Genomic DNA, 72089 nt, shown 5'->3' on the forward strand with positions numbered 1-72089 from the left:
CGGCAGGTTCGGCGGCCGAAAGTCCCTCCAGAGCCGAAAGTCAGGCAGGTTCGGCGGCACCTTCGGCGGCCGAAACTCCCAGACAGAGGCGAAACTCATGCATGTTCGGCGGCACTTTCGGCGGCCGAAACTCCCAGACAGAGACGAAAGTCTCCTTTCGGGGGCAAGCTTCGGCAGCCGAAGGCTGCCTCCACAAGAGGGTTCGGCGGCCAAAAGTCCCTTCGGCTGCCGAACCTGGTTTCTCCCAAAGGGCAAAAACTCGGTTCAAACATGCACAAATGCCTCCAAACTCAAACCAACATGCATTTAGCTCAACCAAAACATGCATTCAAGCTCCTAGGGGTCTCAAACTACCTTAAACCCCAACTACAACACATCACACACACATTACAAGCCACATTGCTCAAGAACATACATTTATACCCATAAACATACTATGACCTAAACATGCATTCTACCCCCATGAACTTCATAAAACTTACTTAAAACATAATATAAGCTAGAGATCGACTCTTACCTCTTGAAGATCGAGAGTAGAGGCGACCAAACTTGGAGTTGGGAGAGATTTGAGTTCTTAAACCTCAAAGCTCCAAAACTTTGCTCAAAAGCTCAAATCTTCAAAACGAAGTTAAAACAAATGAAAAACTTGAAAGATCTAGAGGAAAAACATCAAAGATCGGTGAGGGGCGGCGGAAAGCTCACCTTGGCCGAAAATGGGGAAAAGCTCGCCCGTTTTCGGCTAAGGGACCCTTTTTATAGTGGCTGGCCAGGCCACGTTCGGGGGCCGAATGTGCCTCCGCATGCATGCCATGTTCGGCGGCCGAACTTGAGGTTCGGCGGCCGAACCTGGACTTCCCTCACTTATGCTTTCGGGGGCCTAAAGGCGCTCCCGAAGGCATGCATGTTCGGTGGCCGAACTTGAGGTTCGGCGGCCGAACCTGAGTTTTCCTTCAAGGTTGTTTTTATGCAAAAACTCATTTCCATTTTACTTAAAACCATGAAATACCTTAAAACATTTTATGAAAACATGATTCTACCCTACTAGAGGCTTCCGACATCCGAGATTCCACCGGACGGTAGGAATTCCGATACCGGAGTCTAGCCGGGTATTACATTCTCCCCCCCTTAAGAACATTCGTCCCCGAATGTACCTCAACTAGCACATAGCATGGCATGAAACATAACATACATACATACATAGCACATAAACACATAGAGATCTAACCTTAAAAGAGATGAGGGTACTGCTGGAGCATAGACTCCCGTGTCTCCCAAGTGCATTCCTCCAAATTGTGGTGGTTCCACAGGACTTTCACCATCGGGATTTCCTTGTTTCTTAACTTTCTGATCTGGGTGTCTATGATCCGTACTGGCTGTTCAACATAGGTGAGATCCTCTTGGACCTCCACATCAGGCTCACTAAGAACCTTGCTCGGATCTGACACAAACTTCCTCAACATTGAAACATGGAAAACTGGATGGATTCTTTCCATTGAAGCAGGTAAATCCAGCTTGTACGACACATTCCCAATCTTTTGCAAGATTTCGAAGGGTCCGATGTATCGTGGGGCTAGTTTACCTTTCTTCCCAAAGCGAACCACTCCTTTCATTGGAGACACCTTGAGCAATACCAGATCCCCCTCCTGAAACTCTAACTGCCTTCTGCGGATGTCTGCATAACTCTTCTGTCTGCTTGCAGCAGTCTTGATTCTCTCTCTGATTATGGGTACCACCCTGCTGGTGATCTCTACTAGTTTAGGCCGTGCCAAGGCCTTTTCTCCAACTTCCTCCCAGCAAACAGGTGATCTGCACTTCCTCCCATATAAAGCTTCATATGGAGCCATCCCGATGCTAGCATGATGGCTGTTATTGTAGGCAAACTCCACCAAAGGTAGATGCTGCCTCCAAGAACCGCCAAAGTCCAGCACACACATTCTAAGCATATCCTCGATAGTCTGGATGGTCCTTTCTGACTGTCCATCAGTCTGGGGGTGGAAGGCAGTACTGAAATCCAACCTAGTACCCATGGCATTCTGCAGACTCCGCCAAAACCTGGAGGTGAACTGGGGCCCTCTATCTGACACTATCGAAACAGGAACCCCATGCAGTCTGACGATCTCATCCACATACACCTGCGCCAACTTGTCCACAGAATAGCCACTCCTGACAGGGATGAAGTGAGCAGATTTAGTGAGTCTGTCCACAATCACCCATATGGAGTCCAATCTGTTGGACGCCGCCGGTAACCCCACTATGAAGTCCATAGCTATATTTTCCCATTTCCATTCTGGAATAGGTAGCGAGTTAAGCATTCCAGCCGGCTTCTGATGTTCCAGCTTCACCCTCTGACACACTTCGCAGGCTGACACAAACTGTGCCACTTCCTTCTTCATAGCTGGCCACCAATAAACCTTCTTTAGATCTTGATACATCTTGGTAGCTCCGGGGTGAACGCTGTATCTTGCATTATGAGCCTCTCTCATAATGTCTCCTTTTAGCTCTATGTCATCTGGTACACATAGTCTGCTCCCATAGCGGAGGATTCCCTTGCTGTCGAATCTGAACTCACTATCATTGCCTGACTGAACAGTCCTGGCAATCTTCACTAACTCCGGGTCCTCATGCTGTTTCTGAGCCACCTGCTCCAGAAACACGGGTGCCACTCTCATCTGGGCCACCAAGGCACCTGTACCAGACAACTCCATCTGTAGCCCTTCCTCAATAAGCTTGTAAAACTCCTTCACCACTGGCCTCCTCTCTGCCGATATGTGGGATAAACTGCCGAGTGATTTCCGGCTTAAGGCGTCTGCCACAACATTCGCCTTACCCGGATGGTACTGAATCTTGCAATCATAGTCACTCAGCAGCTCCACCCATCTCCTCTGTCTCAAATTCAAATCTCTTTGACTCAGGATGTACTGCAGGCTTTTATGATCTGTGAAGATCTCACATTTTACCCCATAGAGGTAGTGCCTCCACATCTTGAGTGCAAAGATTACTGCTGCCATCTCAAGGTCATGTGTGGGGTAATTCAACTCATGCTTCTTTAGCTGCCTAGAAGCATAAGCGATCACCCTCTCATTCTGCATCAGCACACAACCCAGTCCCACACGGGACGCATCACAAAAGACTGTAAAGTCCTCATCACTAGATGGCAGAGCTAAAACTGGTGCCGAAGTCAACCTCTTCTTAAGCTCTTCAAAACTCTCTTCGCACTGGTCGGTCCACAGAAACTTCTGATTCTTCCTGGTTAGTCTGGTCAGAGGAGCTGCAATCTTTGAGAAGTCCTGAACGAACCTCCTGTAGTAACCTGCCAAACCCAAGAAACTTCTAATCTCTGTCACTGAAGTGGGTCTAGGCCAGTTAGCGACAGTTTCTGTCTTCTTGGGGTCTACCTCTATACCATTTTTCGACACCACATGCCCCAAGAACGAAATGCTCCTCAGCCAAAACACACACTTGGAGAACTTGGCATACAAGCCATGTTCCCTTAAGGTCTGCAAGACCAACCGCAGATGATGGGCATGCTCCTCTGCATTCCTAGAATACACTAAGATATCATCTATGAAGACAATAACGAAGTGGTCCAGGTATTGGCTAAATACTCTGTTCATGAGATCCATGAATGCTGCAGGGGCATTGGTTAACCCGAACGGCATTACAAGGAACTCAAAATGCCCATATCTGGTCCTGAAAGCCGTCTTTGGCACATCCTCATCTCTGATCCTCAGCTGGTGGTACCCAGATCTCAGATCTATTTTGGAGAAACAACCCGCTCCGGCTAGCTGGTCGAATAGATTATCGATCCCTAGCAGAGGGTACCTATTCTTGGTAGTGACTTTGTTCAACTGCCTGTAGTCGATACAAAGTCTAAGGGACCCATCCTTCTTTCTCACAAACAAGACCGGAGCACCCCAAGGTGAGGTACTCTGTCGGATGAAGCCCTTTTCTACCAGCTCCTGCAACTGTTCTTTCAACTCCTTCAACTCGGCTGGGGCATCCTGTAGGGAGGGATAGAGATCGGTCTAGCTCCAGGCACCAACTCTATTTCGAACTCTATCTCCCTAGCAGGTGGTAAACCTGGAAGCTCGTCTGGAAAGACATCCTGAAATTCTCTGACAACTGGCACCGAGGCTGGCTCCCTGACCTGACTACTAAGCTCTCTCACATGAGCTAAGTACCCCTGACATCCCTTCCTAAGCAACCTACGAGCCTGTAGAGCTGATATCAGACCTCTAGGTGTGCCCCTCTTGTCTCCTCTGAAGACGACCTCTGACCCGTTTTGATCTCTGAACTTGACTACCTTGTCTCTGCAGTCCAAGGTAGCACCATGGGTAGATAGCCAATCCATCCCTAGAATGACGTCAAAGTCTGTCAAATCTAGAACCACAAGGTCGGCGGAGAGGCATCTTCCCTCAACAAAAACTGGACTGTACTGGCAGACTGACACTGCCACTGACGGGTCACACTTGGGTCCGCTGACCCATAGGGGACACTCTAACCCAGAGACTATCAGACCCAACCTCTCGACGGCTCTCGGAGCAATAAATGAATGAGATGCACCCGGGTCCATTAAAGCATACACATCAGAACACCCAATGACGAGATTACCTGACACCACGGTGTTGGATGTGTTAGCCTCCTGCTGAGTCATGGTGAAGATCCTGGCTGGAGCTGATGGACCTTCACCTCGGGAACCAGAAGAAGAGGCTGCCCCTCTCCCTCTACCTTTGCCACTGCCCTGAGTTGTGGCTGGAGCTGCTGGCTGTGCCACACTACCAGAAGCTGTCTGCTGGGGCTGGCCCATAAAAGGTGCTATGTGCTACATTCCCGAGGTGGGGTTTGCTGGATTTGGATAGAAGGGTGAGGGTGGATAAGCTGGGTACTGTGTATAAGGTGGATAGAACGGTGGATAAGGCATGTAGGTAGGGTAGGGGTTAAAGCCGGAATAGTCCGATGTACCTCCCATCGGATACCCTGAACCCTGTGGAAAGGGTGGATAATGGGGTGGAAAACCATACCCCGAGGCCTGAACGCCTCCCTGAGACTCCCCTGTCCCTTCTTCCTCCATGCTCACATCCAGGTTCCCATCCCTCCTCTGATCCTCTTCCATAACCTCCCTCACATCTGAAGGACTTCCTCCTCTATCTGTCCCCCTTCTGCTAGCATCAAAAGACCTTCTAGGGTCCCTTGACACTCTTTCTCTGTTTGCTCTACATGACATTGCCCTAGGGAATGTAGGAGGACGGGCGCTCGTGCCCTCATCCTCAGGCGGTACTCCAGTCAATCTTGCCGATCGACGGGTTCCTCTCATCCTGTTTTCTGAAAAACAGTACACATCATACAAATATTAGAATCATATGGTTCATGTGGGCACACATGAACCCTTATCACGTACATCACATATCATTAATGCATATGCATATAATCATGGCATTTCACATCATCATACAAGACAGGACTCCACATCCTATCCTAGTGGACATGATCCTTCCTATTGTGCTTGACCTTCTATAACATCTATGAGCCCGACACTCTAGGTCCGATCCTATGAACCTAGGGCTTTGATACCATTCTGTAACGACCTGAAAATCAGACCGCTACCGGTGCTAGGATCCGGGTCGACTTAAGGCCGCCGAGACCCGTAGCAAGCCAAACATACATCCTGGAAACCTGTTTAATCCCATACATGATCAAGAAAAACATAAAAAATTTAAAACTTTTCTTTCATACATCCAACTCAACCTGAACATAGCACTGTACATGGTCATAATCATAATCATGATCCCTCTGTGGGATCTCATCAATGCCCCAATGGGCGATACATCATAAGATGAGTCGGCTTACATAAACATAATAAAACATTTTGATCATGTAATAAAAGGGATACCTCATACACAATGTCAAGCACAATATCTAATCATCAATATCATTACATGACTGAAAAAGTACTTTTTACATAACATTAATTCATCTATCATGTCCACACTAACTATTACATACACGAGACTTCATTACTCTTGTAAACCTCCTGGTCTACCCTGTACCTGCAATCCTGGGGAAATTGGGAGAGGGGTGAGCTACTAGAGCCCAGTGAGCAGAATAATAAAACACTTAAAATATATGATAACATGAAATGCATCACATCACAGCTAATCACATCAAGGATGAACCTGTCACCAATAGCCCTCTACATGGTCCAACTGTGCCAGAACGTAGAATGGGTCCTGGTCTTTCCCTTACATATCATAACATAACATGGTCCAACTGTGTCAGAACGTAGAATGGGTCCTGGTCTTTCCCTTACATAGTGCCAGCGAACGTAGAATGGGTCCCACTGGTCTTACTTTCTGTACCGTACATACCACATCGTCATATCATAGATCGAGGGCTATGGATCATCCAACATTCATCCACATCAACATTTAAAATATGCAATGCAACATATTCGTGAATTCTAATGCAAGCAACCTAATTCATCACATGGCATTCATGATGCATGAACGTGCTCAAACTATACAATCAGTTTGCTTAAAAACATAAAGGTTTATTCCACTCACCTCTGGATAGCTCTGACCAGACACTGGGGCAACAAACTCACTGCTGGGGTCCTCGGTTCCTCGGGTCCGAACCTACACAAGTGGACTCAAATGAGGGACCAAACATACGTGAACATAACTCTAAACTATCCCCCAAAAACCCCCTAAAACATCATGGAATAATCATAGAAAAACATGCAAGAAAAGGCTGGACAGGGCACTTTCGGCGGCAGGTTCGGCGGCCGAAAGTCCCTCCAGAGCCGAAAGTCAGGCAGGTTCGGCGGCACCTTCGGCGGCCGAAACTCCCAGACAGAGGCGAAACTCATGCATGTTCGGCGGCACTTTCGGCGGCCGAAACTCCCAGACAGAGACGAAAGTCTCCTTTCGGGGGCAAGCTTCGGCAGCCGAAGGCTGCCTCCACAAGAGGGTTCGGCGGCCAAAAGTCCCTTCGGCTGCCGAACCTGGTTTCTCCCAAAGGGCAAAAACTCGGTTCAAACATGCACAAATGCCTCCAAACTCAAACCAACATGCATTTAGCTCAACCAAAACATGCATTCAAGCTCCTAGGGGTCTCAAACTACCTTAAACCCCAACTACAACACATCACACACACATTACAAGCCACATTGCTCAAGAACATACATTTATACCCATAAACATACTATGACCTAACCATGCATTCTACCCCCATGAACTTCATAAAACTTACTTAAAACATAATATAAGCTAGAGATCGACTCTTACCTCTTGAAGATCGAGAGTAGAGGCGACCAAACTTGGAGTTGGGAGAGATTTGAGTTCTTGAACCTCAAAGCTCCAAAACTTTGCTCAAAAGCTCAAATCTTCAAAACGAAGTTAAAACAAATGAAAAACTTGAAAGATCTAGAGGAAAAACATCAAAGATCGGTGAGGGGCGGCGGAAAGCTCACCTTGGCCGAAAATGGGGAAAAGCTCGCCCGTTTTCGGCTAAGGGACCCTTTTTATAGTGGCTGGCCAGGCCACGTTCGGGGGCCGAATGTGCCTCCGCATGCATGCCATGTTCGGCGGCCGAACTTGAGGTTCGGCGGCCGAACTTGAGGTTCGGCGGCCGAACCTGGACTTCCCTCACTTATGCTTTCGGGGGCCTAAAGGCGCTCCCGAAGGCATGCAGGTTCGGCGGCCGAACTTGAGGTTCGGCGGCCGAACCTGAGTTTTCCTTGAAGGTTGTTTTTATGCAAAAAATCATTTCCATTTTACTTAAAACAATGAAATACCTTAAAACATTTTATGAAAACATGATTCTACCCTACTAGAGGCTTCCGACATCCGAGATTCCACCGGACGGTAGGAATTCCGATACCAGAGTCTAGCCGGGTATTACACTATCTATTACATTACCAAGACTTCATTACTCTTACTGACCTCCTAGTCTACCCTGTACCTGCAGACCTGGTGACAGAGCATATTTTAGCCCACTTTATCATGATATTAATGATGTTTATTTGCACCTTTTCTGCCTAATTTTATGGTTTTGTTCATGTTTTGCAGAAATTAGGTGTGAAAAGACAATCCGGAGAAAATGCTCTTAAAACTGCCAAAAAGTGCCAAATATGGAAAGTTCCAGAAAAGGAAAGTTTTCATATATGGAAAGTTCCAAATAAGGAAAGTTTTCATATATGGAAAATGTCAAATAAGGAAAGTATCAAAAAGCACAATCAGCAAACTGTCCGAAATTCGAACTGCAGAATCTTTCCTGCCTTATTTAGAACATGTGCCAAGAAAGGAAAGTTTTCAAATAAGGCAAGTTTTCAGAAAAGGAAAGCCATCAAATGAGGAAAGTGCAGAGGCAAAAGCAAATAAGGAAAGCTCAGTCAGAAGATTATTTGAATTTTGAATCGCAGATCTTTCTTTCCTTGTTTAAAGATGTGCACACACTGCAGCAGTCATATCTTCCTGTTTAGGCAGTAAGATCTCAAGGAGATGCTCTTCCTCTTCTGCGTTCAGCATTCAAAATTCAAACGAAGGCTCCACCTAAAAAGGAAAGACTGGACATATATCTTTCCACTTCTGCACATTAATGACTGCATTCTCCTGCCTATTCTGCAATTCATGCGCGCGCCACCTCTTCTGGAAGCACGATCCGTGCGTCCTTCCTCTTCTGAAAGCCTTGGTACGTGCATATTTCTTTTTGAACATCAAGCCACGACTTTTCTTCCTCTATTGGCAGCCTTGGATCGCTCTTCCTTCCTTTTCAAGCACAAGGTACGCTCCTTTCCTATTCTGAAGGCAATCTGCGCGCCAACTTTCTTCTGAAGCCTTGCAGTCCGATTCTTTCCTCTTCTGCAATAACTTGGGCAGCAAGTTGAGCATGGGCAGCACCTTGGGCAGCCTCTACACTAATTAGGAAGCAAGGTCAGCATCTAAACTTATTTAGGAAGCACAATCTGTGCCTCCTTCCCTTTCTGAGACCAAACCGCGTGCACCAACTTCCTTCCGCAGTGCATTTTCGCGCAGCCTTCCTTCTGAAGCCAAAAAGCGCGATTCTTTCCTTTTCAAACACATCTTGGGCAGAAAATACCTCTTGGGCAGTAAGTATGACCTAGGGCAACACTTTTCAACTATAAAAAGCCATATAAGAAGCCTCTACAGGGTCCGGAAGCTCTCCTTGGGAGACACCTACGAAATTCACATCTCTTCTTCTACATTTCTTCTTTTCTTTTATTTTTAGTTTTTGTTTCAGCCATGAGAGGCTGAAACCTTTTTTCTAGTTGAAGAACAAGTGAAGCTTTAGTTGTATTGTGGATTGAGAGACTTGGAGTACATTGTTTATCTTTTGTTATTCAGTATTCTTGTGATTTCATGCTTAAGGACATTATTGCTTTGTTATTTAAGATCTCCATTGATTTTTGTTGCAAAGTGATATATTGTTGTTTTGAATGATTTTAAGTCCGTATTTGCTTGATTTATTCAACCATAAGAACACTTGGTGCATCACCAAGGAAATCGCATGATCTAGTGTTGTCTCCATGCATGTGGGTGACTAGAATTGGTTCTCTCTATATCTTTATGCAATTGACTATTGTAAAAGGCCTAAGGCTCAAAGACGTTCTTTGGCAATTGTTAATTAGTAATTAATTGGAGGACTTTCCCTAATTGATTTAATCTAAAAGAGAGATAATGGATGTGAGAAACTTCTTCAATCTCCATGGCCAATTTATTGAATCAACAAAGGAACATATGTGTCAATGATCAATCCCATCAACTAAAGTGGATCTAATTCTTCAACTAGAGCTTTTCTCATATTTGTTTTCTCTTTATTTTTATTATTTGCTTTTCTTTATTACTTTCATCATTAGTTTAATCAAACCAATCTCAAAACCCCCCTTTTTACTTTACTTGCACTTTATTTTTATTTTCAGTTTGTTTGTTTGGTCTTGATAAGGAAAATAGGTAAGTATCAATTCCCTGTGGATTCGATCCTTTCACCACTATCTACAGTTGTAAGATTGTTGATAGCTGAATTGTATTATTTTTGACCGGCCTCGACAACCAATCTGTCAAAATTGGCGCCGCTGCCGGGGAGTTGATTTAACTTATTTGTTTTTCTTTCAGGACCAAATTTTAAAAAAAAAAAAAAAAGAGAGCACGTCATCGCAGACCATCTTCTGAAACATCTCAATCGGACATCTGAATCATGGATGAGGTAAGTAGATCTGATCTTTCTTTTCTAACATCTTTATTGAAAGATTTAACCATAGAACAAGACGCGGTAAGTACACCTTTCCGCCTTGTGGAACTTTATGAACAAATCGCTGCTATGAGAAGTTTTGTTATAGACCAAGCTGAACAAGCTTTTGAAGAACAACAACTCCAACAAGTACATGCATGTGAAAGATTCTATGGACAGCCGAGATATGCAATACCTGAAGATACCAGAACTAATCTTTATAAGATGTTGGAGACTTTGCACAATTTCCAACAGGAAGTGGATCGAGTAGCAGCCAAATGGAGAGAAGACATGGTAAGAAAAGAGGAAGAGCGTCAAGCTGATGATGAAAGATGGCAAGTACAAGAACAAGTTGCTGAAGAAACCCAACCAGAAGATAGTTTGTCCAATCAAACTGATCAAACAGAACTTGTTGCTTTAGATATCATTGATTTTATGAGCCAAGATGTTTTTTATGTAAATCAAAATGATATGCTAAATGATGATCCTTGCAGGAAAGAGAGCCAGAAAGAGCCAGAACTGAAAGAAACTGACTGTTGCATCCAACAGGTGGACTGCAGCCATGCGCAGAATGAACAGAAGCAGATCGCACCACTTCAGCTTGGTGCGCAGATCAACCTTGCGCAGGACAGTCCTGCAACACTTCCAGTCACACTTCTTCAGCTTCCATCGCATGAAACTCCTTCCAGCCTCCCATTGCAGACCAACCTTGCGCAAGAAGGAGTACCTGAAAGCCTTTCAGTTGTGTCCTTTCAGCTTCAATCGCAGATCAGTGGTCTTCCGCCTCCCTTTCAGGTAAGTTCTGCGCAGAAAGAAGAATCTGAAACTCCTTTCAGCCTTCCAATGCAAACAGCCCAGGCTCACAAGGAACAAATGGTATTCCAAGCACCCAAACCAAAGGAGCATGCAGATCTATGCTTGCCCAAGCCTCCAGATAAGGTAGAATTTGTTTTGCCCGAACTCAATGCTAAACTGCAGCTACATATGGAGAAATATCAATTGAAGCTCGAAGTGCTAAAAAATGCAAACATAAGGGCTAGAGGCACACCTCATCTGAAAGAGGAGAAACTGATCATGTTACTTCACGAGTACATGAAAGAAATAAGATGGGTTATGACTAAATCAAAAGGCATGCTACACTATTCACTTAATTCTGTTGGGACCCTTTTTCCTCCCCCAATTACTTGAGGCAACTTGCCAAGTGGATCGCACCATACAACACCACACCAAGGGAGTACTCAGTTTCCTTTGTTCTTTTATGTTTTCTATACATTGAGGACAATGCATGATTTAGGTGTGGGGGTGCGGATCTCTGAAATTTTTAAATTTTTTTGCTTTAGACACATTTTTCCTTTCAGTTTGCATTTTCCTTTCAGTTTTTTTGCTTTCAGTTTGCGTTTTCTTTTCAGTTTTCCTTTCAGTACCGGAGTCTAGCCGGGTATTACAATGGTAGTCGTAGTTGCAAACACAAAAGGAAAAGGAGAGTTCTTATACAGTGGCACAGTCGGTAAAAACTTTAATGCGGACCAAAGAATAAGGCCACCATTATGATCAAGGGAAGACAAAATAATGCAAGCAGTCAAATTGTACTAAGTGATCAAAAAGACAAATCATCACCTTTGAATATGAAGAAATCGAAAATCAGTGGGAGAGCTCTGATGGTGCATAACAACCGCCAAAGGAAAGCCATGAGCTGCTATCACGAGACAAGCCCACATAGTAAGAATCAGATAAGTAGGAAAGGCAATCGATCCCGAGGAAGGAAAATCTGGACACCCTAACACTCGAATTATTATCAAGACTCACTCGTCTCCAGATGGAGAGTCTCGGCACTAAAGTTACTGTTAATGAGCACAGTATCCCCATTACGTCAATAATCACGAGATCACCAACCTGTTAATCAATAAACATCCCTTATCAAGCAACCGACCACATTATCGTCGGATTATTGAGAAATTCTATATTTATCTCCACCTTTTTACAATATAAAATAAGACACTACAAAAAAAAGGGTCTATACCGGCGATTTTTTAGGCCTACGGCAGCGGTTATAACCGCCCCTACAATCAGTAGCGGCGGTTAGAGGAACCGCCGAACAACCGCCGGCAATGCCACCGTCTCTACAACGTAGCGGCGGTTTGTTGGTCCGACGGGTTAGGTGATTCCCGTAGCGGCGGTCTATTCCGCCTCTACGTCGCATTTGTAACTGAATCCATATTTGCCGGCAAAAATGTCGTAGCGACGGGCTTACCGGCGGTTGTAAACCGCCTCTATTATCATTCATAACTGGTTTTTGTATTTGCCGCCAAACAATTTGTAGTAGTGTATTTACCGGCCGAACGTGAATCGCCTCTAATATAATTTTGCAACAAAAATTTTTTCCGTGCCAAAATTTTGATCCTGCATATATTGGCTTTTTTTTTTCCTTGTATTTTCCAAACTATTACTTTATATATTTCATTAGTGTTGTGGGCTAATTTGCCACTAAAAATTGAAGGAGGGTTATAATGACTATGTGTTATATACCAATTTTTTTAATGGAATTATTTCCTTCATCAAATGAAAAAAGAACCAATTTAAATACATATATCAAATAAGTTAGAAAATGTACATAACAATCATTTAAAAAAAGAAGTCTATTTCATTAATGTGCAATAAAATTTACCCAATAATAATTGTTTTTGCTTTTCAAAAACACTATGAATTCAATTGGCCAAAAGAACTACTTTTCTTAAAAAAATCCTAAGTCAATGTGTCAAAAGCAGATGACTAAATTTCAAATAATCTTAAAAGCTAACCATCTAGATATCATCTCCTGGGTTATGACTTGAGTGTGATGAAATATTGTTTGGAGAACAATGATCTTGATTAATTGCTTCCTCATTAATTTCCTGCAAATAACAATAATAATATTTAATTTCAATACTAGAGAGAATAAAATATTACATTGTAAGAATGAATGAAATTTGCCAAGCCATAATAATAATAATAATAATAATAATAATAATAATAATAATAATAATAATAATAATAATAACAATAATAATATTTAATTTCAATACTAGAGAGAATAAAATATTACACTGTAAGAATGAATGAAATTTGCCAAGCCATAATAATAATAATAATAATAATAATAATAATAATAATAATAATAATAATAATAATAATAATAATCTTCTCAACTATCACGTGCAGTTCACATTTTCAACCAATATCACTATCAAAATAATATCAATTACTTATCTTGATTACTGCATTTCAAATTTTATACTTCAATACCTAAAAATCAAGACACCTACAATTAAATAGTCTAAATATTATATAACCAAAGATAAAGTTGCAAAAGATTATAAATACCTCTAGAGCACCAGGAAATGTCTTGGAAATCCATGCTTTCAAACCATTTAAAGTTGTTGTTACTGTGTCATAATTTTTAGTCACTTCTTCCAATTGCTTCTCAAGAAATTCAATTTTTTTGGATTGGACAAAATCCGAAGATTCATTTCTTGCTCTCTTTCTACCATAATAACTAGTTGGAGTAGGACCAAGTCCAACACCTCTCACCCTACCATTGTGTTCTTCTCCCATAACTTCTTGAAAAACTTGTTCATTCAATTCAGATGAATCAATTGAAGCATCTTGACTTCTTTCACTTATTAGAGCACGGGCTTTTTCCTAAAAAAATAATAATTTGAATAAGTAGAAGAATTTATAATTATTAAATACAAATGCTAAAATAAATTATACGTACAATCAGTTGTCTAACTTCATCATCAATATAAGTTCCATCATTTCTCTTGTGAGTTTCTTCATAAAGAGTCAATCTATCAGGCACTTGTCCATTTTCATCAATCTATCAATCAAATGGTTCAATCTATTATAACAAAATATAAACAATAGTATATGCAATTTTAAAATTCACTCTAACTACTCATACCATTTCAAATTTTTTCCTTGCAAAGCTTTTTCTTCCACAAGTATGTGCATTTTTCTTCTTCTTTGCATTTGCTTTGTTAATCTCACTTAACTTCTGAAAAAAATATAAATTCACAATAGAAAAAAAGAAACTTAATTCTAATAAGTAGACTTTAAATATATATATATATATATATATAAAAGAAGACTAGCATCTAAGTATTTACCATGAATTTACAAGGGTTGCCCATTGATCTTCCATAACACCCTCAGGTGCATTTTCTATGATTTCATCCTTTGTCTTTGATAGATCATAATTTTCTTGCTTCAAGTCACCTTTATAATCTCTCCATTTTTTGTTCAATGACTTTAAAATCCAATCATCGGTTGCCTGACTCGAAGGATATGAAAACCTTTGCTGAAAATAGATGTACACATGAAATAAATAATTATACAATAAAATTTTAACTTTAACATATATTAAAGTTGAATTTAGAAAAGTAATACCTTGACAATGTCCAACATCTTCTTTTTAAATGTAGAAAATGCTTTATCATTCCATTTTCTTATGGATATGGGTGCAAGTTGTCCATTTTTTGCAATAACTCCTAGAAAGGAAGTAAGGGCAGCAGCTTCTTTTGTCCAAGGAGTACCAAATTCGTCTACTCCGATGACGATCTTCTCATTTGTATCCATATTCCAAATGCTTTTCATCACAATTCTTCCTCGTTTTTTAAATCGATTACAATTTCCATCTTAATTAAAATTAAATCTATTAATTCTAAAAAAACTCATAATAACAATTAAATATCTGAAACAGAATACAGTACCCATGACAGCAGTAGAAACCAGAGACATGGTCACTATTCATTTAATTTTAATAGATACAATTACCAATCATTTCCAAGTTGTCATTTTCATAAGCTTGTGTGTTGGGTCGGTCATTTGTTTGTTGATCGCCTTCCACTTGCTCCTGAGTTTCTGAACTAGTTCGCACTGTTCTCAAACCTAGAATACTTCTACTTCTTTGAGACATTGTCTATGCTATTAAGAAATCAAAAATATAAGTTTACATACAATATTCTGTATATAAATAACATACAAGTGAAAATAAAATCATGGTAATTTTTAAAAAAAATCCTTTAATAAATAATAAAATTTAAAATCTTGAATATAATTTACACATAAATAATATCTTCTTCCCCTACATCATCCCTGACCCACTGTGGGTTTCCCTCAAAACTTGTAAAATGACTAATGTCATTTATAATATCAGTAGAATCATCTACTTCTTCATCTTTGCCCATGTCATACAAGTCTCGAGGTGTAACCTTTATAAATATATGCCAATTAGGACTATTAGGATCCTGCACATAAAATACTTGTTGAACTTGGGAAGAGAATACATAAGGATCATCATTTGCCTTCTCGCCAGTATGGATCAAGCGAGAGAAATTTACAAGGGTGAATCCAAATTCATCACACTTAATTCCAGCAGGATGATGAATATCATACCAATCACACCTAAATAAAACCACCTTAAAATTATCAAAATAATTTAACTCAATAATATCAGTTAATCTCCCAAAATATTCCAACCCTCCAGTTTCTGGTGTGTTAACAACCCCACTATTTTGTGTCAATCGTTGATCCTCTCGTGATAAAGTATGGAATCTAATTCCATTAATTATATAGCCAGAGAATCTCCTGACAACATTATTAGGACCTCTACCAATGCTCAAAATATCCTCTGCGATGGATGAATCAGAATTTGCCAAAACCTAAATATAAGATATAATATATTAATATAAAAGAAATTAAATAATTTTCATAACATGATAAAGCAAGCAAATTAGTCTTACCCTATTTCGAAACCAATCATGAAACTTTTCATTCAGTAGTTTATATATAGCACTATTGTCAAGACGTGTACCTCGTCTACGTCTTCTTTTTTCAAAATCAATGAACTCTCTACATTCAATAAAAAAATTAATGAAATATTTATCTATTTAAAATGTTAAATAGCTAAATATATCAAGAGATGTGTGAATATATGACGCGGAACCCTATGGCACAAGCCTCAAACCCACACGCACAAGTAGATATGGAATCCAAAGATCTGATAAACCCACCTCCTATGGCACCCCACACTTAGAGAAGCTGAAACACCAATGATTGAAGGATTTAGATGAGAATCTGACAAACGCCACAACAAATAGTTGATAAGTTAATCGAGATTCCTGGTGCAATTGATGAAAGCAAATCCTCACTCTCACTCAAAGCAATACACGCCAAAGGCATGAAAATAATTCTGATAATTTGATTTCAAAGCTACCTCTTACAATTGTTTCTTATCCTTATATAGTAAGGAGAAAAACAAATAAAACCCTAAGACACTCTTCTTGGGCCTGACTTAAACACATAAGACCCAAGCCCAATCACACACTAAAATAACATATAAGTATTAAAATATAAGCCCACAACATGGCCCAACACTCTAAAACTTAAAAGATAAAATATGGCCAGAATACAAGCCCAAACAAAACTAAAATAAAACAAGTGTTTAAATAATAAAACTAGCAAGCCCATCATAACAAAGTTGAATCTTCACAAAAGCCTTACTTGATCTTCACTTTAGGCTTTCCTTTATGTAGTTTTAGCCCATAGGTTTGATTAGGCTCCCTCAGCCTATGATTGCAAATGTTGCACCAAATCTGTCCCATATGAGTTAAAGCACGCCCTAAATATATATGGATTATATGAATATGATTTTGAACTACTCTTGGATCCATTGGAATGATATAAGTTTGCTCCACACCATTGTTAGAAATTTGTCCTATTGGATCCGTATCATTCCCTCTTTCTTTAGAAAAGATTCGTCCTCGAATCTTGCTGATATTTATGTCAAGAAGGAAAGCTTTAGGCACCCATGTATCTTCAAAGACCTCCTTTTGAATAGGTGGAAATAGTATAAAACTTTCATCATGGATGTTTTCATCAACAACCTGCACATCAAGAACAAATGAACTAGACATAAAAATATTAGTCATAGAAAGATCATGTGGATGTGACCCATTCTCCTCTACAACTTTCAAAATAGTCTTATTCACCTCCTCCACCTCATCAATCATGTGCTTCCCATGTCCACCATCATTCACAACCTCTTCTATAAGCTCATTAATGGAATTTTCAAGAATAACTACATTAGATGCATGCATTACAACTTCCTCTTCAATTTGAATCTCTATGGAAGTTGACATTGAAACTTTAGCCTCTTCTTTCTCCTTTTCTTTCTCCATCTTCCCTCCTTGAACTAGTCTTGATTCTTTTCCAGCCTCGTGACCCTCAAACTCACTCTTTTCTCTCATTTTTTCCACAGAACTCAAGCTCTCACTCTCCTTTGTAGCCAAGGCCGAAGCCTCCCTCTCCCTCTCCAGCATTTTTATGTGATCGGCATATACCTCTTGAGGCGATAAAGGAGCGAGTATAAGCTTCTGTCCTTCATGAGTGAAGGAGTACTTGTTATTGAGCCCATCATGTTGCACCTTTCTATCATATTGCCACGGCCTACCCAACAATATATGGCTTGCCTGCATAGGTACCACATCGCACAAGATCTCATCCTTATACCTACCAATAGAAAATGGTATAACCACCTGGCGTGTAACTCTGACCTCACCACATTCGTTCAACCATTGCAATCTGTATGGCTTAGGGTGTTTAATAGAAGCCAAGCCCAATTTCTCCACCATATACACACTAGCCACATTTGCACAACTACCTCCATCAATAATGACAGTACACACTTTTCCATTAACCAAACACCTAGTGTGAAATATGTTTTCCCGTTGTTCCAGGCTTTCTTCCTTAACCTGCATATTCAGAGCACGCCTAGCAACAAGCATCTCACAATGTGCAGCAAGCAACACATTATTAACAGACACATCCGAATCATCACAGTCATTATCGCAATTATGAGTTCTTTGAGGTATTCTTGTAGAAGCGGACGCTGGTGAGATATTCTGATCTTTACTCATCCTACCTTGAATCAACAAAGAACAAAGAGAACTAGCAAATATTGTGTTAGAAAGGAAAGCACTCAAGTGTCTGCACACTTACCACTCTTTTGCTGATTCTTCAATTGCACTTCAGAAACTAAGGTCAACCAACCAACCACAAGGTGCGTTTAATGAAACAAAAAAAAAAAAAAGAAAACCTAAAGAAAGAACGAAGCGGGCAAAAACTAGAAAGAAGACACTGACAATTTGAAAAGTAACACATGAACTAGGTTTTGTGCTACTTGAAAAATATTACCTAGAGTATAGCCACAAGCAAACAATACTCCAGCAATGTGAAGGAAGTAAAAGCAAGCTTAAACCAAAAAGAAACTTTGAATTGAAATAAAGACGAATCTGGACAAAAGTTTGAATTTAATTCACTTCAATGCAAATTAAATATGGATCTATTTAAATCTACCCAAAAAGGCAAGTATCAAAACACCACAAATAGAATAAAAATATATATATATAAATTTCTCTCAGATCATAAATATGGACGAAAATGGGCATTAAAAAAAAGAATTTGACACCAAATCGATTTAGATCCAATTGCCTTAAATGTGCACTTTAGGAAATAGGGAGAAATTCTTTTATCTCCTAATCTGGATTCAACCAAATTCAAAATTCAAAATTGATTCCCACAAATTACAGCAATCAATTGAGATAGGTAAGGCAATATGGACGAAAAAGGAAACATACCACAATTTCGGCCAGATCAATATAAATAAGGTAAAGGCGATTTTTGATTTTTGATTTTTTTTTTTTTTTTTGGATTTCGATCTTTTTTTTTTATATAACTAATAATCAAGAAGGTGCAGCCATGGACATACAAGCTTTCACCGAAAAGAACAAGAAAGACAAGGAAAACTCAAAAACCCCTAGATCCTAAGATAAATAAGAATTTACCTCACTTTGGCTCTGATACCAACTGACGCGGAACCCTATGGCACAAGCCTCAAACCCACACGCACAAGTAGATATGGAATCCAAAGATCTGATAAACCCACCTCCTATGGCACCCCACACTTAGAGAAGCTGAAACACCAATGATTGAAGGATTTAGATGAGAATCTGACAAACGCCACAACAAATAGTTGATAAGTTAATCGAGATTCCTGGTGCAATTGATGAAAGCAAATCCTCACTCTCACTCAAAGCAATACACGCCAAAGGCATGAAAATAATTCTGATAATTTGATTTCAAAGCTACCTCTTACAATTGTTTCTTATCCTTATATAGTAAGGAGAAAAACAAATAAAACCCTAAGACACTCTTCTTGGGCCTGACTTAAACACATAAGACCCAAGCCCAATCACACACTAAAATAACATATAAGTATTAAAATATAAGCCCACAACATGGCCCAACACTCTAAAACTTAAAAGATAAAATATGGCCAGAATACAAGCCCAAACAAAACTAAAATAAAACAAGTGTTTAAATAATAAAACTAGCAAGCCCATCATAACAAAGTTGAATCTTCACAAAAGCCTTACTTGATCTTCACTTTAGGCTTTCCTTTATGTAGTTTTAGCCCATAGGTTTGATTAGGCTCCCTCAGCCTATGATTGCAAATGTTGCACCAAATCTGTCCCATATGAGTTAAAGCACGCCCTAAATATATATGGATTATATGAATATGATTTTGAACTACTCTTGGATCCATTGGAATGATATAAGTTTGCTCCACACCATTGTTAGAAATTTGTCCTATTGGATCCGTATCAATATACTTACTGACGAAATGGCTCTATTGCATCAGAATGGCGTAACACATAACGATGTGCTTGTATCAATGATAAATCATCTAAAATGACATTCTCACCTTTTCCTATTGGTTTACCTAAACTAGAAAACAAGTATCTAACATTTTCATTTGGTGGATCGGGGTTTCTTAAGGGACGATTGAATCTAGACTCAACCCCTTGAAGATACCTTGAACAAAATGTTAAACTCTCTTCAGCTACATATCCTTCAGCAATCGATCCCTCAGGTTGGGCTTTATTACGTACCATTGATTTTAAAATTACAAATGACCTATAATCAAATGAAAAATTATAATTGTGCAAACATTGAGAAAGAAATTAATAAAAATGAAATATAAACATAATGTATGTAAGTACCTTTCTAAGGGATACATCCATCTGTATTGCACTGGACCACCCATTTTAGCTTCTTCCACCAAATGAATCATTAAATGAGGCATGATAGTAAAGAATGATGGAAGAAAAGTTTTCTCCATCTTGCAAAGTGTCAGTATGATTTGATTTTGAATTTTATCAAGATTTTTACTATCTATCACCTTCGAACATATTGATCTGAAGAAAGAAGCTACTTCGATGACAATTGAAATAACTTCTTTTGATGGACTACATGATTTTAATGCCACTGGAAGCAAGTATTGAATCAAAATATGGCAATCATGACTTTTAAGATTCACAACTTTATTCTCGTTCATTCTAACACACCTTGAAATATTGGAAGCATAACCATCAGGCATTTTAACATTTTGTAAAACACCACATAGGATATTTTTCTCTCTTTTTGTTAATGTAAAAGAGGCTGGAGGCAATCTATGTTTACCATTTGGACAATTTTGGGCATGCAATTCACTCCTAATGCCCAATTCCTCCAAATCAAGGCGAGCATTCAAGTTGTCTTTTGATTTACCAGCCACATTCAAGAAAGTGTCTAGAAAATTATCACACACATTCTTCTCAATGTGCATAACATCTAGATTGTGGCGTAGCAAGTTATGTTGCCAATATGGTAATTAAAAAAAATGCTTCTCTTCTTCCACCCTATTAATGAATCATCATTTCCTTCATTAGACCTTTTCTTCCTCTTTTTCATTTTTGATTGCTTGCCATATGTATGTTGAATTCTATCTAATTGATTCAACACATCACTACCATTCGCTCTTATAGGAGCTACCCGTAACTCATCAGTGGCATCAAAAAATTCAGCTTGTTTACGAAATATATGATCCTCGGGTAGCCACCTACGATGACCCATGTAACATTGTTTCTTGCTATTATTTAGCCATATTGAACTAGTGGACGAAGCACAACAAGGACATGCAAATTTTCCTTTAGTGCTCCAACCAGACAACATTGCTAAGGCAGGCAAATCATTTAATGTCCACATCAAAGCAGCACGCAAAGAAAACCTTTCTTTCTTAAAAGAATCAAAAGTTGAGACACCACTCCATAATTCTTTTAATTCAGAAATCAAAGGCTGTAAATAAATATCAATATCATTCCCAGGACTGTTTTTTCTTGGAATAATCATTGATAAGATAAATGAAGATTGCTTCATGCAAATCCATGGTGGAGTGTTGTAAGGAATTAGTACAACCGGCCATGTGCTATGACTAGTGGACATTATTCCAAAAGGACTAAAACCATCACTACACAAACCAAGCCTCACATTACGTGGCTCCGAAGAGAAATCAGGATAACGAGCATCAAAAGCCTTCCAAGCTTCTCCATCTGCAGGATGCCTTAATAATCCATCCTTATTACGTCCATCTTCATGCCACCTCATTTCCTTAGCAGTTTCAGCAGAAGCATATATCCGCTGTAGTCTTGGAATTAATGGAAAGTAACGCAATACTTTAACCGGCTTTTTATTTGTTTTATTACTCTCATTATTCCCTTTATTTATTTTCCATCGTGAAGATCCACAAACTTTACAAGATTCCTCATCCTTATTCTCACCCCAAAATAACATACAATCATGTTCACAAGAGTGGATTTTCTCGTAATTTAAACCTAATGCTTGAATTATTTTTTTGGATTCATAAACAGATTTGGGTAAAGTTGTTCCATCAGGAAATGCATCTATTAGTAACTCAAGAAGCATACCAAATGATTTTCTTGTCCATCCATTCAAGCATTTTAGGTGGTATAAATGAATCAGAAATGAAAGTTTAGAAAAGTTCTTACACCCTGGATATAACTCTGCATCCACTTCTTTTAAAAATTTATGAATATCACTAGTTTCTCTATTTGATGTTTCATCTAATTGCTCATTACCAATTGGATTATTTTGGGGCTCCTCAATGCCATCTCCTAAGCTAGTTTCTATGACATTCGCGTCCATTAGCGTGTCATTAATAGATGGAAGATTATCACGCAAGGCATCCTGCAATAACTCTACCATATTATCACGTAACCTAGGAGGATTTAAGGTATGAGGACTGGGAACATGTTCAATTTCATTTCTATGGGAAATATCTAAAGGACAAGATGTATCACCCATATTAGAAGGTAACTCCTCCCCATATAATATCCAAGTAGTGTATCCCCTCATAAAACCATCACAAATTAAGTGCTCTCTAACAATTTCAAGAGTTTGTTGTGAACAATTAACACACCGAATACATGGACACATTATTTTTCCATTACTAAAAGCATTACGCATGGCAAATTGAAGAAAATCTCGAACCCCATCCTTATAAGCAGTAGTAAATCTAGGCTGATTTAACCAACTCTTATCCATTTGTAATATTTTTTTGTCAAAAATGACAATACCTAAATAAAAATTCAGAATCACATAATTAATTTTCATTAAAGTGTACGAAGCAAAAAAAATAATGTATTACTACATTTCATTTAACAAATGTAAATTTATAAACAAAGGACAAAGAATTAAATTTATTATTTTTAATTTAATATTATTTTTTATTAATTTAAACCTAATGCTTGAATTATTTTATTGGGCTTTATAGTCTTTTTTTAGTTTAATATTATCTTTCAATAATTGAATTTGTAGTATTAAAACTCTATGAATAATAGTAGTAAATAAATTACAATAAAAAATGAAAACATGTGTGAACTAGCATACTACAACTGCCTTAGTTGGATTGCTTTACCTATCATTAATTTATTATTATTTTAAAAAACATACTTTATAACACGTGAACTTTATGTAAGCCACACTTTTAATTTAAAAATACATTAAGCAATAAAAAACAAACACATAATTAAGCTCTAATTACTCCAAAAGCTATCATTGCCTAGATATGTTAGAAAAGAAGGGAAAGTTAAGCTTAATACAATCTAATGCAACCTGTAAACGGATAAACCTCTAAAAAGACATTGCATGTTGAAACAAAGATAAGGTTCTGCATCTGTAAGCCACTGCAGCACATCTGATATAATTTTATTATTATTATTATTATTATTATTATTATTATTATTATTATTATTATTATTATTATTATTATTATTATTATTATTATTATTTTACATACAAAAAGATTTTATTAAATAAAGGGACGTACAGCTTAAAGTTGCTTAAGAGAAAAAGCAACCACAGAACTACAAGTTTTCAACAAAACAAGAAAAACAGAGTAATCCAAAGCATGAGTTCAAGCTGTTTCTAAGTAGACCTTTAGTTACATGTTAATAATGGAAACAAAAACCAATATGATATTAAAGGACTAAGTGCTGGGAATTTAATTATGAGGAGCTCCAAATACTTGATTTTAATTGAATCAACTAGTTTGTCATTTTGGATGAGCTTCTCCTTAAAGATCTGATATATTTTTATTGATATCCTTACTAAACTAGTCATTAGGTGATGAGAAGTACAAGAAACAAACTATGGGTGTACATAATTGGTTTGAACCCGACAAAATCAATCCCCATGTTTTTGTACTTTATTAATTATACTTTTTAATTTAAATGCTATAATTTTGTTGTTGTAACAGCCCGGCCCTTCTCGCACGGCACTGTTACCACTCACAGCCCGTGACCTTCCTCTGGGCCCAGCCACTGTGAGCAGCTCTTAACATCCCTTCACCCTCACGGGTTCCAGGCAGGATTTGTCCCTCGGGGGAGCCATTACGGCCCGCCCTAGCCCGAGTGGATTTGGCCCAAGAATGTAATAACCGGCTAGACTCCGGTATCGGAATTCCTACCCGGGTCGACTTAAGGCCGCCGGGACCCGTAGCAAGCCTAACATAACCTGTAAACATGTTTAATCCCATACATGATCAACCATAAACATAAAAAAAAAAGATAAAACTTTTCTCCATACATACTGTCATCAACTAACTCAACCTGTGCGTACTCTGTACATATACATAACATAGTCCCTCTGTGGGATCTCATCATGCCTCAAAGGCAAAACAATCTGTGTTGAGTTAGTTTACATAAACATCATAACATAAGATCATGTACATACAAAAGGGATTAACAATATACTGTGGTCAAGCACAACTCTATCCTCAATAACCTCATTACATAACATACTGAATATTTTTACATTTTTCGGGTCGTTACAGTTGTGTTCTTAGCTATAGTAAATTTTAGTTTTTGTATATACAACTAAAAAGTAGAGAACACATTTGTTCACACCTATTTTTCAACACCGATAAAGCAAACCAACAAATCTCATAAAATCAAATTAAATTCTAAGCAAAAATATAAAACAAAATCAGATACCAAGTAACAAACTTGCGAAAGATTATAAATAAAATTGAGAGAATTACCGTCAAAATATAGAAGCAAAAGGTGAAACCCAAACTTAATTTTGGTTGATCGGTTCCGAAATTGTACTCGACGCCAAAAATTTTAGGGATTCTAAAGCCAAAACTTGAACATAAGATAAAGGCAAAGGCATCAAAATCAATAATTAACTGAATAATCTAAAAATAAAACCATAAAACCTAACTCACAGATAAAAAGATTGGAGAATCTAGAAGCACAAATACCTTTATAGCTTAAGCAATGGACGTGGATTTATAGTGATGATTTCTGCGTTAGGTTAGATGGAAGAATTTGAAGCAGATAATGAAAGTAAGACAAGTGGTGAATGAGGGTCGGCTTTTAGTGGTGGTTGAAGAAGACTCTCTTGCTCATGGTGAATTACAGAGACGTTCGATGGTGGTGGCAGTTCAATCGGTTTCAATTTTGTGTTAAGGGTTTATTTTGCTTTTTCAGTTCAAGGGTTTTTCACTCAAAATAATATTATTTTATTTAGTAATATTAATTATTAGAGCTGAAAAAAAAAGTACTGCGAAAACTCATCACTTTTTTTTGATATAGCGCGAAAACTCATCCCGCCAAGCCAAAAAAAAAAAGAAAATTATAGACCGCCGTCTGGCATAATTTTTTGGCCGCTATCTAGCGGCGGTTATAGTGTACGCTGCTACCTAATGCTGCTAATAGGTATCAAGAAGTTTATAGAGATGCTCCTTAAAACCGCCGCTACTTGAACGCCGGTATAGACCCTTTTTTTTGTAGTGAGAAGGACCACAAAAATAAAGTTACACTATTCTCTGACACTAAAGTTTTAAACAATTTATTGCATTCCCTCTATTTGTCGATTCTAACTCGAATATCGAAATGATTGTCATGGATATCCACTATCACCTTACGTTTTCTTTCTTGCAAATTATAGCTAAACATACAGTAGCTTCACTCCAGCCACGTCATTAATCCATCTCAGCAATATCAATTATAAAGATTACAATTAATAAACTTATTAGATTATACCATTAAATTTAAATAAAATTTAAATTAAAATAAAATATTAAATAATTGTAAATTTATTTTTTATTTTTTAATCGACATAATAAAAATAATTATGAAATTTATCCAATAAAATTTCAATTGTAAAAAATTACTATTGATAATATGGTTTTAATTTTTATATTATTAATTTTTTTACAATATATAATAGATTTTAAATTCAAATGAAGAATAATCTATTTAATTTAAAGTTTTTTTTTAAGTATTTAAAGTTTTTAAACGTTAATAAATTTATATATCTTATTATTTTCTTAATTAATTTTTAAAACTAATTTAACAAATAAAAAAAAATCTTCTTTCCAATATATAATATAGATAAATTATACAAATTAAAAAAATAAAAATATTTAAGCGAAATAATTTTTAAATTATTAATTCACTAAAAAATTAGTGATTTTATATACTTTTTATTTTAACTTTTTTATTTCACTAATATTTTTATTATTCATTAATTAAATTCAACTTTTTATTTTAATTTATACTTTAAAAATATAAATTTATTATTTTAATAATCTTCTTAATATTTATCTAATATTTAAATATGTTATTTTAATATTTTTTATTTTAAAATTAATTTAATGGTATTTAAATTAATTTAGATTTTTACTTTAGATAAACTCTAAAATTAATTTAAAATAATAAAATTATAATCTAATATATATTCTTATTTAAAAATTTTAATCTTATTATATTTTTATATAACTTGTAAGGTTTCTTAACTAATTAAATTAATTTAAAAAATACAATTATCATTTATTTTAAAAATTAAATTTTAAATAATAAAATGATCGACTACTTAAATAATTAAATTAATTAATTTATAAATAATTTAAAAATTTAAGGACATCATAGAAAATTTCATTATTCCCTTTCTTCCCGTATATATAAATCCGGGTGCTTATAATACGAATAAGGAAATATCATGATACTTTAAAAATTTTAAATGAAAAATTTTAAATCATCACAAATCAAATTATCATAAATTAATTCAAAACTTACGAGATAAGAACTATATTTAAAAAATATGGGAGAATAATGAAATAAGTCTATTCAATATATGTGGACGCGCAATACAATTTTAGATCGTGTAATATATATATATGGCCAAATTGTATTTAGAGCAATTTTGTTATTTTGGTATTTTAGTATTTTATGGGATTTGTTTTAAATTAATTTGACTCATATTAGAAGTCATATTCGTGCACCTCATTTTGGATGGAAATTTCTCCACAACAATTTAGGAAAATGATTTTTAATGTAATATAGGTTTAACTATTTGACTAAATACCCTTTCTATATTGTAATTACACCTTCTTACAATAAAATTAGGGTTTGGAAACTATAAAAATACCCTTAAGGTTTAACCTTAAGGCATTGTAATATGAATCTCTTCCATACTTAGTTAATTTATCAAGATTTTTGTGCTATTTTCGAAACTGAAATCGCTTGATTATCTATCTTCCTAATTATATTGATTGGTTAGGCATGTAGTAGAGCAATTAATCTTTGGTTGATTATATATGTTTCTAATCATATTGGTTGGTTAGAAGTGTGTTAGAGCAAACTTTGCTCTATTATCTATATTTCTAATAACATTCGTTGGTTAGTGATGTAATAGAACAACTTTCTGAAAAATATCTTTGCTTTGTTTTTTGTCAAGTTGTGTGACGAGATTTTTATCACATATTGATCTTAAATTCTGTATCAGTTGGTATCAGAGCACGGTAAAAAATAAATTCTTATTTATCTATATTTATTTGTTTCGTAAGTTTTTTTTATCTATCTTATTATTTTTTTATTTTAGTTTATCTTATAGTTTCTCTCAAAAAATATTTCAATTATATTTATGTAAAAAAAAAATTTATTTCAGTAGTGTGATTTGTTTTAAAAAAAATAAGAGATAAAGTGTGATTTGTTTTAAAAAAAGTAAGAGATAAAAAAAAAAAAGAAGAGTGAAAAAAATGTTTCAATTGTTTGATTTAAAAAAAAATAAAAAAATATCAAAATTTAGTGTTTTATTCGTGTGATACTAAATTCAAAGAGAATCCCATATATGTTGATTTTTTTCTTGTTATTACGGTTGAAGATTCATTGACGAATCTTTTCGAAGAATGATATAATAATACGAGTAAAGAAGTAACACGATATTTCAAAGATTTAAAATGAAAATCTTCAAATTATAACAAATCAAATTATCTTTGATTAATTCAATATTTACAAAATAAAAATTATATTTGGAAAGTATGGGATAATAAGAAAATAAGTAACAAACTGTTAAATATATATGGACACAATTTCAAGAGTGATTTAATTAAATCAATAATTATTTTCTATAATTTTAATAATTTAACTTTTTTTTTATTATCATGCAATTTTTTTTTTTGAGCTGATGATGCAAAAATTCTTAACAAGCAGAAAAAAAATATATATCAACCCATACATGTATATTTTCCTATTAATGGTTAATATTTTAAAATTATAACTATACTTTTGATTAAATATTTAATTTTTTTTGTTTACTTTGTAAATACTAATCATTGATCATTCATCACTAATAATTGATTATTAATTAGTGAAAAAAATTAATTGCATCCACTTAAACAAGTAAAAAAATCTTGCAATTATCATTTTATGGAGATTAAAAGAAGATGATTGTGTATTTACTTGGTGCGTGGATCTCTCGGATACCAAAACATTAAAAATGTGATTTGATAGTTTAAAAAAAAAAAAAAGGTTTTAATAATAATAGAAACGAAATGGCGTTCAAACTAAGCAAACTTGTTTTTTTTTTTTTTTTGCAATGGAAACTAAGCAAACTTATAACGTGCGATTTAATAATGGAGAATATTAGTTGTTTATCTCCGCTACCTTTTCAGTGTTCTTTCTACAATTTCCCATGCATCCAAATTATAATTCTTAATTAAATAATTTATAGAAGAGTTAATTTACAAAAACATTCTATACTTCACCTTGTATTTTTTTCTGTAAATTAAACTTTAATTTTTTAAAATTATTTCAATTATATATTAATGATACCAGTAAAAATTTAACAAAATTATCAATATCATTCACCACCACGTTAACATTATAAAAAAATTTTATATTTTACTTTTATTGTAATTCAATCCTATATTTTTATTTTTTTTCAATTAAATTCTATCTTTTTAATATTTCATCAAATACACTCTATCACTTTTGTATAATTTAAAACTTCTAAAATTATCAACTTACTTTTTTTTATTATTAAATATATTTAATAATTACTATTTATATTTTTAATTTTTATCAATAATTTTATAATAATAATTTATTTTTATATATTAAAATTTTTATTAATCAATTTTTTTTAAATTTATTTAATATACTTACTATTTAAAATAATATTTAATATAATTCAGTTTAAAAATATTAAAAATAATAAAAATAATTTTTTAAATGCTTTTTATTAAATTATTCTCTTAACTTTCAAATTAAGTGTTAATCCAACACTTTTTTTTAAAATTATATTAATATTTAAAATGAATTTTAAAAAATTAATATATATAAATTAAGTATTTAATTGCCTACCCTTCCTTATTAAATAGTTAAAAAAATATATAATTTATTTAAAATTATAAATTCAATCTCCATTTTTCTACCATTTAAAAAAATTATTAATAAAATAGATAATTATAAAAAAAATTATATATTTTTAATTTTTATTATAATTATATTTTAAAATTTTAAATTATTATTATTTTATTCTAAAATTTATTATCAAGTGACGTGACAATTTTATTAATTTTTAATTATATTGAAATATAATTAGAATAATTTTAAAAAATCAAATTTTAATTAAAAAAATAAAGTATGTAATTACAATAAAATTAAAAATATAAAAAAAAATTTTACTATTAACTCTTTATAAAATAATTAAAAAAATTACAATAACCGAAGTAAGAAAAGTGATAAAGGTGAGCAATAACAAAACATGAGTTTATGCCGATTATATAATTACTATTTTTTAAATTTTTATTCACTTTATTTTTTTAAAGGTATTAAGAAATATAATTTTTATTAATTTTTTAGTTTAAAATTAAATTTTATTAAATATTAAAAAAATATTTTAAAAATAAAATTAAATAAGATTATAATAGTGAATTTATATATTATTATAATTTAAAAAAGAAAAATAAATAATAATTTAAAAATAATAAAAAAAGAAAAATGAACAGAAGTTATGGGACAAAGGTAATATTTTCTTTATTAATTAAAGTGTCGTAAAATATAAGAAAAAAATACCAAATAAATGTAGCCAGAATCTAATACAATAACACAACTTAACTTATTATTCAATCCAGCCATTAAAAAAATAATAGTATGTTGAGCCCTAGCTAATATTTTATTTATCTCATCATTAATTGTATGTATATATAAGAAAATAATGGTGACAAAGTTTTCACTAATAAAAATTCAAGATTTTATAGTAATTATAATTAAGTCCATTTATTTATGAAAAATAATTTATAATTAAAAGTTATTTTTTATAAAAAATATTTTTAACAATTAATTTTAATTTACAATATATTAATAAATTTATATATAAAAATCTTTATTTTAAGGTGGAGAATTTTTAAAAAGAGAAAGTAAATTTTTTTAATTTTTTAATTAAAAAATATTTTTTAATAACTAAATTTAACAAAACAGAAAAATTAAAGCCTCCCCTCGTACCTTTTTTTTCTTATGAGATTCTACGTGGAGTTATTATTAGTGGAAAATAGAACATAGAAAAATACCGTTGGAGATGAAAGTTAAAAGAAAATGAAATTTTGTAGAAAAAAAAAAAAAAAAAAAAAAAAGAGAGAGAGAGAAGAGAAAAATTCCAGTGAAGAAATTGTAAAATGGTCCCATAGGTAATCTTTTGAATATGGTCCCAATCCCAAAAGACACAGGGCGGGGCTCAGGTCCGCCATGGAAGTTAGGGATCGTTGGGTGGCTCCGTTTTGTCGGAAACCCTAAAGCCGAAAGCTGGAGCAACCACTGGACCTATCTTCCGAGATGCAAAATCAAGAAGCAGAGGGCAGAAAAACCACAGCCACGTGCATAAAACAAAACATAAAAAAATATCATATATACATATAAATTACACAAAAGTTATATGTTTTTTATGATGATAATGTAATGAAATATGTATTAAAAAAATTTGTTCATTTTAAAAATAATTAGGAGTAATAACTTATTAAATTTTAATAAAATAAAAGAAGTGAAAAAAAAATATTGTGAAAAATAAAATAAAAGTTATTAATGTATAATATTATATCACGATCGCCCAAAATGAATAATTAGTTATCACTATGATATAGGTTTACGTGACAAGAGTTTAATAGGTTAAAAATACTTAAATACCCGAATTATTGTCAAGATTCATCCTCTTTTGAATAGGGTGAGCCTTAACATAAAATTATCATTAGCAGGCACAATCCAACGTGCTCTCGTTGCACCTATAATCATGGAATTCCCGATCAGTTAACCCGGCAGAATCCCTTATCAGGTTAGTCGGCCACATCATCGTTGGATCATCAGGAGATGCTATATTTATCTATATCTTCTTACAGTATAAAAGGAGAACGATCACAAAAGCAAAGATATGTTATTCTTTTACACTACTCAAGTTCTAAGCAATTCATTATTTTCACCATATCCTCCAATATACTGACTTAAGTCTCGGAGTGGCTGTCGTAGGCACCCACCACCTCACATTCTCTTTCTTGCATGTCTAAGCCAATCACAGAACAACTTTGTTTTTCAACTACATCATTTGGTTCAACTGCTAGAAGATCCATTGAATCATCTCTGTTCATTTGGATTACGATCAGTCTCTTATTATTTTCCTCGTAAAAAGAAATCTCTCTCTTTTCTCTCTCAAAATGACCGGTAGTTCACAAGCTGCTGCTAATATTACTACCAATGAGGGCGCATTGTTTCTTCCACCAATTCTAGCGGGTAAAGCACGCCTTCAATAGTCAATGAAGCAGATCTCAACAACTTGACCAACGAGCATATGCTCGAACACATTCAGAAATTATATGCTACGCTCGAGCAGTGCAAGGCTCGGGGGAAGGCATCAGTCACGGCTCCTAGGAAAAAGGAAGAAGCCCCCATCGACACTCCGAGGACTCGTATAGAGGTGGTTAAGAGACAGTCCAAAGGAAATGTCAGGGTCGAAGAAGATGAAGCAGACAATGCTCCAAAAGGTGCAGATTGGAAGCTGGTATGTGTTGTTCAAAGGTATCATAAGGAATAAGAGGAGGACTTTAGCATGGAGGATGCCTCGCCTATTTTACACTACTCAAGTTCTAAGTAATTCATTACTTTCACCATATCCTCCAGTATATTGACTTGAGTGTTGGAGTGGCTGTCGTAGGCATCCACCACCTCATGTTCTCTTTCTTGCATGTCTAAGCCAATCACAGAACATCTCTGTTTTTCAACTACATCATTTGGTTCCACTGCTAGAAGATCTATTGAATCATCTCTGTTTATTTGGATTACAATCGATCTCCTATTATTTTCCTCGTAGAAAGAAATCTCTCTCTTTTCTCTCTTAAAATGAAAGGTAGTTCACAAGTTGCTGATAATATTGCTACTAATGGGGGCGTCATCGTTTCTTCCACCAATAGTAGTGGACAAAGCACGCCTTCAATGGTCAATGAAGCAGATCTCAACAACTTGACCAACGAGCATATGCTCCAACACATTCAGAAATTATATGCTACTCTTGAGCAGTACAAGGCTCGGGGGAAGGCATCAGTCACGACTCTCAGGGAAAGGGAAGAAGCCCCCATCGACACCCTGAGGACTCGTATAGAGGCAGTTAAGAGACGGTCCAAAAGGAAGGCCGGGGTCGAAGAAGATGAAGCAGACAATGCTCCAAAAGGTGTGGATTGGAAGTCGGTACATGCTGTTCAAAGGTACCAGAAGGAATAAGAGGAGAACTTTAGCATGGAGGATGCCTCGCCTCTTTCAGAAGAAATCTTAGCAGAAACATTCCCAGTGAAGTTTAGGCTATCTAGCTTGGATAAGTATGATGGAACAGTGGATCCCAAAAGCCACCTGGCGATCTTCAGAATGACCATGCAGCTTCAGGACGTCAACGACTTTGTATTATGCCGAGTGTTTCTATCAATACTTACAAGTTTGGCTTAGAAATGGTACCAATATCTGAGCCCAAGTTTAATTCAAAACTTTACACAGTTTGCTATATTATCTAAATCTCGATTTATTACTTGTATACCTCCCATAAAACTCTCCTCTGACTTGGGGAAGATCCGCCAAGCAGAGGGTGAGTCTTTAAATAGCATTATCTCATGGTTCAATGTCGAGGCTATACATATGGAAGAATTAAATTACGAGATAGCGTGTGAAGTATTAAAGAAAGAAACACGCAATGTCAATTTCATGAACTCCTTAATAAAAAATCTGGCCGCAATGAATCAACAGTTGATAGACAAGCCCAGAAGTATATTAAGTTGGATGACGAAATCTAAGCACTAAGGGAGAACAACAGGGTGAACCATAACCAAATTCAGAAGCCAGAGAGGTGAAGGCATGAAGGAGACAACAAGAGTTACCCCGTCTCCCGAAGAAAGGACGACTAGAGTAAGTATAAAAATGATAATCTGTTAAATGACTCACTATAATACCCGGCTAGACTCCGGTATCGGAATTCCGACCGTCCAATGGAATCCCGAGTGTCGGGGACCTCTAGAATGGTAAAATTATGTTTTTATAAAATTTTTTAATGTATTTTATGTTTTTAATCAAGAAAGAAAATGAGTTTTTGCATGAAAATGATCTTGGAGGAAGACCCAGGTTCGGCTGCCAACCTCAAGTTTGGCCGCCGAACATGCATGCGCTTCGGGAGTGCTTTAGGCCCCCGAAAGCATAAGTGAGGGAAGTCCAGGTTCGGTCGCCGAACCTCATGTTCGGCCGCCGAATATGGCATGCATGCGGAGGCACGTTCGGCCCCCGAATGTGGCCTGGCCAGCCACCTATAAAAGGGTCCCTTAGCCGAAACGGGTGAGCTTTTCTCCCCATTTTCGGCCAAGGTGAGCTCTCCGCCGTCCCTCACCGATCTTGAGTTTCTTCCTTCCATTCTTCATGATTTTTATGAGTTTGCAACTTTGTTTTGAAGATTTTCAAGTATAAAGCAAGTTTTGGAGCTTTGAAGTTCAAGGAACTCAATCTCACCCATCTCCGAGCTAGGGTCGTTTTCCTCTCGATCTTCAAGAGGTAAGGGCCGATCTTGAGCTCACTATATGTTTTAAACAAGTTTTAAGTTGTTTCATGAAGTACGAATGCATGTTCAGGTTGTTTTGAATTTATGGGTTTAATGTGTGTTTTTGAGCAATGTGGATATGTTGATGTGTTGTAGATGGGGTTTAGGATAGTTTGAAGCCCCTAGGAGCTTATGTATGTGTTTAAGCATGTTTTGGTTGAGCTATATACATGATTAAAGGTTTTGGGAGGCAAATGTGCATGTTGGAGCTGAGTTTCTGCCACTTTGGAGAAACTCAGGTTCGGCCGCCGAAGGAACTTTCGGCCGTCGAACCCGCTTGTGGAAGCAGCCTTCGGCTGCCGAAGCCTGCCCCCGATAGAGGACTTTCGTCTCTGGAGGGCAGTTTCGGCCGCCGAAAGTGCCGCCGAGCATGCATGAGTTTCGTCTCTGTCTGGGAGTTTCGGCCGCCGAAGGTGCCGCCGAACCTGCCTGACTTTCGGCTCTGGAGGGACTTTCGGCCGCCGAACCTGCCGCCGAAAGTGCCCTGTACAGCCTTCCTTTGTATGTTTTGCATGATTGTTTTGAGGTGTTTTAGGGGGTTTTTGGGGAATGTTTTTGGGTCTTGTTCTAGTTTGTTTGGTCCCTCATTTGAGTCCACCTGTATAGGTTCGGACTAGAGGAACCGAGGACCCCAGTAGTGAGTCAGCTGCTTCAGTCATTGTCAAAGCTAGCCAGAGGTGAGTAGAATTAAACTAAATCTTTATTTTATGAAATCAAATGCCTAAAGCATGTTCATGCATCATGATGATATGTAGTAGGTTGATTGCACTAGTTCTACGAATATGACGCATTGCATAACATGATGACTATGATGATGTGGATGGACCAAGGCGACCCCAATAGTCCTAGAGCTGTTGTAAGACCCGGCCGGGCCGGGCATACAGATGATGTAAGACCCGGCCGGGCCGGGCATACAGATGATGTAAGACCTGGCCGGGCCAGGCATCCAGAGGTTGTAAGACCTGGCCGGGCCAGGCATACGAAGGTTGTAAGACCTGGCCGGGCCAGGCATACTAACTCTGGAGGAATTTTTGGTGGTCATGTCCATCCTTGATGTGAAATGTTTGTGTTGTGTTGCATTCCATGATAGCATGTATTTTAAATGTTTTACTATTCTGCTCACTGGGCTCTAGTAGCTCACCCCTTTCCCTAATCCCCCAGGGTTGCAGGTACGGGCTAGACAGAGAAGTCAAGATGGATGAAGTTATGTGTATGTAATAGCTAGAATGTGGACATGATGAATTGTAAAATGATGTAAAGTTATGAATAGTTATGTTATGTAAAAATGATATTGAGGATTAGAGGTTGTGCTTGACCCTATGTGTATGGTGATCCCTTTTGTATACATGATGTTTATGTTCCACCAAGCTTGTGTATGGTGAGTTGCCCCATCGGAGCGTTTGATGAGAGCTCCAGTGTGGGGTTTATATTTATGTCTATGTATATGCTTATGTGAATGCACAGGTTGAGCTTGGTAAAAGAAAAGAAAAGTTCAAATTTTTATGTATATTCTTGATCATGTATGGGATTAAACAGGTTTACAGGTTGTATGTCAGGCTTGCTACGGGTCCCGACGGCCTTAAGCCGACCTGGATCCTAGCGCCGGTAACGGTCCGATTTTCGGGTCGTTACAGAATGGTATCAGAGCCCTAGGTTTACATGGTCGGACCTAGAGTGTCGGGCTCATAGATGTTATAGAAGGTCAAGCACAATAGGAAAATCATGTCCACTAGGATAGGATAAAGAGTCCTGTCTTGAATGATGATGTGAAATGCCATGATTATATGCATGTGCATTAATGATATGTTATGATATGTGATGTATGTGATGCGGGTTCATGTGTTTCCACATGAACCATATGATGCTAATGTTTATGTGCAATGTGTGTTGTTTTTTAGAAAACAGGATGAGAGGAACTCGTCGATCTGCACGATTGACTGGAGTACCACCTGAGGATGAAGGCACGAGCGCCCGTCCTCCAGCATTGCCTAGGGCAATGTCTAGTAGGTCCAGCAGAGAAAGAGCAGTAAGAGACCCTAGAAGGTCTTTGGATCTGGGTAGAAGCGGATCAGTGAGGGGAACAGTTCAGGGAGGAATGTCAGAGGATATGGGGGATGAGATGGATGTAGAGCAGAGGAGGGATGGCAGCCTGGGAGTTAGCATGTCAGAAGAAGGAATGGGAGAGTCCCAAAGAGGCACTCAGGCCTCGGGATTTGTTCAGCCACCTTACTACCCGCCCTTCTCACAAAACCCCGGGTATTCGATGGGAGGCACATCAGATTACCATAGCTTTAACCCTTATCCCACACAGATGCCATACCCACCTTACTATCCGCCATACCCACCTTACTATCCACCATACCCACAGTACCCAATGTATCCACCTCCACCCTACTATCCAAATCCAGCAAACCCTACCCCAGGGGATGCTGCACCTCCTCCTCCATCAGCAGAAACCACAGTTCCAGAAACCCCAGTACCTAAGCCTAGCTCATCTGGTGGGAGCAAGGTCAAGATGACCGACTACATGAAGTTGGGTGCTCCTCAATATGAAAAAGGGGATGACCCGTTTGTGTATCTTGAAAGGGTCAAGGTGATCACAGATGAGATTGGGGCGGATGACAGTAGAGCCATTCAGATGGCTGGGTTCACACTCAAATGCAAGAAGGCCCGTGAGTGGTTTAAGAATTATATGAACCCAAGGGTGGATAGTATGTCTTGGGAAGAGTTTGCAAACGAGTTTGCAGGATGTGCTTTCCCTGATAGCTCAAGGGAATTGAAGATGATAGAGTTTGAACAGTTGAGGCAGACTGATGATATGAGTGTGGATGAGTTCACAGACAGATTCTTGGAGCTGTTGCCATTTACAGGACAAAATCTTGACTCAGACCATAAGAAGTCAAGGAGGTATATCATGAAACTCCACTCCAGATATTCCTCCTTGATCCAGTCAGCAGATAGGGAGAGCTTCCATGCCATAGTGGATATGGCCCGGAAGATGGAGGCCAATGCCATCCTTCAGGGGACAGTTAAACAGTCAGTGGCACAGCCCTCTGGTTCTAAGACCCCAGACTCTTCTTCTCTGAGTGCAGCAGCTTCAGGCAGCAAAAGGTGGGGTAATCCCACTAAGAAGCCCAAGAAGAACAAGTTCTGGAACAAGATCAAGTCCAGTCTGGGACTAGGGAGTGGCTCAAGCTCTGGTGCGGATAATGCAGTTTGTGCAAGGTGTGGTAAGCCACACAAGGGAGTTTGCCGGGCTGGGACAGCAGCCTGCTTCAGATGCGGGCAAGAGGGACACATGGCTCGGGAGTGTCCTAGGACAGTACCTATGGCTCAGTCCCAGCAGACAGCTTCAGGTAGTGTAGCGCAGCCAGCAGCTCCAGCCATGACTCAGGCCAGTGGCAGAGGCAAAGGGAGAGGGTCAACCTCTTCTTCAGCGGGTTTCAGAGGTGAAGGTCCATCAGCTCTAGCACGGATCTTCACAATGACTCAGTAGGAGGCAGATGCATCTAACACCGTGGTGGCAGGTAACTTAGTCATTGGTTGTTCAGATGTGTATGCCTTGATGGACCCTGGTGCATCTCATTCTTTTGTTGCTCCGAGAGCCGTAGAGAGGTTGGGTCTGATGATCTCTGGGTTAGAGTGTCCTCTCTGGGTCAGTGGACCCAAGTGTGATCCATCAGTGGCAGAGTCAGTCTGCCAGTGCAGTCCAGTCTTTGTAGAGGGAAGATGCCTTTCCGCCGACCTTGTGGTTCTAGACTTGACAGATTTTGACGTCATTCTAGGGATGGACTGGTTATCTACCCATGGTGCTACCTTGGACTGCAGGGACAAGGTAGTCAGGTTCAGAAGTCAGGATGGGTCAGAGGTTATCTTCCGGGGAGACAGGAGGGGTACACCTAGAGGTCTGATATTAGCTCTTCAGGCTCGTAGGTTGCTTAGGAAGGGATGTTAGGGGTATTTGGCTCATGTGAGAGAGCTTAGCAGTCAGGTTAGAGAGCCCGCCTCAGTACCAGTGGTCAGAGAGTTCTTAGATGTCTTTCCAGACGAGCTGCCAGGTTTACCACCTGCTAGGGAGATAGAGTTCGAGATAGAATTGATGCCTGAAACCAGACCGATCTCTATCCCTCCCTACAGGATGGCTCCAGCTGAGTTGAAGGAATTGAAAGAGCAGTTGCAAGAGCTGATAGAAAAGGGCTTCATCCAACCGAGTACCTCACCTTGGGGTGCTCCAGTCTTATTTGTGAGAAAGAAGGATGGATCCCTTAGACTTTGTATCGACTACAGGCAGTTGAACAAGGTCACTACCAAGAATAAGTACCCATTGCCAAGGATCGATGATCTATTCGACCAGCTAGCAGGAGCGGGTTATTTCTCCAAAATAGATATGAGATCTGGGTACCATCAGCTGAGGATCAGAGAAGAAGATGTGCCAAAGACGGCTTTCAGGACCAGATATGGGCATTTTGAGTTCCTTGTAATGCCGTTCGGGTTAACCAACGCCCCTGCAGCATTCATGGATCTCATGAACAGAGTGTTTAGCCAATACCTGGATCACTTTGTTATTGTTTTCATAGATGATATCTTAGTGTATTCCAGGAATGCAGAGGAGCATGCCCATCATCTGAGGTTGGTTCTGCAGACCTTGAGGGAACACGGCTTGTATGCCAAGTTCTCCAAGTGTGAGTTCTGGCTGAGGAGCATTTCATTCTTGGGGCATGTAGTGTCAGAAAATGGAATAGAGGGGGACCCCAAGAAGGTAGAAGCTGTGGCTAACTGGCCTAGACCCACTACAGTGATAGAAATCAGGAGTTTCTTGGGTTTGGCGGGTTACTACAGGAGGTTCGTTCAGGACTTCTCAAAGATTGCAGCTCCTTTGACCAGATTGACCAGGAAGAATCAGAGATTTGTGTGGACTGACCAGTGCGAAGAGAGTTTTGAAGAGCTTAAAAAGAGGTTGACGTCAGCGCCAGTGTTAGCTTTGCCAGCTAACAATGAGGATTTCACAGTTTTCTGTGATGCATCCCGAGTGGGATTGGGTTGTGTGTTAATGAAGAATGAAAGGGTGATTGCTTATGCTTCTAGGCAGCTGAAGAAGCATGAGTTGAATTACCCCACACATGACCTGGAGATGGCAGCAGTAATCTTTGCACTCAAGATGTGGAGGCACTACCTCTATGGGGTTAAATGTGAGATCTTTACAGATCATAAGAGCCTGCAATACATCCTAAGTCAAAGAGATTTGAACTTGAGACAGAGAAGATGGGTGAAGCTGCTGAGTGACTATGATTGCAAGATTCAGTACCATCCGGGTAAGACGAATGTTGTGGCAGACGCCTTAAGCCGGAAATCACTCGGCAGTTTGTCCCACATATCGGCAGAGAGGAGACCAGTGGTGAAGGAGTTTTACAAGCTCGTTGATGAAGGTCTTCAGTTGGAGTTGTCTGGTACAGGTGCTTTAGTTGCCCAGATGAGAGTGGCACCCATGTTTCTGGAGCAGGTGGCTCAGAAACAGCATGAGGACCCAGAGTTAGTGAAGATTGCCAGGACTGTTCAGTCAGGCAAAGATAGTGAGTTCAGATTCGATAACAAGGGGATCCTCCGCTATGGGAGTCGTTTGTGTGTACCAGATGACATAGGGCTAAAGGGAGACATTATGAGAGAGGCTCATAATGCAAGATACAGCGTTCACCCCGGAGCCACCAATATGTATCAAGATCTGAAGAAGGTTTATTGGTAGCCAGCTATGAAGAGAGAAGTGGCACAGTTTGTGTCAGCCTGCGAAGTGTGTCAGAGGGTGAAGCTGGAACATCAGAAGCCGGCTGGAATGCTTAACCCGCTACCTATTCCAGAGTGGAAATGGGAGAATATAGCTATGGACTTCGTAGTGGGGTTACCGGCCACATCCAACAGATTGGACTCCATATGGGTGATTGTGGACAGACTCACCAAATCTGCTCACTTCATCCCTGTCAGGAGTGGCTATTCTGTGGACAAGTTGGCGCAGGTATATGTAGATGAGATCGTCAGGCTGCATGGGGTTCCCGTTTCAATAGTGTCCGATAGAGGACCCCAGTTCACCTCTAGGTTTTGGCGAAGTCTGCAGAACGTCATGGGTACCAGGTTGGATTTCAGTACTGCCTTCCATCCACAGACGGACGGACAATCAGAAAGGACCATCCAGACAATAGAGGATATGCTTAGAATGTGTGTGCTGGATTTTGGCGGTTCTTGGAGGCAGTATCTACCTTTGGTGGAGTTTGCCTACAATAACAGCCATCATGCTAGCATCGGGATGGAAGCAAAATAAAAATAAAGTGCAATAAAAGTAAAAAGGGGGGGTTTTGAGATTGATTGAACTGATCTAATGCTGAAAGCAATAAAAGAAAGCGAATAATAAAATAAAGAGATTTCAATAATGAGAAAGATCTAGTTGAAGAATTGGATACACTTCAGTTGTTGGGATTGATCATTAACACTTAGTTTCCCTTGATGGATTCAATAGATTAGTTATGGAGATGGAAGATGCTTCTCACCACCATGTCTCTCCTTAATCATAAACCAATTAGGGAACGTCCTCTAATTAATTACTAATTAACAAGTTGCCAAGAAACGTCCTTAGCCCTTAGGCATCAAAACAACTGTCAATTGCATTAAGAAATAAAGAGATCTAATCCTAACTACCCAAAAGCATGGTGATATTGCTAGATTATGCAACTTCCTTAGTTTTTACACCAAGTGTTCTTGTGTTTGAACAATCCAAGCAATTACGGACTCAAAATTATTCAAACTAACAATATATTACCTTGCAATCAAGAATCAAGTGGCCACATTGATCATAATAACAAAGCAATAATGGAATCAAGCATGAAATTGCATAAATATTGAATAACCAAAAGATAAACAACTTATGTTCAGATCTCACAATCCATAAAACAACCAAAGTATCACCTAATCTTCAACTAGAATAAAAGGTTTCAGCCACTCATGGCTGAAACAAAACAAGAAAATAAAGAAAGGAAGAAAAAGAGATGGTGCCACTTGCAATCATGTATGTGTGTCCAAGGGAGAGTAGAAAAAGCATGGGGAGGCTCCTTATGTGTCTTTTTATAGTTGAAAGTATTGCCCTAGGTCCTTACTTGCTGCCCAAGTTGAACTCTTGGCTGCCCATATGCTGCCCATGCTACCCATATGCTGCCCATGCTGCCCAACCTTGCACATTAATGAGGTGGAGCCTCTCTTTGAATTTTGAATTTTGAATGTGCAAGACTTGAGGTGGCATGTGTGACTTCTTTGGCTTCTTTGACAAGCTGAATTTGAATTTCAAATTTGAATGTGCATCTTCTAAAGATTTGGCTTTTTCAATAAGGAAAAGGATTCTTGAAGATATTGAATTTCAAACTGCTCTGTTGACTGTACTTTCTTTATTTAGCACTTTCCTTATTTAGCACTTTTCTTAATGAGCTGAATCTTGATTTTGAATTTTGAATTCTCTGAAGGATTTGAAATTTGAATTTCAAATTACTTTCCTTATTCGGCTCCTTTTAAGTTGCACTTGGCATGCTTGCTCTCCTTTACTCCATTTTAGGCAGTTTTAGGGGCATTTTCACTAAATTGTCTCTTTACACTATTTTCTGCAGAATAATATCAAAATCACAAAATTAGGCAGAAAAAGTGTAAATCAACATCAATATCATCATGATAAAGTGGTCTAAATTATGCTCTATCAATTCCTCAACTAAGAGCCTCTTATTTGTCTCTTGAATGCCAAACTCCCGCCTCAAGACTTTGTGGTACTCTTTGGCCACATAGGCGCAGAGGGTACTCTCTAGAGCAGAATGCATAGCATTATCAAAAAGCTCATCTGTCTTGAGCTCATTCAGGCGACGGCGATCCCCGAGCCTCAGGACACTTTTGACTAATAGGACGACTAGAGTAGGATCATCAAGGAATGAGGATGCCTGGTTTAGCACTAATGCCAGGCATAGGATGCTCGAAGGCCATGAGAATTCAACCTTCATGCTCGTAGGAGTGGGTTCAGAAAGAGTGGGAACAGCAGTAAGAAGCTAAAAAATTAGGGCAGAAGTAGAGGTGCCTAGGGCAGAAGACTCAAGCTATAAGTGGGCTGACTCTTCTACTGTAGGTAATGCCGAGGAAGCATGATCATTTATTCTACTGGGCGAGCACGCTTAGCAGGGGGACCAGTAACCCTAGCAACAACCTTGCCTTTGCGGGCAGCATGCGCCGCTTCAACAAATTTGCTTCTCGAATCAGCCATATCTGCAAAAATTACAAAGTAAGCAAGGCAGTTCGAAACCTAAAAGAAGTTAGAAAGAAAAAATACCCTGACCTCTAGCTAGGGAGGCGCTTTCCCCAAGGCTGGGTAAGTGAGGACCCCGAGTCTGGCTTACTTATAACTGACTATGCTAAGACAAAATGGCGTTCCTCACCGTCTGAGTAATTTTCATTTTATTTAGGACTTAACCTTCATCAAGAGAAAGGTTAGAGCCTCGTCTTCATCCCTTCTCGGACGGACTCTATCCTTCCTAAGTTCTATCCAAAAGTGCTAGCTTATTTGAAGACGTCCAAAACCCCCAAACGTCTGGTGACGGAGGATAAAAAACTTCAGTGAAGAAGGTATCCGGTCCAATATGGTATGATGTTTCTGCCCGCTAAAAAATCAGAATTCTTTATTTTTGCGAATACTCAGCTGGTACAGTTGGGAGAAGAAGGCTACGCTCGATTCGATATTGTTATTAAGGCAAACAAACCGAAAGGTCACCAAGATTCTCTAACTATTGGGGTGCAACTGGGCAACTGAAAGCTTATGAAACTGATGAATGTCAATAAAAAATGAGTCTATGGGGAACCGAAGACCTGGCTTTAGCTGCTTCTGGAAGACTATAATAGTGTCCTCTACATGAACCAAGTCATTCACACGAACGCGTGGAGAAGGAATAAAGACGCAAAAGGTCTCTTAAGGAATTTGGTATATATCATAAAAACATTCTACATCTTACTTCAATAGGACAGAAAGGATGTCATTAAGCGAGCTACCCTCGCTTTTTGGAGCCTCACTTAAAGGAATGATAGAGGCCGGGACACAGATAGGACCGTCAGAGGAGGAGGTTGAGACGAAACCTCCACTAGAGGAAAGAGAAGAGCAAATATTCCAATTCATTTTGAAGAAGAAAAAGAAAACAAAAATTATCATAGGAAGTATAAACAGAAAAGAAGGAGCGACCGAGTCTTTCTAAAAGTAAAAGATCATAATTAAAAGTAAAAGTGATATTTGAAGAAGAAGAAGAAGGGTTCTTATAAGATGATTTTGACGGCAGGTTTTAAATGCGGTACGAGAAACGAGACAACCATTATTGAAGAGCTAGATAGGTAAAACAGCGTGAGCAGAAAGGAACCAATCTCAGCAGGCCACGTACCCCAGATCATGAGAACCACATATCCCAGATCATGAGAACAACTATCACCTTCGAATTTGAAGAATCAAAGACTAGCAGGGGGATCTCTGATATTACATAATAATCACCCAAAATGAATCATGAGTTGTTACCATAATAAAGGGCTATGTGACAAGGATTTGATAGGTGGAAAACGCAGTCCTACTTGTGGAAAGGAAGGTCCGGACACCTTAATACCCAGATTATCATCAAGATTTGCTCTCCCCTGGATAGGGCAAGTCTCAGCATAAAGTTACTGTTAGCAGGCACAATCTAGCGTGTTCCCGTATGCCTATAATTACAAGATCCTCGACTAGTCAACTCAATAGGATCCTTTATCAGGTTAGCCGGCCACATCATCATCGGATTATCAAGAGATATTATATTTATTTTCATCTTTTTACAATATAAAAGGAGAACGATCACAGAAGTAAAGATATTTTATTCTTTTACACTTTGAGCGTTATAGTGGCTGTCGTGGCACTCACAAGCTCCCGTTCTCTTTTTATATGTCTAAACTAATCAAACACATCTATGTTTTTCTACTTCATACTTATATTAAGTGCATTTTCTTAGAGCATATATGACTAGATAATTGGAAAGGCAAAATATTGGATACTCTGAGTACAGTGCATCACCATGTTGTATGGTACTATGTAATTAAAAAATATTAAAATTTAATAAATTTAGATTTAATTTTAATTTTCATATAAACGCGATAATTTAATGGTGATGTGAATTTAATAAGTAATTTTAATTTTTTAATTTTTTAATTATTTATTGTAATATGATTAGTTTGTACACTATCTCGACATAATAAAGGGTACACCTAGAATACCCAGAAATTTGTGGACTGGAAAAGGTGGTCATGAGTTCTCAAAAAACTTTGCTGGCGTGCTGCAGCGCACCATTAAAATCATTTCAGCGCATATGCTCCTCAGTAAACCATTTCAATTTCTCACTTGACTCAATCAACAGAACTCTTGTTTCATAAATTTCATGGTCCAATTTGGATTTATATATAGAGAGAGAGTAAACATTCTTATTGTGCATTCATTTAATTAATAAGGTTTTGTAAAGAGAGTTTTATCCTCTATTTTTTAGCTTTTAGAATGGATGTTTTTTTTGAAATTCATACTATTATAAAAGAATTAGGAGATTTATTTTAGAGAGTCAAAATTTATCCCAAATCAACAAGTTTTAACTCTTTTTAATAAAAAATCTAAAATTTAAAAAGTTAAATAATTGAATCTGGAACAACGTCATCCTAAAAAATATTATACACCGTCTTAGATCAAGTTTTAGGACTACTATGTAATATAACTGTACTAATTGATTGATGAGTAACTATATTAGTTTATTTCATAATCTAAAATAAGATTTAAATAGATCCATTAGAGAATAGCATTTTAGAATCCTCAGTGAGCTGCCCAAATTCAGACTAGTCATTTTGGAGAGAACTAAAATACCCACCTTATGACTTGAAAAGTCCAAATGAAACTGGTCGTCATCGTTTCTAATGGCTGCTGCACATGGAACCCGGCCTTCATTTTTATGAATTCATGCATCGATATTACATTTCAATAGGTTTTACTTCCACTTGAACAAGATTGGGTATGCTGCAACATATAATTTTAGCCTCACTTCTTGCCATTTGCCTGACAGTTTCTTGAGTTTGGAAAGGGATCCTATTCCAGAGCATACTCTCTCTTTTGTTCCAAATAGAGCAGAGAATAATACAAATTTTTTCCATACCTACTAAATCCATGATGTGTAGAAAATAATCAATATATTAAGTAGATAAGTAGTTAAATGGATTTAAATTTATCATAAATTAGTTTTATTTTACTATTATATAGAATAGTATAAAGTTATTTTATAAAATAATTTTTTTTATATGAATTCACCGGTTTATCAAGAAAAATAAAATATTTTACCTTTTATATTTAAATTTCAAATTTGAAATTATTAATTAACTAATATTTTATTTTATCACTATAAATTCAAAATAATATAAATAAAAACTATTAATTAAATATGCAACCAATTGCCATTACAACAAAGAAAATAATTGTAGAGGAAAATTAGAAATCAAACTAATAGATATGATTTTCAATTCTAAAGTAAGAAATTTAAAAACTTTAAATATTAATAGAATACAAAATCATGTATCAACAAATTTAATTATATAAAAAAAAATTAAAAATTTTAGTACTTACTGTCATATATTATTAATATCTAATAATAGATTTCTTTTAAGGAACTATACTTTTAAAAAAATAATACTTATAGAAAAATAAAATTTACTCAATTTCAATAATGGTGACTGACAGTTGCAGCAATGGTGGTGGCTACAGAAGAGGGGAATCACTTGAACCAAAAAATCTAAAATTTGAATAACTCTGATCCAATTTTTATCACTTCAGACGGGTTGAGCTGACAGATAAAAATTATGTTATCGTGCATCCCATATTAAATATAAAGAGAATAATAACAAAATTTCAAAATACGAGTCAATTAAAAATGAAAGAGATTAAGTCGTGTGAAAATGATAATAAATTTTATATAGAATGGACATATAAATGTTACATCTTAGGTTACATTTTTTAGAAAATGAAAATATTAAAATTATCATAATCATTAATGTAATAAATTATGATAATTTAAATTTAATAATTTAGTTGTTTAAAATAAATTAATAAAATTTTATTTGATAATATTTTTTACAATTAATTCTATTAATACTTTAATTATTTTATATTTTATCACAATTAGTATTTTTATAATAATTTTAATCGATTATATATATCGTTAGGCTATCGATCAAAATTGAATAATTTATTTGTATGTGCAAATTGACCTTTAATTTTTATTTTTTTTAATCAATTCAATCTTTAAAGGTTAAATAAATTCTAACCTGATATAATATCTTTTTAATAATAAAATATTATTTTTTAATTTGAAATTAGTATTTTAATTAACATAAAAATGTTTAAAAATTATATAGAGACAGTAAATAATTTTAAAAATTATAAAAATAAATTTTATTAATAAAAATAATATTTTAATATTAAAATATAATAATCTACTATTAAAAAATAATAATATTTTTTGTATGACTTATTTTACCTTTAAATATATATATTGAGGCTTAATTAGTAAAAAAAATAAATCGGACTTATGTTGCCTTTAAATAAAAGTACAAAGGTTTAATTAAATTTATATCATTTTTTTTCAGTTTTAATTAATAAATTAATGATAAAAATATATAAAAACTAATAAATATTCTTTTTAATTAATGCAATAAAAATATATAAATGTTTTAATATAATTTTAAAACTAAAAAGGAATTTTAATTATTTAGGATAAACGTACCGATAAAAATAGATAAAAACTTAACGGAATAAAAATTTAAAAGTATTTTAATATAATTTTCAAGTTATAGAGATATTTTAGTTAATTAGAATAAGATACAAGGCACGACAATAATTATTTTTATTTTAAATAATTAATTCATATTAACGTTTGGCAGCTCATTAAGAGTTAAAATTTTCCTCTCAATTAATCCATATTATCTCGTCTCACCTCTTAAAGATTATATAAATCATTTATTTGATAAGCTATTGATGAACTAAGATCCAATGAGTCACCAGATGCGGACACTAGATTATAGTGTAATTTAATAGGCAGATCAATGAACTATGATTGATTCGATGAGAAGATAAAATCTTTGAGATTTTATATAGGTTTTTCTATACTTAATCTTAAGGAAAGAGTCTCCAAAATATGAGAAAAAGGTCATAGGTGTACCGGTATGTCCGGTGGAGACCTTCTGATACTCAAATTAGATTTAGTACTTTTTTTAGTAATCCATTATTGAAAAGAGGTGTGAAGAGAAATAAAATAAAGAGAAAAAGATATGAGAAAATTTTGGTGAAAAGAGTAAGGATGTGTTTCAGAGTTTTTTGTGAGTGTGGGAGAGAGAGTCTGATCCCTCTTTATCAGTTATATATATATATATATATATATATATATATATATATATCTTATCGTTACAACTCTTGTGTTATATTTCATAGTGTCATATTCCATCGGATTAGACGAGATACTCTTTTGTAAGTGTGTGAGTTATTAGATAATAAATATAGAGTCGGTTAGTTCATATCTTGTCTCTCTTGTGCATCACATCAATATATTTTACCGCACGCTCATATATGACTTCGGTAATGTACCAAGGAAACTACTAATGCGTAAGAGGTCGACATTCTACTCTAGTTTTATCAAATCATACTCGGCTCACTCAGTCTATTTGTGATACGAGTTTTCAAGAGTTTTGACTGTCCGTTTTGGATTTTAATAAAGTCAGGAGTAGTGATGGTCTTATCTTCATACTCTATAGATTGAACTCTCTACTGTCCAATTAGAATAAATGAAAAAATTTACTCGACTTTTTGAATTTTGTATACGCATACCATAATTTTATAAAATCTTGCTATTTATATGTTATCAACTATTACCAATAATGTTAGGTTAGTAAGAAAGAAAATTTTGTTACATGAGGTGATGTACTATTGTTAACTGTCTTTGGTCAGAAATTAAACAGCCATCAGTCTGAATCCTGTTTCGTATGCCTTGTTAGGATTGTGAAGAGTAGTGAAGGGCAAGACTCTAAGGGAAAGAATGATGGGTCACAGTCCTTATTTGCTGGACATGATGTGGTCCAATGGATACTTAAAAGATTGGACCACTTGTAATTTCTAACACAACCCAATGATCTGTGAACTAATCAAAATCCAACTAAATAAGCTCATTTAGAAGGAAACAACAAAAACAATATTGCATAAAAACAACACTTAAGATCGTCAAAGCATGAAGAGAGCGAAGCAGCACATGCCCACAAACAAAAAATGAGACCACAACCAATTAGTGATGATGATTGGAAGATAACAATGTTGTCTGGTTTCCCATATGGGTTTTGCCAGCTCTGTCTTGAGAGAGAGTATATTTCTTGGGGTCCCCCGGAGAACAATTAATAATCATTTCCTGTAAGGGTCGCTGAATTTTGCTGGGTCTGGGCAAACAAGAGCACGGGCTTTCTTCTCTGAGGTCAACATCAAACAGTTCTATGGAACCAAAATCCGTCTTATCTGTAATGTCCTTTTGAGGGCCTTCAACCAGTTGTTGCAGGTTTTCTCTACACCTATTCTGAAAGTTACAACTTTCTAACAAACTTTATGGCATGCTACTACTGCTTTTTGCACTTATGTTTCTGTTCCTTTGCAAGCCACACGGCCATGCGCAAGTGATCGCTAGATTGTTAGCTGAGCTATTTGTAGATTTATCGCATAAAACAGTAACGCTTGCCTTGTTTGGTTCCACAGACGAAATGGAATGTGGCTCTACTGAAGATTTGTTCAAGACTCCTGCCAAGGGGATGTTCTCCTCCAAGGGCTGACGCCCCCACCCCCCAACGCTAAAAAAATGGGGGCAGCAGAGCAAGTGTAGACCACGAGTTGTATGGCTTGACTGAGTGATGAGAAGAAGTCGCACAGTCTAGTCATCTAACGACCAAAGAATCCAAACAATTACACGGCCGTGGCCAGACACACATGAAAAAGGATAATTATATTTTAGAAACCGTAGCTCCAAAAATGATAATATAGTTTACGTAGAATAAAAAATATTGTCATTACGCATGGAATGGAGTAAAAAAATGTGTTAAATTATTATTCCATTTAGTTCATGGGAAGTTGAATTTACAAACAAGTGATACGATGGACATAAAAATTCTCATCCACCAGTTTGTACAGAATTCATCATGTACCGAGCTAGATTAGAATTATCTACTAACGGCATAGCCACCTTTAGATATTTATTCCACAAAATATCCATATTCAAGGCAATAGAAGTAATACTTTCAGATTTCACACAATTTGACATGTGAACCTAAATTAACTATTCTTATTTTATCTTTATTCCATGAATCACATGAAGCCTTTAGACTTATTCAAATAGTTCATCCTAGTAGCTTGCTTCAATCGACATCAACGAATGAAAGACAAATTTAAGCCAACATGCACCAACCTTGTTGCTCGCAAGCAACATGCAGATTAATTCAAAGCAAACCAGATCCTACACTTCGAAATGTTCCAAGAATATCTGTACTAGATTAGAACCAGAAGCATTAGCAGCTCCAGAGTAGTTATATCATACACCATAAAATAAACTCAATACTTGTCATTCAAGTTCAATGCCTAAAATCATTACAGGCATTTTTATCCAAGGTCTAAACATTGGTGGTAACATCTCAAAACCATATGCTTGACCCTGTGACTTGCATGAATTCACATTTCAATGTTGTGTTCTCGTAGCATTTGAACCTTCCCAAAATTTCCTTTACTCCCTCTAATACAATAGAACAGAGAGCAATTAAAAGTGAATGAAATTTGATTTTAAGAGGATGCATGTGGCACTGCAATCACGATTACATTGATTGCAAGAGGGAACTCAAGAGACATCCTTGTCTTGGGATGTAAAGCAACTGGGTACCTTGATGAAGAATCACAATAGAATTTTCAGTACATCTTTTATTAGTAAAAGAGTTCAATGTGAAATGAAGAATCAGCAATGCTGCAAGTCCAATATTTCACTTTTTAGTCAATCCCCATACAGAAGCAGAATTGGACAAATAACTACAAACCATGCACAATATCCTCCCTGTTTGAAATAAAATTAATCATTGGCATCTCTTGGATTCATATATAAGCCCAGAAATGGTAAACAGCAATCACAGGAACAAAGAGAATGGAACCAGTATTAGACTGCTATGTGTAAGAAAATAAAAATAAAATAAAGAACTTCTTTCTACCTAAAAAAAAAGTCTCGATATGTTTCTCAAAGAACAGGTGAAATACAATTCTTCAGAGACAACATGAGAACAAGAGAACAAACATTCAAGGTAATCTGCGTTTCCAATTAACATTTTAAGAAACAAGTGTGCTCATGACACAGCTTAACCATCAGGGTAATTGCTACATATTACCTCTGGAAAAATCACTATTTAGTCCTTGTGGCATATAAAAACTTATTAGTTAGTCCGTCGATTTTAAAAATTACATTAAAACATCTCTAAAGTTTTTTAAAGTCTACTAATTAGTCTCTCTGCTAATTTTTTAGACGTTAAGTATTTTATAAGAGTCTGAAATACACTAATACGAAAGGACTAATTATGAGAAATTTTCACAAAACTAAAAGACCAACTAATAAATTTTAGTTTACCACATGAACTAAATAGGTCAACACTTAACAAATATAGCCAACGCAAGTAGATTTTTTAATATCTTAAAAAGGTTTTTAATGTACTTTTCAAACCAGAGGGACCGACTAATCAGTTTCCCTATACCATAGAATATACTGTAAGTTCCCTACCTCTTCTATATATAAATCCTGATCATCACTACCTCCACTACCACTCAAATGCTTTACTATGATAAGCTTATACAATGTATCAGACTCCCAAACAACAAAGCTTCAGCAGAACATTGATCAATACATAAATCTTGTAAGCAATATAAACACCAGAGTTTTCACAGATCACAGAAAACTTTGCCTCCTACAGGACATGCAGATGCAATTGCATATATGCACACACCGGGGAGAGAGAGAGAGAGAGAGAGAGAGAGAGAGAGAGAGAGAGAGAGAGAGAGAGAGAGAGAGAGAGAGAGCAGAATTCTAATGAACCATCTAGAACTGAGTTTTCACTTTACATCCCTCATCTCCCCTAACCAGGGCGGCAGTGCATTAGATCATGTCAACTATGATAAGTTCTTTCTAACTGTTCAACAGAAAGCAGTCAACTTTAAGCAATAAGCAGGTTAAAAATGACAAGTCACTAAACCAACAAACTAAACATACAAAAGTTGGTAGTCTTCTTATTCTCATTTCCATGAGATCAGAAGTCGAACCAAATACAAGTTACCTCACTTAGCAAAAGAAAGAACGCTGGAAATAGGCATATTTTAAAACTGCAGCATTACTCATAAACAAACAAATATTGCAATTCTAGAAGTTACAACTATTCTCGAGCAGTTGCCGGTAATTTAGTAGCACTAGAATAGGCTTGTTAGTTTTTGAAGTGACATTCCAGAGATGGGTATATTTATCCAATTTGCAATGCAATAGCTTTTCATTTTCCCCTTCTGAACCATTTTATTAGAAGTAATAAGATGAGCACCACAACTAAATAAAATTAGAAATATTTTTCCAGTAATATAGTAAACACTCCAACAATGCAAACTTTCCTCAAAAGCTACGAGAGAAATAAAAAACAATACCTGGGTAATTGTCCAAATAGAATTATATAAAACAAAATTTGAAAGCAATCATTAACAGCATACATATGCATGCATTAAAAACAAAAGCTGCAATTTCCTGCATCGTTAACGAATGAAGTAAACTTTTGAATGCTTTAAAAAGGCAAGCTAAAGAAATATAACAAGGCACAGAGATATTTTAAATTATTTGGTAAAATTATCATTACCCCTCATCTTGAAAGAAATTCACAGATTTTGGAGGATACTTCATCACAAGGGCTTGTGGACCCCTTACAAAGAAGCTATTGGAATTGTTTTCTGTTATGGTTTTCATGGTTGTAACATCCTTTGAACTACCTATTAAATGGAGTCCAGAAAAATGGTCACCCCAGATGTCATATGTATATTCATCCCCTACCTTTTCTTCTACCTCTTTCTGCTTATAAAGTTTGGGTCCAGGAGCTCGAGCATGAGGAGCAATTGCAGATTTTGAAGCTGGAGAAGAAGGGTACAACAGATTGGGGACAGTCCTACTACCAGAAGGAAAAGTGGCTGAAGGCAACAGAACAGGTTTTCCAGTGGTTTTTCTTGGCACTGAAAGTTGTTCTGTGGTAGCAGAGAAACGATTACTAGTGCAGCAGTTTAAAGAAACCTTGGGCTCCAATACAGATGCCTTGGAAATGGATACAGCTGCCTGAACCTTCTTACACTGCTGGTCAGCCACTTGAGAGAATGGATTTCTAGCCTCAATAGATTCCATGTCAGGAGGTGGTGATAAAGTACGATTGGGAGTGACATTGGTTACAGGAGACAGAGGGGAGGAAGGTGTAGAATTCCCACTTTGACTACTTGAAACTTCAAAAAGTCCAGCTAAACCTGCAGCAACACCCTTTCTCTTCCTTCGCCTTCTTCCTTTCTCTTTTCCAGTCCTGACATGAAGGTTACAAGGTTGGGAAGCTTCAACTGCATTAGGACTCCCAATTACAACAGATTTTGAAAGCAAAGATGGCAATGCTTTATGATTTTCTGCAGTCGGTATCCCATTCTCGACGGTTATCTCATGGTCTGGGCCTCTAAGTTGACTATCTGGATAATTATAACCAGATGCCTGCTTTGAGGTTTTGCCTTCCACTGAGCTTAGCAAGCCATCCGTCTCGGGGGACATAGATAACTTTCTGCTTTTCTGGTTAAGATCCTGGCGAGCAGATTTTCCTGGATCTCTCACTGTAGTATGGGAACTTCTGTCACTCTTATACCAGTAATCATGGGAGCCAAAATTCATCAATTGGGGGAATATGCAACAACAGATCAGGAACATCAAAGAAGTAGAAAGAAACACCACTGCAGAGAATTTCTTCAATCGCATCCAAAATACTGATTTCTTACAAAGATTGAACATGTATACAGGAAGACTTGCCCTCATTGGTATCACAAAAATTCCACTAGCCAAGGCCAGTTTAAGATCTCTTTGTAAAATTGGTGCATAAAAATCAGACTGGTATGATATCAAAAGTTTTGTAGACTCACCTGGTTCAAGTGAAAAACCATTGCAATTATGAACCACAAACCCATCCAACCCACACACTGTTCCAGAAATTTCAATGCGTTTCACCTCAAAAGGCAAGTCTCCTATATTTTGGGCATACAGCTCTTTTGACAGTGGCCGAGAACAAGCATAAGTGGTCTCTTCCATGTGAAATAACAGGTCTGGAGAAGAGAAATTTAGGGGAAATGACAAGTTGAAATTAAATTCTATGCTCTGAATAGGCTCAGACCCATCAAGCAGGACAAGGGAAAGCGAAGCTCCAACTCCTCTCAAGGATAACCACTCAACGCCAGAAAGATTGTTCCTTATCAGGGCAGAACTTGTCCACCCACATCTACTTGAAGGATGAAAGAAAATTGGGCCAAAAGATGCTGTCCCATAAGGATGAACATAGGCAATTGTTTGTGCATCCTCTGGCATTGAGAACCCATACCTAGTTGTCTTGAATTCACTATGAGCCAAACTACTTAATGAAAAGGACTGTATAAAACCATCAGTACCCTTGCATTCATCAACAATTTCTCCTGAGTTAAGAATGAGCTGCATTACAACTGGCAGCTCACTAGGATTCTTTACAGTGATCCACTTAGAATGTTGAGTTCCAACCTGAACCATTGGGAAAAGTACTTCATGATCATCAAGCACAGACATGCTGCTTGTGATACCTTGAGATTTCCAGTTTTCCAGAACAAATTCATCTGCTTCTACATTCTCCAATTCCTTCAATAAAAAATTCACATCATCGTCTCGGTCATCATGCAAATAAACACCAGAGGTTTGTCAAAAGTGAGCGCCGATTTTAAACTAATCTTAGTGAAGCTATAATCTTGTTAATGACCAATTATGAGTTAAAACTTTACATGCACTAATTTTAAGTGGGGGAAAAAAGAAAGAGAGAGTTGCTCATGTTTTCATGAATTATTAATCATTTTCAAGCATTGAGAATAGGAGACAAACAAATACGTTTACATGCTAGAATATGTCTTACAAGTTGCGATAGAGTGCAGATTCCAACTAATTAAATCCTAAATGGGAAATACACAGCTTTGGACCATTCTGGAAGGACGTTCAGCCAATACAGAGCAAAAGTTTTGATCTCAAAACGCAATAAAGTTTGGAATTGAAAGAAGGGGGTGGGGGGGAGAGGACCAAAGTGTATAATCAGTAAAACCACAAGAATTTTCTATAATTTTCCCCATCCACTTCCACCTATATTGAGAATCCTAAGCCTACACTAGAACCAGACAATTTCAAGCAAGATAATGCAATAATCAAGTACGAATCATGATACATTAAGCATAAAGAATGCCACAAACTGTGAGGAAAATGGATAAGAAGCATACCATGATCTTTGATGGCAACTTCGTGCTACTGTCCAACGATCCTGACCACTTATTGCCAGAGTCTGCCTTTTCAGATTGATGACCAATTCCAATGGAGGAATCCTTTTGATGTCTTGAACAAATATGGATTACGTTCTGGCAAGGAATTTCAATTTGAGGCCTACTAGAGTCGTTTGTTAGGACAACTAATTTGCAGTTCTTATAAATATTGGATAGTTCAGTTGGAGAGTCATGTAATTCAACAAGCAGCTGAGTGCAAGTAATCGTAGCAACTTGTGTAACAGTGCCCGGGAATAGTAGCAACCCTTGAATGTACTTGAACTGGAAAACATTTTCTGCTGCAACCTCTCTAATCTTGACAAAAGTCAAAACATCAGGAGCTCCATTTCTCAAAGAGATAGCAACAAAAGTGTTGCTAGCATCACATGACACCAAAGCCTCAAGAGAAACTGAAACTGAACTTGCAAAGTCCTGATACGCCACTTTTCCATCCACATTAATTTCAAGAGGAACCAAAACGGTATCAGGTTTATCTTGAGAAGACCTCAGTAACTGCATACAAAAAGAACCAACAAATTGTGCCTCAGATTCAAATGAGAAGTCAATCTCTAGTACAGTTCCACTGCCATAAGGACCAATCTCCCAATCTTCATGAGGTCTCATAGCCATCAATGGAAAATCAACCTGGCCACTCTTCACAACCAACCAATCCTTAACACTCAGGCTCAGCCTGTCAGAATCTTGATAATTTCCTATGCTACAGATTGCTTCAGTGTGATGGGAAATATTTCCTTGAGAAACCAAAATCCATGCACTTATTTCCCTGACATGGAGGTTTTCATTGTAAGGATTAAACAAAGACAAATTCCTAATCAACCGTCCGCTAGAAGCAGCATCCACTTTTATAACAGGACTAATCTTGTAAGGTGATTCCAGAGCATAGCCTTTAACCTGGACCAGAAAACCACCAGAGCTTGTCTGCAAGATCAAATGAGCTGAGGACAAGCCCAACCATCTTGGTAAAAACACAAAACAAACTGAAGCTACTTCACCAGGTCCTAAAAAAAACTTGCTATGATTGCAGGGATAGAACTGTATATTGGTACTAAACGGTTCATAAACATACAAAAGGCTGTTGTTACACGTATTAGCTACTGTTAAGAAAGCTACAGAGGGAAAATGTAAATGCTTGCGTCCCCAATCAAGAACAGGAGGGCTAATTTTTACATGGGGTGATGAAGAAACATGCAAGGGACTAGATTTTGTCACCTCAGAGTTTGATGTCAGCCTAAGACTTGCGCTCTTTTTAATTATTAAAGGACCTCCACAGGAAGAGAAATCATTTTGATTAGCACTACTGTTTTGCACGCACAATAATTGATTGATGTCCTCGATGGAATTCAAAGAACAAGAAACAGTCTGCCCATTTGATAACTCAAACATACCAGAATCTGAAAACCAGCTCCTGTTACTAGCCCCCTTGCTGTCCTGAGTTGGTCCTACAGATGAAAGACTATCAGGGTGACTCCTAGAAAATTCTAAAGCATCAGCTTTGTACTCTTGCTCATAAGATGGAAGACCATGCAACGTTGAAGGAAAGCAGAAAGAATGGGAATTGGTGCAAATATTCTTGATATTCATGCGAGTCACTGGACTTCCAGTATCGTAGCCTGAACTAGCATCAGCAACAATAATATCTTGAAACCCCAAATCATGATCATCTCCATAGGCCCCACAACCATCATGCTTCTTGGATTTCTGCATCCCATCCATCAAGCATGGTCCACATGTAGCAAGGCAAAAAATGGTACATGACAGAACCAGGAAAAATTGGAATGCTTTGACCTGGTGAAACAATCCCCTGAATAAACCACCAAAACCGACAACGTTACAAGAGAGGTTGGCTTAAAACTGTCTCCGGTCAGCAAAAACACTTAGTAATTTAAACAATTAATCAACTGTTGAACTTAAAAGGAGATATAAAATTTAATTAAAAAAAAAAAAACAAAGCGAGTGAAAAGAGGAAACCAAAATGAAATTTGAAGTCGTAATACCAGGATGAGACCAACTCACTTACAAAAGAGAAGTTTAGTTTACTCTTATTTAAAGAATAGAAAATCAGTGTCTGGATTGACCTCATCATTTTTAGGAGTAAAATCAGAAACAGACTCTGTTCTTACTACTTTCCACCATTTCCTCGGAAACCAAGCAGAATCAAAATTACATCATCTTGTAGAGACTTGGAAGCAAAATGAATGATCCAAAAGAAGGGTAAAGAAGAACTATAAATTCATATTTAGTGAACCAAACGTACTACCAGAATAGGAAATAAAGAGTAACACCCAACCTTTTTTGCAATGGCACATAATCGGCAAGTAAATGCTCCTTTTGTTTAAATAGTTTTCATCTAATAAAAAATCTAAGTTATCGCAGCTAATAAATTTGTTGCATAAACAATAAACCCCAAAATGTAAAGAAACACACCCAAAAGCATTTGCAACATAAAATTAATAGCTAACCATTTTACCAGTATGAGGGGAAAAAAGGGGTCTTATTTAAATTTTGCTAATCTCTTTGTCGTAAATAGAAGCTAAACCAAGCTATGAACTTTAGCTAAGAGGTTATTGCCTTATTGAAGTCGTTTACAGGCTGTGGTCCATAGTTCTTAAAAAAAAATCTCAATTTTTTTTTTCAAGAAGGCCTTAAAACTATGAAATATAAGTTAAAGCCCCCCAAGCCGATATTCCAGAGAACAGCATGAAACCGATTCTCTACAGAAGTCCTTCCACTAAAGCCAATCATAAAATGAAACAACAACTCTAAGCTCTATATGATAGCTCAAACCAATCATCCATGTCTAAAAAAATACTATTTTGGAACCGAATAGCGAAGATGAAGCAATCGGAAAAACCCAAAAAAAAAATTCCCAAGAATAGATGAAAAAAGTAAGGGAAAAAAAAAGAGAGAAACTTCGTGCAAGGAAGATCGAAGATAAACAAATAAAACGAAAAAGATAGTAAGACTTAGCAAACAAGAGCAAAGAAGAATAAGTGAGAAAAAAGAGTTCCGGAAGAGGTGTTTAGGAAACATCGAAAATGTGGAGAGTGATAGTGTTACCGGAGGTAGCACATGGAGAGCTGCTGCTGCTGCTGCTGCTGCTGTTGCCGCTTTTGTGGAGCTGTGATCGTCAAGGAATCAAACTCCATAACTAAGAAAGAAAAGATATCATCTGCAAGTTTTTTGTCTCGTTTTTTAGGGTTTTAGATTTCGATTTCAGGGGCCCAAGAAAAAGAGCTTAGAATCAAGCACAACTGATGATAAGCGAATGAATGGCCTCCAGAACCCAAACGAGTCATATTAGACCAGAGAGAGAGAGAGCGAAAAGAAGAATGGTGGACAACTTCAATTTACCAAACTGCCCATCCCCATCTCCTTCCGTCGTTTTGCAAAAACTTTTTTTTATAAAAAAAAAAACTGACTCCTTGCGCTTTATATTTTATTACTAATAATAATTCAAATGGGGTATTTCATACATAAATTTATAAAAATTATTATTTAGTTTTGAAAAAATTTATTAGTTAAATTTTTTAAAATAATATTTTTATAATTTTATAAAAAAATTATTAATTAATTTTTAAAAAATTATTAATTAATTTTTAAAAAATTATTAATTAATTTTTAATCGTTATTATTTAGTTCTTTCTATTACAAAAAATACTTTATATTTAAAAATATTTTTATTATTTAATTTTACTTTAAAAAATAAAATATATCATCTATTAATAAAATTTTTAAAATATAAAAAATTATTTTTTAAAATAATAATTTATTTTTTAAAAATAATTTAATATCTTATTTGATTAAAAAATGATTTTTTATCGTTAATTTTTTTAAATACTTTAAATATTAAAAGATTATGAGAAATATTTTTTTGAAATAAATAGAATTTTAGTATTAATTGTATGAAAAATTCTCAATTTTATAAAAATATTTATCAATTAATTTTCTATATTGGAGTATTTTATATTTTTTATAATATTTAATTAGAAAAATTAATTAAATAAATTTTAAAAATTTTAAAAACATTTTAATATATTATTTATAATTAATATATTAATTAATAAATTTTCATATTATATAAATTAAATAATAATTTTTTGGTGAACTTATTTACTAAATACTAATAGGAGACTGAATAATTTAATTTTAAAAAATATTTAACATAAATTATTATGGTAAATTTTAAAACATTAAATTCAGGTAGGGATAAAATGGTAAATTGCGTAAGATACGGCAATTGCCATGTAAAGCAGTTGGCAGAAACTTTTTGGGGTAGCTCGCTGCTAATTTAAAATTTTGTAGTACAGTACCAAATAATTAAAATAAAGAGAAAGTCTGTTTTGCCCTTGAGTGCTGATGACGTGGCCCACGTGCCTGGGTGCCAGCTAGTGTGGCAAAGTGAACACCTTGGCGCGTTGTGGTCCGAGCCTGACCGGACCTTACGGCTCGGGGTTGAAGGCTGCAGGGCGAGCACATCTTGTTCTTTCGTTGCTTGCTAGTGGGGGTAGTTTTGGCAATACGGAGAAAATACCAAACCCCAGAGGGACGTTGCCTGCTCGGGAAAATGGAATGTGTTTCGCTCGCACGAGATAAAGTTACCACCAAAAGCTCATACACCAAATCCAAGACGCACGAAAGGATTGCTTTTTTTTTTTTTTTTTTTTTTTTTTCTCTCTCTTCATTAATTTATTTTTATTTTTAATAAATTCTATTTCACTTTCAATATGCTTATGTTTATGTAATTTATTAAAATTAAATATTATTTTGGTATTATGAAATATATCTATTTATTCTTTACAAATTAAAAGGTTAATACAGTTGAAATAATAATTTTTTATATTGTTCTTTTTAATATATTCTTGACTAATACTATTTCAATACCAAGTTATTTATTAAATTAGTAAATTTCTTTTTTTTAATTTATATTAAATAAGATATATTAATAAACTAACATTTCAATAAGGAAAGCGATTTACAATTTAGGAGGGATAAAAAGTGAAAGAAAATCTATTTTTATGCATTAAATAATTTTAGAATTTATAAATTTTATTTTTTAAAACATATTAAATAGAAATAAACTAATAACTTGGTAAATAAATTATTGTTCTCTGCCATATAATATAAAACAAATAAAAAAACGAAATAGCTTGTTTTTATGTAAAAAAGAAAGAACATTACCCGTGGATTTAGCGCACCAAAATTGCTTCCGCAGTCGAGAAATTTCTAATTCAAATCCAATCAAAATAATTATATTAAAAGTACAACAATTATAAAAAAAAAATTATTTTATTTTTATAAATTAAAGGAAAATTTCTTTTAATTACATTCTATTTTATGCATACAGAATATTGCTATTTTTCTGACATTTAATTTGTTTTATTTAATAAATTAAGCTTATAACAATTTTGAACCAAAAAAATAGAAACAAGGTTTTTAACAATAAAGCAATGTTGTGTATTTTATTCTATCTATTTATCATTTACAAAATAATAATAATAATAATTTAATTATTGCTATGTCTATTAGAACAAGTTTATTTTACATGAATAAATTGAAAGGGAAGCTATGCTTTCTTGATTTTATAAAAACTATTTACCCTATAATCAACTTTTTTTAATGAAACATTTATCAAATTTTATATTATTATACCAAATTAGTAATAATTAAAATGTAATACAAAGTTCTAAAAGTAACAAGTTTTATTCTTTTTATATAAAATAATAACAAATAAACGAGAATCTCTTGTCACCCCCGAATTCAATTTTAATCTCGTGATAGAAAAACAAAAATTACTTTGACTGTTCTGACTAAAAGTGTTTAATATTTCTTAATTATTTTTAGATATTTTGGCAGAAGTCACATCGTAATTTAAAACAAATTGACTTGGTTCATGAAATTTATTTAGTCTCATATCAAAATGATGAGTGTAAATATTTTTATTTATAATTAGATATATAGCATTTTATGTACATTTCTAATTAACTAATTCTCTAAAATTTTAATTAATTTAATTTTTGAACAAAAATTTTATTTTCTATTAATTTTCAGATATATTTTTTAAAGACTATTTATTTCATCTCATAAAAATAAACTTTCCTATTTAAAAAATAGTTACTTTAAGGTAAGTAAATTATTGTCTTTGTGAATATATTTTTACTCATTTAAAAAATTAAATAACCCATGCTATTTTTTATTTAAAAAATATTATATTTCAAATTAAAGTATATTAAATTAATAAACAAATTATTGTATTAAAAAAAGTAATTTATAATTTAAAATATATGAGAAGATAACATATATTTATAGTTTAATCCTCAGTTTGGATTCGAGGAAACTATAACAAAAGAGATAACGAAATAAAATATTCACTTTCATATATTTGAGAAAGGAGAAAGATGAACTAAGAAAAAAGTTATTAATTTTTATTTATTACCTTCTTAATTTTAAAAGAAAAGGAATTCATTTTTTCTTTATATTAAATAAAAAATAAATAAAATTAATAAAATCTTTCTTTTATTTTTGGCAAAAAATTCACTTTAATACCAAGACTTATATTAAAGTTTTAAAAAAAATTATTATTTAATTTCAATAGTATAAATAAATTCACTCGTTAATTTTTATTTTTTAAAAATATATTAAATTTTTTTAATATTTTAAAAAATATATTAATTAGTGACTTCATATTATTATTAAATAATATTTTACTATTTAATTTTTATAATTTTAAAAATTTATTAATTATTTTTTAAATTTTTAAAAAATCTACTAGTTAATCTCTCTATATTAAAAATATTTTATATGTTTTTAATGTTTAAAAATTAAAATTAATAAAAAAATTAATTAATAAATATTTTTAAAATCATTAATAATATTTTAATATATTTTTTAAAATTCAAAAAATAACTAATGAGTTTGTTTACCTCATAAAGTTTATTTTTAAATCTAAATACCTTCAACTAATTTTTAAATAGGACAAATAGCACTATCAGTCCTTTACAATTGGTAGTATTTAATCCAATGTAGGTCGCATGACCATGTGCCAATGAACATGTGTTATCCTCCTACCTCTTTTTTCATATCCACTAAAGAAAAGAACCTTAGATGGGATTTCAAAAGGTATTCAAGGGAGAAAAAAAAAAAAAAAAAAAAAAAAAAAAGGTTCATTCTCATCATAGGTCTAATCATTTATCTCAACAAGGATGAGGTGTGGGAAAATATTCTATGTAGATAAAAGCTGTGTTTGCCCCTGTGAAAATATAAATGACAAGATAAAAAAATTATGGAGAAAAATTTTAGCCTTTTTCAGATCATTCAGGAATAAATTTTAAAAATTATATAAATTAAAAAAGTATTTTCAAATTTATAATATCAAATAAATTTATTTGATATTTTAAATATTGAATAAAAAATTTATTTAACCCTCAAAATATTTAACTACAATACCAAACGTGTTAAGTTATATCTTTTATAAAAATAACACTTGATAAATCAAAATAACACTTGTTTTGTTTCTGATAGTTTTAATGTGATTTGTCTTATTTAAAAAGTGTTTGTATAAAATAACTTTATTTTTTTCTACAAGAGTTCTATGTCTTATTTAAATATTTTATATTAATTTAAGGATTAAAATAGAAATTTTACACCTCATTTCCATTTATTCCGCGTAAAATATCTAAAGACAGACGGAAAGAGTATTAATTAATAAAATAACACTTAACGGGCAGCCTCAAGCTAACCAAGATAGCTTGGCGGCGGTGTCTCAATCCCCTAGATTCCCTGGACCTGTTGTCAAATCTACGCCGTCTGTTGGAAAAGTGATTGTCATTCACCGTTGGATTTAAAACCTGTCAACCACGTAACTAAATTTAAAAATAATAAGAGATTAAGATTCTTTCTGTGTGGGACAAGAGTTCGTTGGCTCAGACTTCGCTTTTCCCAATTTGTCTTAATTTTAAACCTCTCGTGACCTATCAAGCATTACAGGAGTGAATGGCTGTGATGATGTGATCAGATCAAACGGCTATGCTATTAGGATGTGGACCCTACCCTTTTGGCGTGTTTGAAGGTGCAGCGGGACCCGTTAGGGAACAGTTTTTCAACGCGACGTTTCTGATTTTGCCGTTGCGATCAATTTGTTGCTCCGATACTTTCAAGGGATGAATGAATATTCAGTTAATGGGACCAAAAGAATTTTTAGTTATTATTAAATTAAATTAAAATTAAGAAGAAAAAAAAACTTGACTGAAAAATGGAAATATTTTATCCCACATCAATCCTAAACGAATTAATTGAAAATATAATTTATATTTTATGTTATTAAATAATATAATTAGTATTAATAAAAGTATACTTGTAAATTTATTTGTATAAAATAATAGATAGGTTTATTACTAATAAATGAATAATTAATAATTAAATGTAAGCAATAAAACAATAATCATTATTACAATATATTATTAGTAAAATTATAATTAACGTATTAATAATAAATTCATTTACTTTTTTAATGGCAAATTCATTTTCTTTGATTAGTTTCATTACAAAATTAAAAGTAACAAAAAGTAAAATAAAGAATTTTTTGTTTCTTAACAGAAAAACTAAAATGAACAAAATTTATTGTTATTAAAATAAATTTATATTAAAGAACAACAAATGAAATATCTTTTATAAATTTGTAATAACTTATTTTATTTTTGAAATAATTATATTTAATAAATTTAATAGCTATATTATTTTTTTTAAAATAAAACTCATATTATAAATAAAAAAATTTAAGAAAAACTTAATCAATTAAATTTAAAAACTAACCCAATCAATACATTCAATATAAAACTTTAAATTTTAGGTGATAAAATACAGAAAAATAACATATTAAAAAACATAATATTTTTTTTTTTTAAATAGGGGGTTGGGGGAGTCGAACCTTAGACCTTTCAAAGTTACAGAATGCACTTTCCACCAGACTAGACATTGGAGTGCTAAAAGATATAATACCTATAAGTTTCAATTAATAAGAGAAATAGACACGTTAAAAGGTCACTCTAAACAAACAAATTATAAATAACAATATTAATTTATTTTCTGTTTAGAATAAAGTCTAATTACACTTTTAAAATAATAAAATTTTATAATAAAAAATAATGCATTCAAATTTCAATCAATCTTCTCACAAAGAGAGCATCACATCTACCATCTATCACCTCTTTTATTAGAACATCACTAAATTTAAATTTGTGTTGTAATGATCATCTCTTCATTTGGATTATTAATGATCATTTTCGACACCAAACATTTTATTAATATAGTATGTCCGGTCAACACAAACAAACACTTTCATCCCGCTTTATTCGCTGATTCTCCTAACAACATAAATTTTTTGCTTTGACTCGAATTATTTGCTCCCAAACTATATATAAAATAATAAATATTAAATTTTATTTTTAATTTAAATTTATCTCTTAATTATTGATAAATAAAGTCATTACGTGCAATGATTTAAGAGCCTTTTCAATTTATTTAATTTTATTTGAATTTATTTAATTAGTTTAAAAATAAATTTAAAATGAAAATTCATTTAATTTTTAGGAGCAAACTTTTTCTTTTTTTATTCAGGCATAGTACCACAAGTTTCATTCATTTCTCCAAGGCTTGTGTAAGTCCTTGTGCTTTTCAATGGCAACTTCAATAAAATTAGGTTCATTTTTTTTATTTTTTTTATTTTTCCTGCGCGTTAAAAGCCTTTTCTTAAGTCAATTTCACAAAGTTTCTTCCGTGTGCCGTGGGTTCAATTTTGAGACGTTTAATGGATTTTGCAATTTGGTCAAACGTATAGGCGTGTAAATGAAAACCAATGGGGTAATTTTCACATCTCATCCTTTGAATTTTGAAGTTATTTTCATTTATATTATCTTTCAAATTTATTTATATTGTTAAAAAAATAAGATATTAATAAATTTATATGCAATATTTTTAATAAAATTTTAAAAAGTAATAAAATAATATATATTTTTTTGAAAGTAAACTATCGGTATCCTTAAATAATATATTTTTTCCTACTTAACTATAAAAATATTTTCTATTAATTAATTTTTTAGAGTCTTTTAAATATAAAAAAATTTAAAAAATATTATGTGATTCAATTCATTACCATAAAATCATCCTTTAGATTTTAGCAACACAAGAATCCTACATCATTCATTTACATGTTACAATAATTTTTTTAATTATCAAAAGTTAAAATTACTTAAATACCCTCTCTTGCAATGAGAAAAAGAAAAAGGGAATGCTTCTTCTATCGAAAAATGTTCATGCACCCAATTTTTTCAAGCATTCGATCTGAGTGAATTTTATTTTATTTAATTATTAAAATTTTCAAATAAATTTATGTAAATTACTATGTTAAAAATCATAATAAGGTTTCCCAGATATCTTATGTGATAATTTTTGTGGGTATACCTTCTCTTTCTCCCTCATCATGTAATATCAATAAATAAATTACTTAGATGGGTCCAGATAATAAATTACATTAGCATACTCTCACAAGCCCAATTAAAAATTCACTTTGGTTGGCCAACTCAAAGCGTTGAGGGCAACAGGAAGAGACCATTGGAAATTAGAAGTTAAAAAGCAACCGTATAACCCACAAAATAAGAAAACAGTAATTGAGATTTACTAAGGGGAGGAGATTAATGCAAGGTTTGCATTGTATCAATGTACCAAACCTATTTGATTTGATAATTGAAAGAAATCGAGATTTGGTAAATTGCTAAGCATTCTAAATTTAAGACGAGACGTGAAAAATAAAGCATAAAAGAATTAAATTAATGAGAAAATATTTGAATATGCTAAATATTTAATTTTCACTCTATATTTATTAGAATATTCAATTTAATTCATATACAACTTTTTATTTATATTAGTTGAAATTTTCATTTTGAACTTAATTTAGCACAAATACAAAATTTTTGTACTAAAATTTTTTATTTATTGATTTAGATAAAAATTAAGAAGCTCAATTTATTTATTTTTATTGATTTTTGAGCTAAAGTGAGTTTAAAATAGAACTTATGGTTAATCTAGATTTAAAAAAAAAATAAAAATGGAAAAAATTTAAATTTCCCCAATAAGTGCATGGTGAAACTGAGCATTAATCCAAATATTAAATATTAAATATTAAATATTAAAATTAGTTTATGATATTTTAACTCTATATTTAACATGGAGTTGTTTTAAATTTTCCATTGGAGAAACGATTACAATATTAATAAGTTAAAATTTACAAATAAAAAAAATGATAACTGATGGGGAATGTTACAAAGTATAGATAAGGCATGTTCCTTGTTGGACCAAAACGTGAAGTGCAATCAAGATTATTTTCAACTTCATATTTTGGCAAGAAGATAAATTTCACTTCCTATTTGGCAAGCAGCTGGAAATTGTTTTTTTTTTTTTTTTTTTTGTTTTTTTTAAATTTAGATGTGTCTCTATCGTATTTAGTTTTTTAATGACCCCACCCAATCAATATCCAATATGGATTTGTCATGCTCAGTGTGTGTTTCAAAGCGAAGAAGCATGCAGAAAATGTGTTTATTATTGGATCAAAGGGCTGTCCACCCCTATTTTTTACTATCTGTTTTGGCAAGAAATTATATAGACTTCCTATTTTAGCAAGGACTTAGATTTTTCATTTTCTTCTATTCTATTTAAATTTTTAATGTATATCGATATATAATTACGGTTAATTAATTACTTTTTTATTTCATTTAAGATATAACGATAAGTACATATTTAATTTAAAACTCTTTCAATTGTAATAAAATTTAAAGTCTAACAAAATTATGAATTATATATACATTTCAAAATAACTCAAAGTTAAAATGTAAGTATTCATAACATATAAAAATTATAATATTATTTTAATTAAAAAATAAATTCACTAAATTATATATCAAAGAATATTTTTGCACTTTCCACATATATTATTTGACAAAATAAAAGAGTGGTTCCTTTTTCGGAAAGGGGTAGACCTAGATAAACATGTCTCCCTCTCTTTCTAAGTGATTACATCTTCTTCCTCATTTCCTTCTTTCTACTCTCTTTTTCTCTATAACTTTTATGAAATAAGTTCTCACTCAATAATTTCTTAGATCTAATTTGAGAGTTAGAGGGTATCCACTGGGAATATTCCAATAGACTCCTAATTTATTTTCTTCATTTTGCAAGTCTCCGTTCCTAAATTATATATTGTGGGGCCGTATGTTGGAACAGAGAAAAATATCTCATCAAGTATTAATACTTAATCATGAACACATTAACATTATATTATAACAATTTACATAGGGGCCTTAAAACACAAGCCCAATACATATAAACATACATGCACAAAGTTTAAATTATAAAAGAAAATCTCAAATTTAATATCCATTGACAGATTATTGAAAAATAAGAAGGGATGCTCAAAATAGTACAATGCCATAATATAATCTACTGGGTCAAGCATAGATGTAACGCCCCGGAAATCCGGACCGCTACCGGCGCTAGGATCCAGATCGGCATAAGGCCGCCGGGACCCGTAGCAAGCCTAACATAACCTGTAAACATGTTTAATCCCATACATGATCAACCATATACATAAAAAGATAAAACTTTTCTTCATACATACGGTCATCAACTAACTCAACCTGTGCATACTCTGAATATATACATAACATAGTCCCTCTGTGGGATCTCATCAAGCCTCAAAGGCAAAACAACCTGTGTTGAGTTAGTTTACATAAACATCATAACATAAGATCATGTACATACAAAAGGGATTAACAATATACTGTGGTCAAGCACAACCCTATCCTCAATAACCTCATTACATAACATATTGAATATTTTGACATTTCATCATAATACAACTGTCATGTCCACAATCTAATTATTACATACATATGACTTTTTCTCTTCTTGCCTTCTCTATCTATCCCGTACCTGCAAACCTGGGGGTTAGGGGAGAGGGGTGAGCTAGATGCCCAGTGAGTAGAACTATAAAAAGAATATTTAAAACATGCTGTTATGAAATGCGTCACTGCACAAACAGATCACACCACGGATGGACTGATTCAAAAATCCCTCAACTCCATGCCCGGCCCTATTATGGGCACCACAGGACTTCGTATTGCCCGGCCCTATTATGGGCACCACAGGACTTCGTACTCGGAGTTATTGCCCGGCCCTATTATGGGCACCACAGGACTTCGTATTGCCCGGCCCTATTATGGGCACCACAGGACTTCGTATTCAGAAGGCTAATGAATCATCCTAATGTCCATCCACTATCATCTATCACAACAATACAATGCGGCATAGTCGTGAATTCTAATGCAAACAACCTATAATATGATCATGATGCATGAAGCATGATTAAAGCATTTCATTTCTAAATTTAAAAAGTTAAGTTTAGTTCCACTCACCTCTGGCTGACTCTGACAAACTCTGTAGCAGCTGGCTCACTGCTGGGGTCCTTGGTTCCTCGGGTCCGAACCTACACAGGTGGACTCCAATGAGGGACCAAACATACATAAACATTACTCTAATATCTCCCCCAAAACCCCCTAAAATATCATGAAAACATCACATGAAAATATGCATAAAATGGCTGAACAGGGCACTTTCGGCGGCACCTTCGGCGGCCGAAAGTCCCAGACAGAGACGAAACTCAGGTAGGTTCGGCGGCACCTTCAGCGGCCGAAAGTGCCAGACAGAGACGAAAGTCTCTGTTCGGGGGCAACTTCGGCAGCTGAAAGGCCTGCCTCCCCAGCCATGTTCGGCGGCCGAAAGTACCTTCGGCTGCCGAACCTGGTTTCTGCCAAAGGGCAGAAACTTGGCTCCTTTGTGCATTTTCGCCTCCAAACTCACCAATCATGCATATACCTCAGTTAAAACATGCATACAAGTTCCTAGGGGCCTCAAAACATCAAATACCCCAACTACAACACTTCAAGCATACTCAAACATGCCACATTGTTCAAGAATCACATAAAACCTAACATTTGCTTAAAAACTCATACAACCCTATACATGCCATTCTACCCTATAAAATCACTTAAAACTTACTTAAAACACATGAGGAGCTTAAGATCGGCTCTTACCTCTTGAAGATCGAGAGGGAGACGATCTAAACTTGGAGATCCACGAAAATGAGCTCCTGAGTTCCCAAAGCTCCAAAACTTGGTTTAAATGTTCAAAACTTGCAATGTGAGTTTAAAACTCAAGAAAAATGGAAGAGATTTGGAGGAAGAACACTAGATTTGCAAAGGGAAGGTCGGAAGCTTGCTGTGGCCGAAAATGGGAGAAAGCTCGCCCATTTCGGCTAAGTGCCCCATTTATAGGTAGCTGGCCAGGCCACGTTCGGGGGCCGAATGTGCCTCCGCATCCATGCAATGTTCGGCGGCCGAACTTGACTTTCGGCGGCCGAACCTGGACTACCCTCACTCATGCTTTCGGGGGCCTAACGTGCCTCCAAAACGCATGCACGTTCGGCGGCCGAACTTGACTTTCGGCGGCCGAACCTGGGTTTTCCTCCAAAGACTTTTCATGCAAAAACTCATTTAGTTTCATACTTTAAAACCATTAAAAACATGAAAACATTTTTATAAAACATGATTCTACCCTTCTAGAGGTCTCCGACATCCGAGATTCCACCGGACGGTAGGAATTCCGGTACCGGAGTCTATCCGGGTATTACATTCTCCCCCCCTTAAGAACATTCGTCCCCGAATGTTCCTCACTAGCACACATAGCATGGCATAAAACATAACACATAAACACATCAACACATAGGGATCTAACCTTAAAAGAGATGAGGGTACTGCTGGAGCATAGACTCCCGTGTCTCCCAAGTGCATTCCTCTAAATTGTGGTGGTTCCACAGGACTTTCACCATCGGGATTTCCTTGTTTCTTAACTTTCTGATCTGGGTGTCTATGATCCGCACTGGCTGTTCAACATAGGTGAGATCCTCTTGGACCTCCACATCAGGCTCACTAAGAACCTTGCTCGGATCTGACACAAACTTCCTCAACATTGAAACATGGAAAACCGGATGGATTCTTTCCATCGAAGCAGGTAAATCCAGCTTGTACGACACATTCCCAATCTTTTGCAAGATTTCAAAGGGTCCGATGTATCGTGGGGCTAGTTTACCTTTCTTCCCAAAGCGAACCACTCCCTTCATTGGAGACACCTTGAGCAATACCAGATCCCCCTCCTGAAACTCTAACTGTCTTCTGCGGACGTCTGCATAGCTCTTCTGTCTGCTGGTAGCAGTCTTGATTCTCTCTCTGATTATGGGTACCACCCTGCTGGTAATCTCTACTAGCTCAGGCCCTGCCAAGGCCTTTTCTCCAACTTCCTCCCAGCAAACAGGTGACCTGCACTTCCTCCCATATAAAGCTTCATATGGAGCCATCCCGATGCTAGCATGATGGCTGTTGTTGTAGGCAAACTCCACCAAAGGTAGATGCTGCCTCCAAGAACCGCCAAAGTCCAGCACACACATTCTGAGCATATCTTCTATGGTCTGGATGGTCCTCTCTGACTGTCCGTCTGTCTGTGGATGGAAGGCAGTACTGAAGTCTAACCTGGTACCCATAGCACTCTGCAGACTCCGCCAAAACTTGGAGGTGAACTGGGGCCCTCTATCTGACACTATTGAAACAGGAACCCCATGCAGTCTGACTATCTCATCAACGTACACCTGCGCCAACTTGTCCACAGAATAGCCACTCCTGACAGGGATGAAGTGAGCAGATTTGGTGAGTCTGTCCACAATCACCCATATGGAGTCCACTCTGTTGGACGCCGCCGGTAACCCCACTACGAAGTCCATAGCTATATTCTCCCATTTCCACTCTGGAATAGGTAGCGGGTTAAGCATTCCAGCCGGCTTCTGATGTTCCAGCTTCACCCTCTGACACACTTCGCAGGCTGACACGAACTGTGCCACTTCCCTCTTCATAGCTGGCCACCAATACACTCTTTTCAGATCTTGATACATCTTGGTGGCTCCAGGGAGAACACTGTATCTTGCATTATGAGCCTCTCTCATAATGTCTCCTTTTAGCCCGATGTCATCTGGTACACATATTCTGCTCCCATAACGGAGGATCCCTTTGCTGTCGAATCTGAACTCACTACCATTGCCTGACTGAACAGTCCTGGCAATCTTCACTAACTCCGGGTCCTCATGCTGTTTCTGAGCCACCTGCTCCAGAAACACGGGTGCCACTCTCATCTGGGCCACCAAGGCACCTGTACCAGATAACTCCATCTGTAGACCTTCCTCAATAAGCTTGTAGAACTCCTTCACCACTGGCCTCCTCTCTGCCGATATATGGAATAAACTGCCTAGTGACTTCCGGCTTAGGGCGTCTGCCACGACATTCGCCTTACCCGGATGATACTGAATCTTGCAATCATAGTCACTCAGCAGCTCCACCCATCTCCTCTGTCTCAAATTCAAATCTCTTTGACTCAGGATGTACTGCAGGCTTTTATGATCTGTAAAGATCTCACATTTTACCCCATAGAGGTAGTGCCTCCACATCTTGAGTGCAAAGATTACTGCTGCCATCTCTAGGTCGTGTGTGGGGTAATTCAACTCATGCTTCTTCAGCTGCCTAGAAGCATAAGCAATCACCCTGTCATTTTGCATCAATACACAACCCAGTCCCACACGGGACGCATCACAAAAGACTGTAAAGTCCTCCTCACTAGATGGCAGAGCTAAAACTGGTGCTGAAGTCAACCTCTTCTTAAGTTCTTCAAAACTCTCTTCACACTGGTCGGTCCACAGAAACTTCTGATTCTTCCTGGTTAACCTGGTCAGAGGAGCTGCTATCTTTGAGAAGTCCTGAACGAACCTCCTGTAGTAACCTGCCAAACCCAAAAAACTTCTAATCTCTGTCACTGAAGTGGGTCTAGGCCAGTTAGCCACAGTTTCTGTCTTCTTGGGGTCTACCTCTATACCATTCTCTGACACTACATGCCCCAAGAACGAAATGCTCCTCAGCCAGAACTCACATTTAGAGAACTTGGCATACAAGCCATGTTCCCTCAAAGTCTGCAGAACCAACCTCAGATGATGGGCATGCTCCTCTGCATTCCTGGAATACACTAAGATATCATCTATGAAGACAATAACGAAGTGATCCAGGTATTGGCTAAACACTCTGTTCATGAGATCCATGAATGCTGCAGGGGCGTTGGTTAACCCGAACGGCATTACAAGGAACTCAAAATGCCCATA

General features: G+C 35.7%; 5 protein-coding genes across 5 annotated transcripts; all 5 read right to left on the reverse strand.

Moving 5' to 3' along the window:
* Window positions 1-13005: 13005 nt before the first annotated feature.
* On the reverse strand, window positions 13006-13917 carry LOC122721346. The gene is made up of 2 exons (XM_043948689.1): window positions 13606-13917; window positions 13006-13136 (listed from the first exon to the last, which is right to left on the reverse strand). Exons 1-2 carry the CDS (start codon window positions 13834-13836, stop codon window positions 13047-13049), a joined length of 321 nt encoding a protein of 106 aa, XP_043804624.1. The 5' UTR covers window positions 13837-13917; the 3' UTR covers window positions 13006-13046.
* Window positions 13918-14386: 469 nt separating this feature from the next.
* On the reverse strand, window positions 14387-14871 carry LOC122725285. Its single transcript, XM_043962322.1, has 2 exons — window positions 14671-14871; window positions 14387-14581 (listed from the first exon to the last, which is right to left on the reverse strand). The coding sequence occupies exons 1-2, from the start codon at window positions 14857-14859 to the stop codon at window positions 14387-14389; spliced, it is 384 nt and encodes a 127-aa protein (XP_043818257.1). The 5' UTR covers window positions 14860-14871.
* Window positions 14872-15341: 470 nt separating this feature from the next.
* LOC122725286 lies at window positions 15342-20359 on the reverse strand. The gene is made up of 3 exons (XM_043962323.1): window positions 19960-20359; window positions 16026-16134; window positions 15342-15944 (listed from the first exon to the last, which is right to left on the reverse strand). The coding sequence occupies exons 1-3, from the start codon at window positions 20235-20237 to the stop codon at window positions 15342-15344; spliced, it is 990 nt and encodes a 329-aa protein (XP_043818258.1). The 5' UTR covers window positions 20238-20359.
* Window positions 20360-20955: 596 nt separating this feature from the next.
* LOC110627595 lies at window positions 20956-22725 on the reverse strand. The gene is made up of 2 exons (XM_021773942.1): window positions 21913-22725; window positions 20956-21801 (listed from the first exon to the last, which is right to left on the reverse strand). Exons 1-2 carry the CDS (start codon window positions 22723-22725, stop codon window positions 20956-20958), a joined length of 1659 nt encoding a protein of 552 aa, XP_021629634.1.
* Window positions 22726-49680: 26955 nt separating this feature from the next.
* Window positions 49681-58109, reverse strand: LOC110627965. Its single transcript, XM_021774384.2, has 4 exons — window positions 57854-58109; window positions 54737-56597; window positions 52075-54113; window positions 49681-50084 (listed from the first exon to the last, which is right to left on the reverse strand). The coding sequence occupies exons 1-4, from the start codon at window positions 57940-57942 to the stop codon at window positions 49988-49990; spliced, it is 4086 nt and encodes a 1361-aa protein (XP_021630076.1). The 5' UTR covers window positions 57943-58109; the 3' UTR covers window positions 49681-49987.
* Window positions 58110-72089: the final 13980 nt, after the last annotated feature.

This window comes from Manihot esculenta, chromosome 12 (genome assembly GCF_001659605.2).
Source record: "Manihot esculenta cultivar AM560-2 chromosome 12, M.esculenta_v8, whole genome shotgun sequence".
NCBI classification, from domain to species: domain Eukaryota; kingdom Viridiplantae; phylum Streptophyta; class Magnoliopsida; order Malpighiales; family Euphorbiaceae; genus Manihot; species Manihot esculenta.

Excerpts from the sequence above, each read along its gene's own strand:
- LOC122721346 (XM_043948689.1), bottom strand. The coding sequence starts at position 13,836 with ATGGGAGAAGAACACAATGGTAGGGTGAGAGGTGTTGGACTTGGTCCT. Across the intron at positions 13,137-13,605 it reads CATTTCCTGGTGCTCTAGAG|GAAATTAATGAGGAAGCAAT; the intron begins GTATTTATAATC and ends TGTTATTTGCAG.
- LOC122725285 (XM_043962322.1), bottom strand. The coding sequence starts at position 14,859 with ATGGATACAAATGAGAAGATCGTCATCGGAGTAGACGAATTTGGTACT. Across the intron at positions 14,582-14,670 it reads AGATGTTGGACATTGTCAAG|CAAAGGTTTTCATATCCTTC; the intron begins GTATTACTTTTC and ends ATCTATTTTCAG.
- LOC122725286 (XM_043962323.1), bottom strand. The coding sequence starts at position 20,237 with ATGGTACGTAATAAAGCCCAACCTGAGGGATCGATTGCTGAAGGATAT. Across the intron at positions 16,135-19,959 it reads GCAATAGAGCCATTTCGTCA|AGAGTTCATTGATTTTGAAA; the intron begins GTAAGTATATTG and ends TATTGAATGTAG. Across the intron at positions 15,945-16,025 it reads ATGATTGGTTTCGAAATAGG|GTTTTGGCAAATTCTGATTC; the intron begins GTAAGACTAATT and ends TCTTATATTTAG.
- LOC110627595 (XM_021773942.1), bottom strand. The coding sequence starts at position 22,725 with ATGGATAAGAGTTGGTTAAATCAGCCTAGATTTACTACTGCTTATAAG. Across the intron at positions 21,802-21,912 it reads AGGATGAGGAATCTTGTAAA|CGGATATATGCTTCTGCTGA; the intron begins GTTTGTGGATCT and ends CCAAGACTACAG.
- LOC110627965 (XM_021774384.2), bottom strand. The coding sequence starts at position 57,942 with ATGGAGTTTGATTCCTTGACGATCACAGCTCCACAAAAGCGGCAACAG. Across the intron at positions 56,598-57,853 it reads CTCTCCATGTGCTACCTCCG|GGGATTGTTTCACCAGGTCA; the intron begins GTAACACTATCA and ends TGGTTTATTCAG. Across the intron at positions 50,085-52,074 it reads AATTTCTTTCAAGATGAGGG|GTACCCAGTTGCTTTACATC; the intron begins GTAATGATAATT and ends TTCTTCATCAAG.